Raw genomic sequence first — 70,650 nt, forward strand, 5'->3', positions numbered from 1 at the left:
GCAGCAGATCCATTCTCTCTTGGAGGATGCAAGCGTCGCGCTCCCTCAACTCGCACATCAGGGCTCGCTTCCATTGGTCCACGGCGCTCCTAAGCTCTTCTCTCTGATCCGCCGTCAGCACGTCATTCACGCCAGCGTGGCTGGCTTTTTCGCCGTCCGTGGCGGGGCAGTCCCGCTGCGGTAGTGCCTCGTACAACATGGCCTCCAGCTCCAGGATCCTCTGGGCCGCAATCCTCGTCCATCAGTGGTCCGGCGGGAGATTTGAGGGCGGCTTACCTTATGAGCCTGGTCCATGGAACACTTCCTGAAGTCCAACTCTTCATCCAGGTAGCCCTTCTGCTTGCAGAACATATCCTAGCACAGCTCAAGGTCAGAATTGTTGGGGCACATTGCCGGAGTTCCCCTTGGCTGATGTCGCGTGTCTGTCTACCTTCTCACTTTCAATGTCCAACATCTTCTGTTGAAGTGCTGACTTGGTCACTTTGATGTATTCTAACCACTGAGGAAAGGCTGCTGTCACATAAGCAGAATGCGAGAGCGTGCGTGGACGTGCGCGTTACCTTCTCGGCTAGGGTGAGAAGGGGGGGGTTGGTCCAGTAATGCCAGACGGATGAGTGACTGAAGAATGTAGCTATTTTGTCTGAGAAAAAGGTGTGCTCATTGATGAGCTTACCTGTCCTTGTTGCTTCAGCGCTGACTCCAGATCTGCTACTCTGCTTTGATAGTGACCCATTTCTACCATCAGCTTTTCTCTGGTCTGAAAGGAGGAGGAGGGAGGCTCCTCCTCCTCCTTTCAGACCAGAGAACACCCGAGGCTGGGTGAGAACGGGGAGGCTGCGACCCGGCCGGGGGTTGCGGGAAGGGGCGCCACCTTGATCTCCTTCTCGGCGTCGTAGTCCCCTTCGCTGGTCTGGGCTAGCAGAGCGTAGGCTCGTTGCAGCGCTTGATATTCTTGCGTCAGCTGGCGGTAGCGAAGCTCCGCCTCTTCATGCACACACCAATGCAACACAGCACTAGTACCAGAATCAGTCAGACCGGCGACAAAGCACCCGCGACGCAAAGACGAGTCCGATTCCAGGCTGAAGAGGAATGTTTGGTGCCAATACGCTGGCAGAAATGGCGGGCTACCTCTTCGGGTTCCGTGTCGGGGGTTCTGTCGGTGTGAAAAGACAAGGACGATCCGTCCGAGTCCACCAACACGTCTTCGTCGTAGCCGTAAAATGTTTCGATGACCTGCGGGCGCGGAAGCAAACATCTCTCTGAACAAACTGAAGCGACACCTCACGATGAATCGACGAGAGGAACGATAGCGAGAAAAAGGCCATTTCATCTTGCGCAACACCAAGCAGCCGCAAACAAACAGACTCACCTTGCAGGACCTCACGCTTTGTTCCTCCTCAGAGATTCTCGACGTCGGTATCGTAGCAGCAAATCTCTCTCCTGTCGACACAAATAATCCGCCTTTGAGATTCTTTGGATGCAAAGGGAACGAACGGCTCCGGCGCAGAAACAAACGCGACTCACAATGACATTTCTGACATGAGCTCCTGTCTCCAGAGCCTGAAAAACACGTCACCGGCGATGATTGGAGGGACGCTCGTCTTTTCCAAAAGTGACAACTACAGGGTGTGTCAGGGTTTTCCAGATTATCTTTATCGTATCATTGTGTTGCTTTGACTTTGACTGCAACCTGTAATAAATAATATTATTTATCCCTTATTTATCCCTATCGCTTATCCCTTCCTACACAAAGTCGTAAAACACCCCTTGCTATGTTTTGACTAGAGGTCAAGGGCTTCCTCTATTCAATCCACTCTTACACCCACCCTGTTTCTCTTAATTAAAATGCTCGTGCAGGAGCCGAGAGTCAGACTTCATTCGTACAACGGATGGACTCTCCACCTGCAGGTGTCCAAAAGAACTTACTTGTCTCCCGTGTGGTTCTTGCAAAATAAGTTGGAGCGAGCGCAACTCTAACAGGGTGCATTTTGCCACTAGCTGCCTACGGACAATGACGTCGCGCTCGCGGCTCATGGTTGACGGGCTGAGCAGCCGGGCAAGTCCGTCGTTTTCAGCGCACAGCGAGTGGCAAAGGCGCTGACAAAACGGGAGCTTTGAGCTGCTGAAAACGGCAAAACAAGTCTAAAGCGTGTTCAAACGCGTGCGCACAATGCTCCTGCTTGAAAGGTCGGAATTTAAGGGGCCAATTTTTTGGATGGCGGCCGCCGGCCAAGCTTTGGACGGAAAAGGTTTCCTGGCGACAGCGAGCGAGCGCGGCGCTGCCGTACGTGCACCGAGTCGCCTGCCTGAAGACCTTGGACAAGTCGTCGATGATGTGCCGCTGCTCCACAACTTGAAGGAACTCCATTTCACCGTCCTGCTGGCCGCAACCGCGGTCCAGGTCATTGAGCGAACTAGGCCTTCTCTGTGGAACACAAATGCAGTGGACTCTGTTGGCACGCCGCCGTTGTCCGCGTCGACTTACCAAGCTTGCCATCTCCTCGTTCTCCTGGGTGACAAAGCGCACTTTGTTTTCAAGGCGACACAGCACCAGCGAGAGTTCTTCATTCTTCCTGCTCAGGCGTTTGTTTTTGTACAGGAGTGGCAGAAACTGGCTTTCTGTTTCTCTCAGTCGCTTTAGCTGCAAGCATGAAGTGCGGGATGTGAAAGACGCACAACACGCGGGCCAGAACGTATCCATTCCTTTTGCATCGGTTTGAACGGAATCGTGGCTTTGGCTCCCAATAAAAGACATCTACCAGGCAACCGACTCGCCGCGCCGCTCAACTAATAAGCAAGCGCAATGGGTGCCTCGCTGGATGGCGCGCATCAAACGTAGCGCAAACCTTCAAGCGTGCCGTCAATAAATTACCAGTTCATTGCGCTCTTCAGAAAGCAGGGCGTTTCGATCCTCCAGTTTCCTGATGACTGCGCTGAGCTCAGCGATTTTCAGATGAAACCGTCGCGTGTCCCGATCCTCCTGAGACTGAAAACGCCCCGCAACACACACACACAAGCACTCGTTCAAAGTTCAAAACTGTTTTTGTGCTACCTTCCTCCAGCAACGAACTAAGTCATGCGTACTGCAAGTGTGTGATGAGGTGGCTTATGCAATGAAGAGGATTGCTAGTAGCGGCGTTGACCCCACTTCCAGGGTAGTTTAGGCCCGCCCTTTGGGAATCCCTCAGGGCAGCGATCTGCTGCTCGGCAGCCTGAGTCTGCAGCTGAAGGCGGTGGACGTGGCCGGCCCCAGGGCTTCATCCAAAACACTAACCGCTCTGTCTTTCAGCTTGATCTCATCCGTCTGGATGTACAAACGGGGAGCGCTCAGGCAGGCGGGCAAACTCATTTGCCAGAATTGTGACAAAAACAAAGAGAGCAACCGGCCAATTTTTTTCTTGAATCGACTAGAACACCTTTGCTGTGACAAAAGCGAAGCGAGCAACCGGACATTTTCTTCTTGTGAAATAGAATAGAATAGAATGCCTTAGGTGTCATTGCACTGCAGGTATACAACGAAATTGGGAACATAGCCACGCACCGCGCATCTGATCAGTCCTACCAGTCGGCGGATCTCCCTCTCGCAGTCTCTCTTGGTTCGGCTCATCTCCTCCCGATGCTGGTGATGAGCCGATCGGAGCTCGGCCGCTCGGGACTGCCAGGCCTGCTGGGCCGCTGCCAGGGCTTCTTCCGCGCTCCTGGTGGAGGCGACACCGCTCGGTCTCCCGACACCGCCGCGTCTCCTCCACCTCCGCCAGCAAAGCGCCCCCCCTCCTCACCTGAGCAGACATTGCGCCACACCGGGCCGTTGAGACCGCAACGGAGCGCCGCGACGCTTACTGGGGACAAGCTACACAATACGGTAGCGGCCGCATCGAAGCCCGACGTGGCGTGCGGATAGTCAGACACGGATAGAGCGGATCACCTTGTCCATGGAGCCGTCCCTCAGGCTGAGGACCAAGGCATTCAGTCGCTGGATCTCTCCATCTTTGATTTTGATCACTCTCATCAGCTCCATTTCATGCTGCCGCAGTAATGTCTCCCTGGTAATGGCTAACTCTTTCTGCTTCTCCTCATGGAGTTTGCTTTTGAGTTCCGTCATGGCGGCGGTGGCACGGTGGTGCTCCGCCCGCAGGTCCTGACTTCTCTCTCTCTCCAGACAGCTGACCTGACATGACTTAGACTTAGACTTAGACAAACTTTATTGTCATCTTGTCTGCACATGGTGCATACAAAACGAAATTCCGTTGCATACGTCTTACAACAAAGTAGTGATATTGCAGTTGAATAGAAGTAACATATCCTATGAAAATATATATATATATATACATATACTATATATATATATATATATATATATATATATATATATTAAAAATAAGTATAAAGTGCAGCAGTGATAATTATGCAATAGTGCAAGTAGGCAAAACAGTATTCAAGAGTGTGCAGAGGAATGCTAAACCATGTATTAAACTTCTATTTAAAGGGTTTATACAAGTTCAGTAAAGTTGGTAGTGCGAGATAGTGCAAGATAGAGGTCCGTAGTGTCATAAAGTACAGTTCTGTGAATGTGTGATGCAGAGTTCAGTTTAGAGCTCAACAGTTCTAGTGTTCAACAGTCTGATGACAGCAGGGAAAAAGCTGTTGCAGAACCTGGTGGACCTGCAGCGGATGCTGCAAACCTCTTCCCAGAGGGCAGCAGGGAGAACAGTCCATGGTGGGGGTGTGATGGGTCATTGATGATGTTACGGGCACGGGACATGCAGCGCTGAGATGAAATGTCCTGAATGGAGGGAAGAGGAGCCCCTATGATCCTCTCTGCTGTCCTCACCACTCTCCTCACGTTCTTCCAATCGGAGGCGGTGCAGCCTCCACACCACACAGAGAGACAGCTTGTCAGAATGCTCTCTATGGTGCTCCTGTAGAACGTCCTCATGATGGGTGGGGGCAGGTGGGCTCTCCTCATCCTCCGCAGGAAGTACAAGCGCTTCTGTGCCCTCTTGACCAGTGCCGTAGTGTTCATAGTCCAGGTGAGGTCTTCTGTGATGTGGACCCCCAGGAATTTGGTGCTGCTGACCACCTCCGCAGCTGAGCTGTTGATGATCAGTGGAGCGTGGTGAGGCTGTTTTTTCCTGAAGTCGACGATGATCTCCTTCATCTTCTCCTCATTCAGGATCAGGCTGTTTTCTCTGCACCAGCCCACCAGCTGCTCCACCTCCTCTCTGTAGTCCAGGTCGTTGTTGTCTCTGATGAGCCCCACCACCGTTGTGTCGTCTGCTGACTTCACGATGTGATTGGTGGTGAACCTGAGGACGCAGTCGTGTGTCATCAGGGTGCACAGCAGGGGGCTCAGGACGCAGCCCTGAAGGGAGCCTGTGCTGAGGGTGATGACATCAGAGGTGTTCTGTCCGACCCGGACTGACTGAGGTCTGTTGGTGAGGAAGTCTAGCAGCCAGTTGCGAAGGGGGGTGTTGAAGCCCAGGTGTTCCAATTTTCCTACCAGATGCTGTGGGATGATGGTGTTAAACGCTGAGCTGAAGTCCAGGAACAGCCTCCGCACATGCGTGTTCTTCTCCTCCAGGTGAGCCAGGCTCAGGTGAAGAACGGAGGAGATGGCTTCCTGAGTGGAGCGGTTTTGCCGGTCGGCAAACTGGAACGGGTCAAATAATAGGGGGAGTCTGGAAACGATGTGACCTTTAAGCAGCCTTTCGAAGCACTTCATCATAACCGGAGTCAGTGCAACAGGCCGGTAATCATTAAATGAGGTGATTTGAGGTTTCTTCGGCACCGGAATGATGGAGGCAGTCTTAAAGCACGCCGGCACTGTGCCTTGGCCCAGCGAGGTGTTAAAAATGTCTGTGATGACCCCAGCCAGATGACTTGCACATTCCCTGAACACACGCCCAGGAATGTTGTCCGGGCCAGGGGCCTTACAGGGGTTGACTCTCCTCAGGGTCTTCAACACATCGGCGGAGTCAAGGCAGAGTACCTCCTCTTCCTGATGGGGGACAGTTTTAACTGCTGGAGTGCCGTTTAGTGCCTCGAACCTCCCAAAGAAGTTATTTAGACCATTTAGAAAGTCAGCATCAACTACACCCACCGGGGGGGGGGAGGGTGAGTTGTCGTCTGTAATCGCCCGTATGCCTTGCCACATACTCCTGATGTTTTTGACGTCGTGGAAACGATCCTGAAATTTTCGACTGCGGTCTCGCTTCGCTATTCTGATGGCACGGTTCAAGTTGGCTCTCGCTGTCCTCAGTGTCTCCTTGTCGCCAGACTTGAAGGCAGAGTTCCGCGCTCGTAGCGTTTGACGTACCTCCTCAGTCATCCAGGGTCGTTGGTTGCCCCGGGTGATGATATTCTTAGTGGTGCTGACGTCCTCGGTGCATTTGTTGATGTAGGCTGACACAGTCATGGCACACGCATGTCTAATCTACATCGGGAAAACTGGGAGGGAGGGAGGCAGGCAGGGAGGCAGGCAGGGAGGCAGGCAGGGAGGCAGGCAGTGTCTGTCTGTTGAGGTTTTCACCTTGTTCTTCTCCTGCTGAAGTTCTAACTGGACGTCCATCAGTTTGGTTCTCAGCTCGTCATTGGCGGCCTGAAGGGCGTCCGTTCGCTCCGCCTTGGCCCGCCCTGCCGGAGCTCGTTTGGACATCTCTTACTCGAGTCTCGCCCGGTCGTCAGTCAGAGATCACAACATTTGTACCTGGAGAGCACAAACGCAGCGCTGTTTTCCACTGGCTTCGAACTCAACTTCAATCGGTACCGTAACTTACAACATCATAAACATAGAACTAGCTTGACTTATTCATTGAATAAATGCATTTGGTTCTTCAAAACTGCATCACGCAACATAGCGTGACCGAGACGGCCGTTATCCACCTGCGTGAAGTTATTTGGTGAAATGAATGAGATGTTTAAGACACCATCGTTCTGTCTCTATGTAGATGAAGGGAAATAATCGATTGCTGAAGGTCCAAAGGTGTTGTGATAAACAAATAAACATATTAGTGATTAGTGACATATTTGTGATAAACATATTAGGCAGGATAATCACATATGTTAACGTGACTGCCCACACTGTATTTATTTATGGTTATTTGTTAAATCGAGTACTGTTAGACATGAAATAGGAAGTGTTTAACATAAATGGAAGACGAAAGGGGTACTCACCATTGTAGCTCCTGCTGGTCAATGATACGAGCCTCTTCTTGCAGTGGAAAACATACAGCCAACAAACACCGTGGAACCTAAAGGAATGAAATTAAACATTAACATTTAGCCTAAACCAACATTCACAGATACAACGCAACGCAAACTACACAAACGTAAATCTTTTTAAACACAATGAGTTGTACTTACCGTGTACGCTCTAGACGGTCCACTTGCAAGCAGAAAATAAAGATATTTCTGTTGATAATCGTCGTGTTTGTATCCGGTGTCTCGCTCAAGGCCATTGCGCCCACAGATTTGAATTTTGGCGAGAGTTCAGCCTATTGACGTCATTTCCGCGGTGTAATACCCGCATATCTGAAACGGCAAAGTTAAGAGTAGAGTTAAATAAAGTTTTTAGTCAACGCAATAATTTACAACCGTTGACCAGTCGAAATAATCGTCGAAATTTGGCGTCTGTGGCTGGAAGCAGACGCCGAGTTCGACATTCCTCCCAAACGCCACACTCCCTTGCTTTTCAGGGCTAAAAAAAAACAGTTGTAATTACCTTGTACGCTCTAGACGGTCAAGTTGCAAGCTGAAAACAAAAATATTTGCCTTGTAAGTCATCGTGTTACTAACCGCTGTGTCTTGTTTGCCAGAATTGCCGCTTTCCTACTTCCTGTTGCAAGCCACGCCCACGGATTATAATTTTGCCGTGAGTTCCGCCTATTGACGTCATGTCCGCGTCACATGACTGCGACGTAATATTATCTAAAACTGTTTGTGCGGTATTGTGTTGTTCTGTGCGGTATTGTGTTATTCTGTGCGGCGTCGTGTTGTTCTGTGCGGCGTCGTGTTGTTCAGTGCGACGTCGTGTTGTTCAGTGCGGCATGGTGTTGTTCAGTGCGGCATGGTGTTGTTCAGTGCGGCATGGTGTTGTTCAGTGCAGGATGGTGTTGTTCAATGCGGGATGGTGTTGTTCAGTGCGGGATGGTGTTGTTCAGTGCAGGATGGTGTTGTTCAGTGCGGCATGGTGTTGTTCAATGCGGCATGGTGTTGTTCAGTGCAGGATGGTGTTGTTCAGTGCGGCATGGTGTTGTTCAATGCGGCATGGTGTTGTTCAATGCGGCATGGTGTTGTTCAGTGCGGCATGGTGTTGTTCAGTGCGGCATGGTGTTGTTCAGTGCAGCGTAATGTTGTTCAGTGCGGCATGGTGTTGTTCAGTGCGGAATGGTGTTGTTCAGTGCGGCATGGTGTTGTTCAGTGCGGGATGGTGTTGTTCAGTGCGGCATGGTGTTGCTCAGTGCGGCATGGTGTTGTTCAGTGCGGGATGGTGTTGTTCAGTGCGGCATGGTGTTGTTCAGTGCGGCATGGTGTTGTTCAGTGCGGCATGGTGTTGTTCAGTGCGGCATAATGTTGTTCCGTGCGCCATAATGTTGTTCAGTGCGGCATGGTGTTGTTCAGTGCGGGATGGTGTTGTTCAGTGCAGGATGGTGTTGTTCAGTGCGGCATGGTGTTGTTCAATGCGGGATCGTGTTGTTCAGTGCGGCATGGTGTTGTTCAGTGCGGCATGGTGTTGTTCAGTGCGGCATGGTGTTGTTCAGTGCGGCATGGTGTTGTTCAGTGCGGCATAATGTTGTTCAGTGCGGCATAATGTTGTTCAGTGCGGCATAATGTTGTTCAGTGCGGCATAATGTTGTTCAGTGCGGCATAATGTTGTTCAGTGCGGCATAATGTTGTTCAGTGCGGGATGGTGTTGTTCATTGCGGCATGGTGTTGTTCAGTGCGGCATGGTGTTGTTCAGTGCGGCATGGTGTTGTTCAGTGCGGGATGGTGTTGTTCAGTGCAGGATGGTGTTGTTCAGTGCGGCATGGTGTTGTTCAATGCGGCATGGTGTTGTTCAGTTCGGGATGGTGTTGTTCAGTGCGGCATGGTGTTGTTCAGTGCGGCATAATGTTTTTCAGTGCGGCATGTTGTTGTTCAGTGCGGCATGGTGTTGTTCAGTGCAGCATAATGTTGTTCAGTGCGGCATGGTGTTGTTCAGTGCGGAATGGTGTTGTTCAGTGCGGCATGGTGTTGTTCAGTGCGGCATGGTGTTGTTCAGTGCGGCATGGTGTTGTTCAGTGCGGCATGGTGTTGTTCAGTGCGGCATGGTGTTGTTCAGTGCAGGATGGTGTTCAATGCGGGATCGTGTTGTTCAGTGCGGCATGGTGTTGTTCAGTGCGGCATGGTGTTGTTCAGTGCGGCATGGTGTTGTTTAGTGCGGCATGGTGTTGTTCATTTCGGCATAATGTTGTTCAGTGCGGCATAATGTTGTTTAGTGCGGCATGGTGTTGTTCAGTGCGGGATGGTGTTGTTCAGTGCGTTATAATGTTGTTCAGTGCGGCATGGTGTTGTTCAGTGCGGCATGGTGTTGTTCAGTGCGGCATGGTGTTGTTCAGTGCGGCATAATGTTGTTCAGTGCGGCATAATGTTGTTCAGTGCGGGATGGTGTTGTTCAGTGCGGGATGGTGTTGTTCAGTGCGGCATGGTGTTCAATGCGGAATGGTGTTGTTCAGTGCAGGATGGTGTTGTTCAGTGCGGCATGGTGTTGTTCAGTGCGGCATAATGTTGTTCAGTGCGGCATGGTGTTGTTCAGTGCGGCATGGTGTTGTTCAGTGCGGCATGGTGTTGTTCAGTGCGGCATGGTGTTGTTCAGTGCGGCATGGTGTTGTTCAGTGCGGCATGGTGTTGTTCAGTGCGGCATGGTGTTGTTCAGTGCGGCATAATGTTCAATGCGGCATAATGTTGTTCAGTGCGGCATAATGTTGTTCAGTGCGGCATGGTGTTGTTCAGTGCGGGATGGTGTTGTTCAGTGCGGGATGGTGTTGTTCAGTGCAGGATGGTGTTGTTCAGTGCGGCATGGTGTCTTTCAGTGCGGCATGGTGTCGTTCAGTGCGGCATGGTGTCTTTCAGTGCGGCATGGTGTCGTTCAGTGAGGCATGGTGTTGTTCAGTGCGGCATGGTGTTGTTTAGTGCGGCATGGTGTTGTTCAGTGCGGGATGGTGTTGTTCAGTGTGGCATGGTGTTCAGTGCGGCATGGTGTTGTTCAGTGCGGTATCGTGTTGTTCAGTGCGGTATCGTGTTTCTCAGTGCGGTATCGTGTTGTTCAGTGCAGTATCGTTGTGTTGTTCGTATTGTGTTGTGTTGTTCGTAATGTGTTGTGTTGTTCGTATTGTGTTGTGTTGTTCGTATTGTGTTGTGTTGTTCGTATTGTGTTGTGTTGTTCATATTGTGTTGTTCATATTGTGTTGAGTTGTTCGTATTGTGTTGTGTTGTTCGTATTGTGTTGCCTTTAACACTTAGCCTCTAACACTTAGCCTCTAACACTTAGCCTCTAGCATCTAGAAGGTAAATAAATAGGAAGGAAGGACTCACCGGTGACGTCTTCGCCCACGTCCAAGCGTTGTACTTTGTATTTTCATCCTTCTGACAGTGGAAAACATAGCCAACAAACACCGTGGAACCTAAACGAATGAAAGAAAACTATCATTTGGCCACAACCAACATTCACAGATACAACACAATGTGACGTGCGGGGTTGAGGTTAAAGGTTGAGTGAAGGGCCCTCGTTTTAAACTACTTTTTTGAAAAGGATTGGGAACAAGTAAGACGTATTTAATTTATTTAATGGGAAGTAGTAAGAGCTATTGAATTTAATCTATGTATTATATTCTATTGTATTGTATTCTGTTGTATTCTTTTGGATTGTATTCACACTAACCCCACTAAAACTTCAGCCCACAAAAACTCGCCTCTGGCGCCTAGCCTCTGGCACTTAGCCTCTAACACTTAGCCTTTAACACTTAGCCTTTAACACTTAGCCTTTAACACTTAGCCTTTAACACTTAGCCTAGAAGGTGAATAAATAGGGTTAAAGGTTGAGTGAAGGGCCCTCGTTTTAAACTACTGTTTTGAAAAGGAGTGGGAACAAGTAAGACGTATTTAATTTATTTAATGGGAAGTAGTAAGACTTATTAAATTTATTTAATCTACTTTTCTTCCCAGGCAAAATTTGATGTGCTGCAATTCCAAATTTCCAAAGTGAATGAAGGAATGAAGTCCTTTAAATTATGATTTTGTATAAATACTAGGCATTAACACAAAATCGACGGCACAAAATGGGCAGACTTTACTTGTTTGAAAAGGACTGGTTACAAGACAGACTTTTTTAATTTATTTAATGGGAAGAAGACTTAGTTTAATTGATCTATTTTTGTTCCCTGGCAAAATTCGATTTGCTGCAATTCCAAATTTCCAAAGTGAATGAAGGCAAGAAGTCGTTTAAATTATGATTTTGTTTAAATACTAGGCATGGACACAAAATCTACGGCACAAAATGGGCAGACTTTACTTGTTTGAAGAGGACTGGTTACAAGACAGACTTTTCTGATTTATTTATTGGGAAGAAGACTTATTTAGTTTATTTAATCTATTTTTGTTCCCTGGCAAAATTGGATTTGCTGAAACTGTATTTTGCCAAATCTTGCCTTGAGACCTGATAGGAAGTATTAAACGCTTAGTTAAATCAATACAAGTTGGTAGTAAGAGCGAGTAATGTTGGTTGAACCGATGAATGAAGGTTGAAAGCAATTTAAATTATGACTTTGTATAAATACTAGATATTAACAGAACATCTACTGCGCGAAATGGGCAGAGTTTACTTGTTTGAGAAGGAGTGGCTTATTCAAAACTAAGATTTATTTAATCTGTTTGTTCCCAGGCAAAATTGGATGTGATGCAATTCCAAATTTCACCACATGACGGTGCCCAATTTCGACTTCATAGGACATATTAAACACTTAGCTTGTTATTATGTTCAAGGTAATCAGATTTGTTTATTATTCTAATGGCCTCTTCAAAACTATTCTGGATTACTACTTTGGATCTATTCTACATTACTTGGCAACAACATACTCTGTAACAGATTAGGCAGTATAATCATATATGTTAACTTGAGAGTGCCCACACTCAATCTACTTATTGTGATGTGTTAAATCAATTACTGTTAGACATTATTTGTCTGATAATCTACCAAATCTTTGAATTGAAGAATTTGTGATTTAATTAATAGCTTGTTGTTATGTTCAGGGTAATCAGACTTGTATATAATTCTAATGGCCTTCTTTTGAAAACTATTCTGAATTACAACTTTGGATCTTATATTACTTTGCAACAATCTACTCGGTGACAGATTAGGCAGTATAATCACATATGTTAACTTCAGTGCCCACACTGTATTTATTTATGGTTATTTGTTAAATCAAGTACTGTTAGACATGAAATAGGAAGTGTTTAACATAAATGTTATGGCTACTCACCATTGTAGCTCGCTCCTGGTCAATGATATGAGCCTCTTCTTGCAGTGGAAAACTTGCAGCCAACAAACACCGTGGAACCTAAAGGAATGAAATTAAACATTAACATTTCGCCTGGACCAACATTCACACGTACAACGCAACGCGGCTACACTTCTGCTATTACAAACGTAAATCTCCTTAAACACAACGAGTGTTACTTACCGTGTACGCTCTAGGCAAAATTGGATGTGATGCAATTCCAAATCTATCTGAAACGGCAGTTAAAAGTAGAGTTACATCAAGTTTTCTTTTTTAATCAACACAATCATTTACAACCGTTGACCAGAAAGAATCGTCGAAATTCGACGTCCCCCACAAACGCCACGCTCACTCGCTTTTCAGGGCAACAAAAGTACTTCTTTTTAAAAACGATGAGTTGTACTTACCGTGTACGCTCTGGACGGTCCAGTTGCAAGCAGAAAATAAAAATATTTCTCTTGTTAGTCGTATGTTACCATCCGCTGTGTCTTTGTCAACATCGCCGCCATTTTCCTACTTCCTGCTGCGAGCCACGCCCACGGATTTAAATTTGGGCGGAAGCTCTTTCCATTGGCGTCGTTTTCGCGTATAGCAAATCCGATTGGTTGGGAAGGGGGCACGGTTATGCAGCCGAGGGGTCCTGTGATCGGTGGGATGTAAAGTAGGCGTCGACGTCACGTCCGCGTCACGTGACCACGACGTGGCAGACGTCATATAGCAACCGCTGTTTTGTTTAGTAGACTTACAGTTGTTATGCATTGACATAATGGCGCACACACCAAATAGATTTAAATAAATTAAATAATTCTTCTGCCCACTCTCTTTTAAACAAGTTAACTCTCCCCGCGGATTTGAATTCCGGCGAAAGTTACGCCCATCGACGTCACGTATGTCACGTGACCACGACGTGGCAGATGTCATATAGCAACCGCTGTTTTGTTTAGTAGATTTACAGTTGTTATGCATTGGCATAATGGTGTGCACTCAAAATAGATTTAAATAAATTAAATATTTCTTCTGCCCACTCCCTTTTAAACAAGTTAACTCTGCCCACGTCCATTGACGTCTTGTCTGCGTCACGTGACCACGACGTAGTGACGTCATATAGTAACCGCTGTTTTGATCAGTAGACTTAGTTATTATGCGTTGACATAATGGCGCACTGGTTAGCATGGCCACCTCTTAAGCATGATGTTGCGGGTTCGACGCCTGATCAATGTTAGCATGGAGTGAGCTGAAGTGCATGGCGCTGAAGATTTGAATCTTTGAAATGCGCTGAGGTCTGACATATCAGGCAGAATGGTTTGCCATCACGTTCAACAAAAAATAGAAACTTTCCCACTCTGATTAAAACGTCCTGTGTTCATCTACGTATTTTCGTTTTGCTGTGCATCTTTTCCCTGCCATTTCGAGAGCCCAATTGACACTCATAGTTTAAAGAAATGTGTTTGCCCATCCTACTTTGTGGAATTTCACCACATGCGCTTTTGACCAAAATACCAAATTGAACTCAAGTGAAGCCAACACGCACAACCCCCCACACACACACAAATGTTGATATGAACATAAAAGAGCCGCATGCGGTTCGGGAGTTGCGGCTTGGCCAAACCTGTAGTATACAACTTTATTTGTATAAAATTTTCACAACAGCTGTCACACAAACAAAGCGGGAAAAACCAAAGACGTGCGTGTTCCGCCCACGCTGGATTTATTTGCACCTTTGAAAAGACACCGTATTGCCGCAGATGTGGCAAAGAGTACTTTTGGGCATCTGAGACGGAAGGATGTCCAAAGCATCACGTCACCTGCTCTGGTAGGCATGGTGGTGGGACGTTGAGGTCAACCGCTTTGGGGTTGGCTGAATCTTTGATCGCAGGATGCCACACACTTGAAGACAGAAGCAGAAAAGCAGAGCTAAATGCAAAATGTACTCACCGGTGACTCCAATTTTTTTCCCCCCTGAAGAAACAGCTGGACGGGTGGCCCCGGCTGGCCAGTGGGACTCTTGTTATTCTGACCCTTTTTAGTGCGCGTTTGGGGCAACAACCGTTTTTTGTGGCGCTCTCTTCTGGTTCAAAAGTGCCCTGCATGTGAATTTGCTTTTCCTGCCTTCTGATTGGATGAGCGCCGGTGTGACGCGGTGCCTCTGTCACCGTGGCGGGGGGTATACGTTGGCATCGGAGCGTCTGCCAACGTCTGAGACCGGCTGGCAGTGTATCGGAGGTGTCGAGTGCGGTGCCGCTGGAGCTCACTCACCAGCTGGTGTTAGGGCCACAGAATGAAGGCCAAGGAGAAGAATAGAAAGAGAAACAGAAACTTCTCCTCCAATTGTTTGATTTGTCTCTTCTGAGCTTCGATGAATTCTTTCAGCTCTTTGTTCCTCTAGGACGGACAAATGGAAAGTGGCATTCAAAAGCCAGTAAGCGTGCAAGTAAGTGCCGGGCTGGCTTTGGGCCCTTACCTGTTGCGCGCTGTGCAGCAGATCCATTCTCTCTTGGAGGATGCAAGCGTCGCGCTCCCTCAACTCGCACATCAGGGCTCGCTTCCATTGGTCCACGGCGCTCCTAAGCTCTTCTCTCTGATCCGCCGTCATCACGTGATTCACGCCAGCGTGGCTGGCTTTTTCGCCGTCCGTGGCGGGGCAGTCCCGCTGCGGTAGCGCCTCGTACAACATGGCCTCCAGCTCCAGGATCCTCTGGGCCGCAATCCTCGTCCATCAGTGGTCCGGCGGGAGATTTGAGGGCGGCTTACCTTATGAGCCTGGTCCATGGAACACTTCCTGAAGTCCAACTCTTCATCCAGGTAGCCCTTCTGCTTGCAGAACATATCCTAGCACAGCTCAAGGTCAGAATTGTTGGGGCACATTGCCGGAGTTCCCCTTGGCTGATGTCGCGTGTCTGTCTACCTTCTCACTTTCAATGTCCAACATCTTCTGTTGAAGTGCTGACTTGGTCACTTTGATGTATTCTAACCACTGAGGAAAGGCTGCTGTCACATAAGCAGAATGCGAGAGCGTGCGTGGACGTGCGCGTTACCTTCTCGGCTAGGGTGAGAAGGGTCCTGGCGTGAATCACGACCACCTGCTCCTCGTTGGTGAGATTCTGCAAGAGCCCAAAGGCACAGCGTCAACAAGCTTCTTTCAGCGCAAAGCCTTCCAAAAGTCACATTTGAGCCGCCGAGTCTCGTGGAGTGCGAACATAAGGAGTTCGACATACACTTACGGCGTTATAGCCCAGGATGTCCAGCTTCTTCATCAGATCACTGATGACGATGTCCGGGGGAAAGGCGCAAGGAGCAATGTAAGGTGTTCTGGGACCTCGGGTTAAGGTTAGGGTTGCGAGGGACGCCTTACGTACGCTCACGCCCTCGGCCTCGCAGTAGATCTGCAAAGGGCTGAGGCCGTCTGGGAAACGGACTTGCAGAAACTTCAAGACGGGGGAGCGCCACTCCCTCTCCTGAAAGGCAGAGGCATGCATCCGTCCGTCCGTCCGTCCGTCCGTCCGTCCGTCCGTCCGTCCGTCCGTCCGTCCGTCCGTCCGTCCGTCCGTCACATCTCTGGCCTCAACACGCTTGTGCGAGTCTTCCCACCTCCAGCTCCAGGATGCGGAACTCAAGCAGTTCGTTTTGGTCTCGGATATCCTGGATGTGCTCTTTCAGACGCGCTTCTTCCGCCTCCATCCGCCTGACCTGAAAAGACAGTCAGACCTCATCTGCGGGGCTTCCCGACAGGTGTGACGCCAAGCGACTCCGCCCAGCGCCTTTCTTTCCGTCACCTTTTCGGCCAACTGCTGATTGCTCTGACGCAGCAGCTGCTTCTCCTCCACCCACTTGACATTCTAGAAGAGACAAACGCGTGGACAGCTTTGGAATGTTGTGTCATTTTCATCCACAAATTCTTTGGTTGACTGGAAAATGACATTTGCTTTTCTCCGCATTTTCCCAGCCACGTTCGGGGGGGGGGGGGGGGGGTTGGTCCAGTAATGCCAGACGGATGAGTGACTGAAGAATGTAGCTATTTTGTCTGAGAAAAAGGTGTGCTCATTGATGAGCTTACCTGTCCTTGTTGCTTCAGCGCTGACTCCAGATCTGCTACTCTGCTTTGATAGTGACCCATTTCTACCATCAGCTTTTCTCTGGTCTGAAAGGAGGAGGAGGGAGGCTCCTCCTCCTCCTTTCAGACCAGAGAACACCCGAGGCTGGGTGAGAACGGGGAGGCTGCGACCCGGCCGGGGGTTGCGGGAAGGGGCGCCACCTTGATCTCCTTCTCGGCGTCGTAGTCCCCTTCGCTGGTCTGGGCTAGCAGAGCGTAGGCTCGTTGCAGCGCTTGATATTCTTGCGTCAGCTGGCGGTAGCGAAGCTCCGCCTCTTCATGCACACACCAATGCAACACAGCACTAGTACCAGAATCAGTCAGACCGGCGACAAAGCACCCGCGACGCAAAGACGAGTCCGATTCCAGGCTGAAGAGGAATGTTTGGTGCCAATACGCTGGCAGAAATGGCGGGCTACCTCTTCGGGTTCCGTGTCGGGGGTTCTGTCGGTGTGAAAAGACAAGGACGATCCGTCCGAGTCCACCAACACGTCTTCGTCGTAGCCGTAAAATGTTTCGATGACCTGCGGGCGCGGAAGCAAATATCTCTCTGAACAAACTGAAGCGACACCTCACGATGAATCGACGAGAGGAACGATAGCGAGAAAAAGGCCATTTCATCTTGCGCAACACCAAGCAGCCGCAAACAAACAGACTCACCTTGCAGGACCTCACGCTTTGTTCCTCCTCAGAGATTCTCGACGTCGGTATCGTAGCAGCAAATCTCTCTCCTGTCGACACAAATAATCCGCCTTTGAGATTCTTTGGATGCAAAGGGAACGAACGGCTCCGGCGCAGAAACAAACGCGACTCACAATGACATTTCTGACATGAGCTCCTGTCTCCAGAGCCTGAAAAACACGTCACCGGCGATGATTGGAGGGACGCTCGTCTTTTCCAAAAGTGACAACTACAGGGTGTGTCAGGGTTTTCCAGATTATCTTTATCGTATCATTGTGTTGCTTTGACTTTGACTGCGACCTGTAATAAATAATATTATTTATCCCTTATTTATCCCTATCGCTTATCCCTTCCTACACAAAGTCGTAAAACACCCCTTGCTATGTTTTGACTAGAGGTCAAGGGCTTCCTCTATTCAATCCACTCTTACACCCACCCTGTTTCTCTTAATTAAAATGCTCGTGCAGGAGCCGAGAGTCAGACTTCATTCGTACAACGGATGGACTCTCCACCTGCAGGTGTCCAAAAGAACTTACTTGTCTCCCGTGTGGTTCTTGCAAAATAAGTTGGAGCGAGCGCAACTCTAACAGGGTGCATTTTGCCACTAGCTGCCTACGGACAATGACGTCGCGCTCGCGGCTCATGGTTGACGGGCTGAGCAGCCGGGCAAGTCCGTCGTTTTCAGCGCACAGCGAGTGGCAAAGGCGCTGACAAAACGGGAGCTTTGAGCTGCTGAAAACGGCAAAACAAGTCTAAAGCGTGTTCAAACGCGTGCGCACAATGCTCCTGCTTGAAAGGTCGGAATTTAAGGGGCCAATTTTTTGGATGGCGGCCGCCGGCCAAGCTTTGGACGGAAAAGGTTTCCTGGCGACAGCGAGCGAGCGCGGCGCTGCCGTACGTGCACCGAGTCGCCTGCCTGAAGACCTTGGACAAGTCGTCGATGATGTGCCGCTGCTCCACAACTTGAAGGAACTCCATTTCACCGTCCTGCTGGCCGCAACCGCGGTCCAGGTCATTGAGCGAACTAGGCCTTCTCTGTGGAACACAAATGCAGTGGACTCTGTTGGCACGCCGCCGTTGTCCGCGTCGACTTACCAAGCTTGCCATCTCCTCGTTCTCCTGGGTGACAAAGCGCACTTTGTTTTCAAGGCGACACAGCACCAGCGAGAGTTCTTCATTCTTCCTGCTCAGGCGTTTGTTTTTGTACAGGAGTGGCAGAAACTGGCTTTCTGTTTCTCTCAGTCGCTTTAGCTGCAAGCATGAAGTGCGGGATGTGAAAGACGCACAACACGCGGGCCAGAACGTATCCATTCCTTTTGCATCGGTTTGAACGGAATCGTGGCTTTGGCTCCCAATAAAAGACATCTACCAGGCAACCGACTCGCCGCGCCGCTCAACTAATAAGCAAGCGCAATGGGTGCCTCGCTGGATGGCGCGCATCAAACGTAGCGCAAACCTTCAAGCGTGCCGTCAATAAATTACCAGTTCATTGCGCTCTTCAGAAAGCAGGGCGTTTCGATCCTCCAGTTTCCTGATGACTGCGCTGAGCTCAGCGATTTTCAGATGAAACCGTCGCGTGTCCCGATCCTCCTGAGACTGAAAACGCCCCGCAACACACACACACAAGCACTCGTTCAAAGTTCAAAACTGTTTTTGTGCTACCTTCCTCCAGCAACGAACTAAGTCATGCGTACTGCAAGTGTGTGATGAGGTGGCTTATGCAATGAAGAGGATTGCTAGTAGCGGTGTTGACCCCACTTCCAGGGTAGTTTAGGCCCGCCCTTTGGGAATCCCTCAGGGCAGCGATCTGCTGCTCGGCAGCCTGAGTCTGCAGCTGAAGGCGGTGGACGTGGCCGGCCCCAGGGCTTCATCCAAAACACTAACCGCTCTGTCTTTCAGCTTGATCTCATCCGTCTGGATATACAAACGGGGAGCGCTCAGGCAGGCGGGCAAACTCATTTGCCAGAATTGTGACAAAAACAAAGAGAGCAACCGGCCAATTTTTTTCTTGAATCGACTAGAACACCTTTGCTGTGACAAAAGCGAAGCGAGCAACCGGACATTTTCTTCTTGTGAAATAGAATAGAATAGAATGCCTTAGGTGTCATTGCACTGCAGGTATACAACGAAATTGGGAACATAGCCACGCACCGCGCATCTGATCAGTCCTACCAGTTGGCGGATCTCCCTCTCGCAGTCTCTCTTGGTTCGGCTCATCTCCTCCCGATGCTGGTGATGAGCCGATCGGAGCTCGGCCGCTCGGGACTGCCAGGCCTGCTGGGCCGCTGCCAGGGCTTCTTCCGCGCTCCTGGTGGAGGCGACACCGGTCGGTCTCCCGACACCGCCGCGTCTCCTCCACCTCCGCCAGCAAAGCGCCCCCCCTCCTCACCTGAGCAGACATTGCGCCACACCGGGCCGTTGAGACCGCAACGGAGCGCCGCGACGCTTACTGGGGACAAGCTACACAATACGGTAGCGGCCGCATCGAAGCCCGACGTGGCGTGCGGATAGTCAGACACGGATAGAGCGGATCACCTTGTCCATGGAGCCGTCCCTCAGGCTGAGGACCAAGGCATTCAGTCGCTGGATCTCTCCATCTTTGATTTTGATCACTCTCATCAGCTCCATTTCATGCTGCCGCAGTAATGTCTCCCTGGTAATGGCTAACTCTTTCTGCTTCTCCTCATGGAGTTTGCTTTTGAGTTCCGTCATGGCGGCGGTGGCACGGTGGTGCTCCGCCCGCAGGTCCTGACTTCTCTCTCTCTCCAGACAGCTGACCTGACATGACTTAGACTTAGACTTAGACAAACTTTATTGTCATCTTGTCTGCACATGGTGCATACAAAACGAAATTCCGTTGCATACGTCTTACAACAAAGTAGTGATATTGCAGTTGAATAGAAGTAACATATCCTATGAAAATATATATATATATATATACATATACTATATATATATATATATATATATATTAAAAATAAGTATAAAGTGCAGCAGTGATAATTATGCAATAGTGCAAGTAGGCAAAACAGTATTCAAGAGTGTGCAGAGGAATGCTAAACCATGTATTAAACTTCTATTTAAAGGGTTTATACAAGTTCAGTAAAGTTGGTAGTGCGAGATAGTGCAAGATAGAGGTCCGTAGTGTCATAAAGTACAGTTCTGTGAATGTGTGATGCAGAGTTCAGTTTAGAGCTCAACAGTTCTAGTGTTCAACAGTCTGATGACAGCAGGGAAAAAGCTGTTGCAGAACCTGGTGGACCTGCAGCGGATGCTGCAAACCTCTTCCCAGAGGGCAGCAGGGAGAACAGTCCATGGTGGGGGTGTGATGGGTCATTGATGATGTTACGGGCACGGGACATGCAGCGCTGAGATGAAATGTCCTGAATGGAGGGAAGAGGAGCCCCTATGATCCTCTCTGCTGTCCTCACCACTCTCCTCACGTTCTTCCAATCGGAGGCGGTGCAGCCTCCACACCACACAGAGAGACAGCTTGTCAGAATGCTCTCTATGGTGCTCCTGTAGAACGTCCTCATGATGGGTGGGGGCAGGTGGGCTCTCCTCATCCTCCGCAGGAAGTACAAGCGCTTCTGTGCCCTCTTGACCAGTGCCGTAGTGTTCATAGTCCAGGTGAGGTCTTCTGTGATGTGGACCCCCAGGAATTTGGTGCTGCTGACCACCTCCACAGCTGAGCTGTTGATGATCAGTGGAGCGTGGTGAGGCTGTTTTTTCCTGAAGTCGACGATGATCTCCATCTTCTCCTCATTCAGGATCAGGCTGTTTTCTCTGCACCAGCCCACCAGCTGCTCCACCTCCTCTCTGTAGTCCAGGTCGTTGTTGTCTCTGATGAGCCCCACCACCGTTGTGTCGTCTGCTGACTTCACGATGTGATTGGTGGTGAACCTGAGGACGCAGTCGTGTGTCATCAGGGTGCACAGCAGGGGGCTCAGGACGCAGCCCTGAAGGGAGCCTGTGCTGAGGGTGATGACATCAGAGGTGTTCTGTCCGACCCGGACTGACTGAGGTCTGTTGGTGAGGAAGTCTAGCAGCCAGTTGCGAAGGGGGGTGTTGAAGCCCAGGTGTTCCAATTTTCCTACCAGATGCTGTGGGATGATGGTGTTAAACGCTGAGCTGAAGTCCAGGAACAGCCTCCGCACATGGGTGTTCTTCTCCTCCAGGTGAGCCAGGCTCAGGTGAAGAACGGAGGAGATGGCTTCCTGAGTGGAGCGGTTTTGCCGGTCGGCAAACTGGAACGGGTCAAATAATAGGGGGAGTCTGGAAACGATGTGACCTTTAAGCAGCCTTTCGAAGCACTTCATCATAACCGGAGTCAGTGCAACAGGCCGGTAATCATTAAATGAGGTGATTTGAGGTTTCTTCGGCACCGGAATGATGGAGGCAGTCTTAAAGCACGCCGGCACTGTGGCTTGGCCCAGCGAGGTGTTAAAAATGTCTGTGATGACCCCAGCCAGATGACTTGCACATTCCCTGAACACACGCCCAGGAATGTTGTCCGGGCCAGGTGCCTTACAGGGGTTGACTCTCCTCAGGGTCTTCGACACATCGGCGGAGTCAAGGCAGAGTACCTCCTCTTCCTGATGGGGGACAGTTTTAACTGCTGGAGTGCCGTTTAGTGCCTCGAACCTCCCAAAGAAGTTATTTAGACCATTTAGAAAGTCAGCATCAACTACACCCACCGGGGGGGGGAGGGTGAGTTGTCGTCTGTAATCGCCCGTATGCCTTGCCACATACTCCTGATGTTTTTGACGTCGTGGAAACGATCCTGAAATTTTCGACTGCGGTCTCGCTTCGCTATCCTGATGGCACGGTTCAAGTTGGCTCTCGCTGTCCTCAGTGTCTCCTTGTCGCCAGACTTGAAGGCAGAGTTCCGCGCTCGTAGCGTTTGACGTACCTCCTCAGTCATCCAGGGTCGTTGGTTGCCCCGGGTGATGATATTCTTAGTGGTGCTGACGTCCTCGGTGCATTTGTTGATGTAGGCTGACACAGTCATGGCACACGCATGTCTAATCTACATCGGGAAAACTGGGAGGGAGGGAGGCAGGCAGGGAGGCAGGCAGGGAGGCAGGCAGGGAGGCAGGCAGTGTCTGTCTGTTGAGGTTTTCACCTTGTTCTTCTCCTGCTGAAGTTCTAACTGGACGTCCATCAGTTTGGTTCTCAGCTCGTCATTGGCGGCCTGAAGGGCGTCCGTTCGCTCCGCCTTGGCCCGCCCTGCCGGAGCTCGTTTGGACATCTCTTACTCGAGTCTCGCCCGGTCGTCAGTCAGAGATCACAACATTTGTACCTGGAGAGCACAAACGCAGCGCTGTTTTCCACTGGCTTCGAACTCAACTTCAATCGGTACCGTAACTTACAACATCATAAACATAGAACTAGCTTGACTTATTCATTGAATAAATGCATTTGGTTCTTCAAAACTGCATCACGCAACATAGCGTGACCGAGACGGCCGTTATCCACCTGCGTGAAGTTATTTGGTGAAATGAATGAGATGTTTAAGACACCATCGTTCTGTCTCTATGTAGATGAAGGGAAATAATCGATTGCTGAAGGTCCAAAGGTGTTGTGATAAACAAATAAACATATTAGTGATTAGTGACATATTTGTGATAAACATATTAGGCAGGATAATCACATATGTTAACGTGACTGCCCACACTGTATTTATTTATGGTTATTTGTTAAATCGAGTACTGTTAGACATGAAATAGGAAGTGTTTAACATAAATGGAAGACGAAAGGGGTACTCACCATTGTAGCTCCTGCTGGTCAATGATACGAGCCTCTTCTTGCAGTGGAAAACATACAGCCAACAAACACCGTGGAACCTAAAGGAATGAAATTAAACATTAACATTTAGCCTAAACCAACATTCACAGATACAACGCAACGCAAACTACACAAACGTAAATCTTTTTAAACACAATGAGTTGTACTTACCGTGTACGCTCTAGACGGTCCACTTGCAAGCAGAAAATAAAGATATTTCTGTTGATAATCGTCGTGTTTGTATCCGGTGTCTCGCTCAAGGCCATTGCGCCCACAGATTTGAATTTTGGCGAGAGTTCAGCCTATTGACGTCATTTCCGCGGTGTAATACCCGCATATCTGAAACGGCAAAGTTAAGAGTAGAGTTAAATAAAGTTTTTAGTCAACGCAATAATTTACAACCGTTGACCAGTCGAAATAATCGTCGAAATTTGGCGTCTGTGGCTGGAAGCAGACGCCGAGTTCGACATTCCTCCCAAACGCCACACTCCCTTGCTTTTCAGGGCTAAAAAAAAACAGTTGTAATTACCTTGTACGCTCTAGACGGTCAAGTTGCAAGCTGAAAACAAAAATATTTGCCTTGTAAGTCATCGTGTTACTAACCGCTGTGTCTTGTTTGCCAGAATTGCCGCTTTCCTACTTCCTGTTGCAAGCCACGCCCACGGATTATAATTTTGCCGTGAGTTCCGCCTATTGACGTCATGTCCGCGTCACATGACTGCGACGTAATATTATCTAAAACTGTTTGTGCGGTATTGTGTTGTTCTGTGCGGTATTGTGTTATTCTGTGCGGCGTCGTGTTGTTCTGTGCGGCGTCGTGCTGTTCAGTGCGACGTCGTGTTGTTCAGTGCGGCATGGTGTTGTTCAGTGCGGCATGGTGTTGTTCAGTGCGGCATGGTGTTGTTCAGTGCGGCATAATGTTGTTCAGTGCGGCATAATGTTGTTCAGTGCGGCATGGTGTTGTTCAGTGCGGCATGGTGTTGTTCAGTGCGGCATGGTGTTGTTCAGTGCGGCATAATGTTGTTCAGTAGGCCATAATGTTGTTCAGTGCGGCATGGTGTTGTTCAGTGCGGGATGGTGTTGTTCAGTGCAGGATGGTGTTGTTCAGTGCGGCATGGTGTTGTTCAATGCGGCATGGTGTTGTTCAGTGCGGGATGGTGTTGTTCAGTGCAGGATGGTGTTGTTCAGTGCGGCATGGTGTTGTTCAATGCGGCATGGTGTTGTTCAGTGCGGCATGGTGTTGTTCAGTGCGGCATGGTGTTGTTCAGTGCGGCATGGTGTTGTTCAGTGCGGAATGGTGTTGTTCAGTGCGGCATGGTGTTGTTCAGTGTGGGATGGTGTTGTTCAATGCGGGATCGTGTTGTTCAGTACGGGGTGGTGTTGTTCAGTGCAGGATGGTGTTGTTCAGTGCAGGATGGTGTTGTTCAGTGCGGCATGGTGTTGTTCAATGCAGGATCGTGTTGTTCAGTGCAGCATGGTGTTGTTCAGTGCAGCATGGTGTTGTTCAGTGCGGCATGGTGTTGTTCAATGCGGCATGGTGTTGTTCGGTGCGGGATGGTGTTGTTCAGTGCGGCATGGTGTTTTTCAGTGCGGCATAATGTTGTTCAGTGCGGCATGGTGTTGTTCAGTGCGGCATGGTGTTGTTCAGTGCGACATAATGTTGTTCAGTGCGGCATAATGTTGTTCAGTGCGGCATGGTGTTGTTCAGTGCGGCATGGTGTTGTTCAGTGCGGCATGGTGTTGTTCAGTGCGGCATGGTGTTGTTCAGTGCGGCATGGTGTTGTTCAGTGCAGGATGGTGTTGTTCAGTGCAGGATGGTGTTGTTCAATGCGGCATGGTGTTGTTCAGTGCGGGATGGTGTTGTTCAGTGCAGGATGGTGTTGTTCAGTGCGGCATGGTGTTGTTCAGTGCGGAATGGTGTTGTTCAGTGCGGCATGGTGTTGTTCAGTGCGGCATGGTGCTGTTCAGTGCGGCATGGTGTTGTTCAGTGCAGGATGGTGTTGTTCAATGCGGGATGGTGTTGTTCAGTGCGGGATGGTGTTGTTCAGTGCAGGATGGTGTTGTTCAGTGCGGCATGGTGTTGTTCAATGCGGCATGGTGTTGTTCAGTGCAGGATGGTGTTGTTCAGTGCGGCATGGTGTTGTTCAATGCGGCATGGTGTTGTTCAATGCGGCATGGTGTTGTTCAGTGCGGCATGGTGTTGTTCAGTGCGGCATGGTGTTGTTCAGTGCAGCGTAATGTTGTTCAGTGCGGCATGGTGTTGTTCAGTGCGGAATGGTGTTGTTCAGTGCGGCATGGTGTTGTTCAGTGCGGGATGGTGTTGTTCAGTGCGGCATGGTGTTGCTCAGTGCGGCATGGTGTTGTTCAGTGCGGGATGGTGTTGTTCAGTGCGGCATGGTGTTGTTCAGTGCGGCATGGTGTTGTTCAGTGCGGCATGGTGTTGTTCAGTGCGGCATAATGTTGTTCAGTGCGCCATAATGTTGTTCAGTGCGGCATGGTGTTGTTCAGTGCGGGATGGTGTTGTTCAGTGCAGGATGGTGTTGTTCAGTGCGGCATGGTGTTGTTCAATGCGGGATCGTGTTGTTCAGTGCGGCATGGTGTTGTTCAGTGCGGCATGGTGTTGTTCAGTGCGGCATGGTGTTGTTCAGTGCGGCATGGTGTTGTTCAGTGCGGCATAATGTTGTTCAGTGCGGCATAATGTTGTTCAGTGCGGCATAATGTTGTTCAGTGCGGCATAATGTTGTTCAGTGCGGCATAATGTTGTTCAGTGCGGGATGGTGTTGTTCATTGCGGCATGGTGTTGTTCAGTGCGGCATGGTGTTGTTCAGTGCGGCATGGTGTTGTTCAGTGCGGGATGGTGTTGTTCAGTGCAGGATGGTGTTGTTCAGTGCGGCATGGTGTTGTTCAATGCGGCATGGTGTTGTTCAGTTCGGGATGGTGTTGTTCAGTGCGGCATGGTGTTGTTCAGTGCGGCATAATGTTTTTCAGTGCGGCATGTTGTTGTTCAGTGCGGCATGGTGTTGTTCAGTGCAGCATAATGTTCAGTGCGGCATGGTGTTGTTCAGTGCGGAATGGTGTTGTTCAGTGCGGCATGGTGTTGTTCAGTGCGGCATGGTATTGTTCAGTGCGGCATGGTGTTGTTCAGTGCGGCATGGTGTTGTTCAGTGCGGGATGGTGTTCAATGCGGGATCGTGTTGTTCAGTGCGGCATGGTGTTGTTCAGTGCGGCATGGTGTTGTTCAGTGCGGCATGGTGTTGTTTAGTGCGGCATGGTGTTGTTCATTTCGGCATAATGTTGTTCAGTGCGGCATAATGTTGTTTAGTGCGGCATGGTGTTGTTCAGTGCGGGATGGTGTTGTTCAGTGCGTTATAATGTTGTTCAGTGCGGCATGGTGTTGTTCAGTGCGGCATGGTGTTGTTCAGTGCGGCATGGTGTTGTTCAGTGCGGCATAATGTTGTTCAGTGCGGCATAATGTTGTTCAGTGCGGGATGGTGTTGTTCAGTGCGGGATGGTGTTGTTCAGTGCGGCATGGTGTTCAATGCGGAATGGTGTTGTTCAGTGCAGGATGGTGTTGTTCAGTGCGGCATGGTGTTGTTCAGTGCGGCATAATGTTGTTCAGTGCGGCATGGTGTTGTTCAGTGCGGCATGGTGTTGTTCAGTGCGGCATGGTGTTGTTCAGTGCGGCATGGTGTTGTTCAGTGCGGCATGGTGTTGTTCAGTGCGGCATGGTGTTGTTCAGTGCGGCATGGTGTTGTTCAGTGCGGCATAATGTTCAGTGCGGCATAATGTTGTTCAGTGCGGCATAATGTTGTTCAGTGCGGCATGGTGTTGTTCAGTGCGGGATGGTGTTGTTCAGTGCAGGATGGTGTTGTTCAGTGCGGCATGGTGTCTTTCAGTGCGGCATGGTGTCGTTCAGTGCGGCATGGTGTCTTTCAGTGCGGCATGGTGTCGTTCAGTGAGGCATGGTGTTGTTCAGTGCGGCATGGTGTTGTTTAGTGCGGCATGGTGTTGTTCAGTGCGGGATGGTGTTGTTCAGTGTGGCATGGTGTTCAGTGCGGCATGGTGTTGTTCAGTGCGGTATCGTGTTGTTCAGTGCGGTATCGTGTTTCTCAGTGCGGTATCGTGTTGTTCAGTGCAGTATCGTTGTGTTGTTCGTATTGTGTTGTGTTGTTCGTAATGTGTTGTGTTGTTCGTATTGTGTTGTGTTGTTCGTATTGTGTTGTGTTGTTCGTATTGTGTTGTGTTGTTCATATTGTGTTGTTCATATTGTGTTGAGTTGTTCGTATTGTGTTGTGTTGTTCGTATTGTGTTGCCTTTAACACTTAGCCTCTAACACTTAGCCTCTAACACTTAGCCTCTAGCATCTAGAAGGTAAATAAATAGGAAGGAAGGACTCACCGGTGACGTCTTCGCCCACGTCCAAGCGTTGTACTTTGTATTTTCATCCTTCTGACAGTGGAAAACATAGCCAACAAACACCGTGGAACCTAAACGAATGAAAGAAAACTATCATTTGGCCACAACCAACATTCACAGATACAACACAATGTGACGTGCGGGGTTGAGGTTAAAGGTTGAGTGAAGGGCCCTCGTTTTAAACTACTTTTTTGAAAAGGATTGGGAACAAGTAAGACGTATTTAATTTATTTAATGGGAAGTAGTAAGAGCTATTGAATTTAATCTATGTATTATATTCTATTGTATTGTATTCTGTTGTATTCTTTTGGATTGTATTCACACTAACCCCACTAAAACTTCAGCCCACAAAAACTCGCCTCTGGCGCCTAGCCTCTGGCACTTAGCCTCTAACACTTAGCCTTTAACACTTAGCCTTTAACACTTAGCCTTTAACACTTAGCCTTTAACACTTAGCCTTTAACACTTAGCCTAGAAGGTGAATAAATAGGGTTAAAGGTTGAGTGAAGGGCCCTCGTTTTAAACTACTGTTTTGAAAAGGAGTGGGAACAAGTAAGACGTATTTAATTTATTTAATGGGAAGTAGTAAGACTTATTAAATTTATTTAATCTACTTTTCTTCCCAGGCAAAATTTGATGTGCTGCAATTCCAAATTTCCAAAGTGAATGAAGGAATGAAGTCCTTTAAATTATGATTTTGTATAAATACTAGGCATTAACACAAAATCGACGGCACAAAATGGGCAGACTTTACTTGTTTGAAAAGGACTGGTTACAAGACAGACTTTTTTAATTTATTTAATGGGAATAAGACTTAGTTTAATTGATCTATTTTTGTTCCCTGGCAAAATTCGATTTGCTGCAATTCCAAATTTCCAAAGTGAATGAAGGCAAGAAGTCGTTTAAATTATGATTTTGTTTAAATACTAGGCATGGACACAAAATCTACGGCTTTACTTGTTTGAAGAGGACTGGTTACAAGACAGACTTTTCTGATTTATTTATTGGGAAGAAGACTTATTTAGTTTATTTAATCTATTTTTGTTCCCTGGCAAAATTGGATTTGCTGAAACTGTATTTTGCCAAATCTTGCCTTGAGACCTGATAGGAAGTATTAAACGCTTAGTTAAATCAATACAAGTTGGTAGTAAGAGCGAGTAATGTTGGTTGAACCGATGAATGAAGGTTGAAAGCAATTTAAATTATGACTTTGTATAAATACTAGATATTAACAGAACATCTACTGCGCGAAATGGGCAGAGTTTACTTGTTTGAGAAGGAGTGGCTTATTCAAAACTAAGATTTATTTAATCTGTTTGTTCCCAGGCAAAATTGGATGTGATGCAATTCCAAATTTCACCACATGACGGTGCCCAATTTCGACTTCATAGGACATATTAAACACTTAGCTTGTTATTATGTTCAAGGTAATCAGATTTGTTTATTATTCTAATGGCCTCTTCAAAACTATTCTGGATTACTACTTTGGATCTATTCTACATTACTTGGCAACAACATACTCTGTAACAGATTAGGCAGTATAATCATATATGTTAACTTGAGAGTGCCCACACTCAATCTACTTATTGTGATGTGTTAAATCAATTACTGTTAGACATTATTTGTCTGATAATCTACCAAATCTTTGAATTGAAGAATTTGTGATTTAATTAATAGCTTGTTGTTATGTTCAGGGTAATCAGACTTGTATATAATTCTAATGGCCTTCTTTTGAAAACTATTCTGAATTACAACTTTGGATCTTATATTACTTTGCAACAATCTACTCGGTGACAGATTAGGCAGTATAATCACATATGTTAACTTCAGTGCCCACACTGTATTTATTTATGGTTATTTGTTAAATCAAGTACTGTTAGACATGAAATAGGAAGTGTTTAACATAAATGTTATGGCTACTCCCCATTGTAGCTCGCTCCTGGTCAATGATACGAGCCTCTTCTTGCAGTGGAAAACTTGCAGCCAACAAACACCGTGGAACCTAAAGGAATGAAATTAAACATTAACATTTCGCCTCGACCAATTTTCACACGTACAACGCAACGCGGCTACACTTCTGCTATTACAAACGTAAATCTCCTTAAACACAATGAGTGTTACTTACCGTGCACGCTCTAGACGGTCCAGTTGCAAGCAGAAAATAAAGATATTTCTGTTGATAATCGTCGCTGCTCAGTGGCTCACGGCCATCGCGCCAACAGATTTGAATTTTGGCGGAGGTTCCGGCAATTACGTCATATCCGCGGCACATGACTGCGACGTAATACCCGCTTATCTGAAACGGCAGTTAAAAGTAGAGTTACATCAAGTTTTCTTGGAACCTAAACGAATGAAAGAAAACTATCATTTGGCCACAACCAACATTCACAGATACAACACAACGTGCGGGGTTGAGGTTAAAGATTGAGTGAAGGGCCCTCGTTTTAAACTACTGTTTTGAAAAGGAGTGGAAACAAGTAAGACGTATTTAATTTATTTAATGGGAAGTAGTAAGACTTATTAAATTTATTTAATCTACTTTTCTTCCCAGGCAAAATTTGATGTGCTGCAATTCCAAATTTCCAAAGTGAATGAAGGAATGAAGTCCTTTAAATTATGATTTTGTATAAATACTAGGCATAAACACAAAATCGACGGCACAAAATGGGCAGACTTTACTTGTTTGAAAAGGACTGGTTACAAGACAGACTTTTTTAATTTATTTAATGGGAAGAAGACTTATTTAGTTTAATTGATCTATTTTTGTTCCCTGGCAAAATTCGATTTGCTGCAATTCCAAATTTCCAAAGTGAATGAAGGAAAGAAGTCGTTTAAATTATGATTTTGTTTAAATACTAGGCATAGACACAAAATCTACGGCACAAAATGGGCAGACTTTACTTGTTTGAAGAGGACTGGTTACAAGACAGACTTTTCTGATTTATTTAATGGGAAGAGGACTTATTTAGTTTATTTAATCTATTTTTGTTCCCTGGCAAAATTGGATTTGCTGAAATTGTATTTTGCCAAATCTCGATTTGAGACCTGATAGGAAGTATTAAACGCTTAGTTAAATCAATACAAGTTGGTAATAAGAGCGAGTAATGTTGGTTGAACCGATGAATGAAGGTTGAAAGCAATTTAAATTATGACTTTGTATAAATACTAGATATTAACAGAACATCTACTGCGCAAAATGGGCAGAGTTTACTTGTTTGAGAAGGAGTGGTTTATTCAAAACTAAGATTTATGTAATCTGTTTGTTCCCAGGCAAAATTGGATGTGATGCAATTCCAAATTTCACCACATGACGGTGCCCAATTTTGACTTCATAGGACATATTAAACACTTAGCTTGTTATTATGTTCAAGGTAATCAGATTTGTTTATCATTCTAATGGCCTCTTCAAAACTATTCTGGATTACTACTTTGGATCTATTCTACATTACTTGGCAACAACATACTCTGTAACAGATTAGGCAGTATAATCACATATGTTAACTTGAGAGTGCCCACACTCAATCTACTTATCGTGATGTGTTAAATCAATTACTGTTAGACATTATTTGTCTGATAATCTACCAAATCTTTGAATTGAAGAATTTGTGATTTAATTAATAGCTTGTTCAGGGTAATCAGACTTGTATATAATTCTAATGGCCTTCTTTTGAAAACTATTCTGAATTACAACTTTGGATCTTATATTACTTTGCAACAATCTACTCGGTGACAGATTAGGCAGTATAATCACATATGTTAACTTCAGTGCCCACACTGTATTTATTTATGGTTATTTGTTAAATCAAGTACTGTTAGACATGAAATAGGAAGTGTTTAACATAAATGTTATGGCTACTCACCATTGTAGCTCGCTCCTGGTCAATGATACGAGCCTCTTCTTGCAGTGGAAAACTTGCAGCCAACAAACACCGTGGAACCTAAAGGAATGAAATTAAACATTAACATTTCGCCTCGACCAATTTTCACACGTACAACGCAACGCGGCTACACTTCTGCTATTACAAACGTAAATCTCCTTAAACACAATGAGTGTTACTTACCGTGTACGCTCTAGGCAAAATTGGATGTGATGCAATTCCAAATCTATCTGAAACGGCAGTTAAAAGTAGAGTTACATCAAGTTTTCTTTTTTAATCAACACAATCATTTACAACCGTTGACCAGAAAGAATCGTCGAAATTCGACGTCCCCCACAAACGCCACGCTCACTCGCTTTTCAGGGCAACAAAAGTACTCCTTTTTAAAAACGATGAGTTGTACTTACCGTGTACGCTCTGGACGGTCCAGTTGCAAGCAGAAAATAAAAATATTTCTCTTGTTAGTCGTATGTTACCATCCGCTGTGTCTTTGTCAACATCGCCGCCGTTTTCCTACTTCCTGCTGCGAGCCACGCCCACGGATTTAAATTTGGGCGGAAGCTCTTTCCATTGGCGTCGTTTTCGCGTATAGCAAATCCGATTGGTTGGGAAGGGGGCACGGTTATGCAGCCGAGGGGTCCTGTGATCGGTGGGATGTAAAGTAGGCGTCGACGTCACGTCCGCGTCACGTGACCACGACGTGGCAGACGTCATATAGCAACCGCTGTTTTGTTTAGTAGACTTACAGTTGTTATGCATTGACATAATGGCGCACACACCAAATAGATTTAAATAAATTAAATAATTCTTCTGCCCACTCTCTTTTAAACAAGTTAACTCTCCCCGCGGATTTGAATTCCGGCGAAAGTTACGCCCATCGACGTCACGTATGTCACGTGACCACGACGTGGCAGATGTCATATAGCAACCGCTGTTTTGTTTAGTAGATTTACAGTTGTTATGCATTGGCATAATGGTGTGCACTCAAAATAGATTTAAATAAATTAAATATTTCTTCTGCCCACTCCCTTTTAAACAAGTTAACTCTGCCCACGTCCATTGACGTCTTGTCTGCGTCACGTGACCACGACGTAGCGACGTCATATAGTAACCGCTGTTTTGATCAGTAGACTTACAGTTATTATGCGTTGACATAATGGCGCACTGGTTAGCATGGCCACCTCTTAAGCATGATGTTGCGGGTTCGACGCCTGATCAATGTTAGCATGGAGTGAGCTGAAGTGCATGGCGCTGAAGATTTGAATCTTTGAAATGCGCTGAGGTCTGACATATCAGGCAGAATGGTTTGCCATCACGTTCAACAAAAAATAGAAACTTTCCCACTCTGATTAAAACGTCCTGTGTTCATCTACGTATTTTCGTTTTGCTGTGCATCTTTTCCCTGCCATTTCGAGAGCCCAATTGACACTCATAGTTTAAAGAAATGTGTTTGCCCATCCTACTTTGTGGAATTTCACCACATGCGCTTTTGACCAAAATACCAAATTGAACTCAAGTGAAGCCAACACGCACAACCCCCCCCCCCCCCCCCCACACACACACACACACAAATGTTGATATGAACATAAAAGAGCCGCATGCGGTTCGGGAGTTGCGGCTTGGCCAAACCTGTACTATACAACTTTATTTGTATAAAATTTTCACAACAGCTGTCACACAAACAAAGCGGGAAAAAACGAAGACGTGCGTGTTCCGCCCACGCTGGATTTATTTGCACCTTTGAAAAGACACCGTATTGCCGCAGATGTGGCAAAGAGTACTTTTGGGCATCTGAGACGGAAGGATGTCCAAAGCATCACGTCACCTGCTCTGGTAGGCATGGTGGTGGGACGTTGAGGTCAACCGCTTTGGGGTTGGCTGAATCTTTGATCGCAGGATGCCACACACTTGAAGACAGAAGCAGAAAAGCAGAGCTAAATGCAAAATGTACTCACCGGTGACTCCAATTTTTTTCCCCCCTGAAGAAACAGCTGGACGGGTGGCCCCGGCTGGCCAGTGGGACTCTTGTTATTCTGACCCTTTTTAGTGCGCGTTTGGGGCAACAACCGTTTTTTGTGGCGCTCTCTTCTGGTTCAAAAGTGCCCTGCATGTGAATTTGCTTTTCCTGCCTTCTGATTGGATGAGCGCCGGTGTGACGCGGTGCCTCTGTCACCGTGGCGGGGGGTATACGTTGGCATCGGAGCGTCTGCCAACGTCTGAGACCGGCTGGCAGTGTATCGGAGGTGTCGTGTGCGGTGCCGCTGGAGCTTAATTTATTTAAATCTATTTTGAGTGCACACCATTATGCCAATGCATAACAACTGTAAATCTACTAAACAAAACAGCGGTTGCTATATGACATCTGCCACGTCGTGGTCACGTGACATACGTGACGTCGATGGGCGTAACTTTCGCCGGAATTCAAATCCGCGGGGAGAGTTAACTTGTTTAAAAGAGAGTGGGCAGAAGAATTATTTAATTTATTTAAATCTATTTGGTGTGTGCGCCATTATGTCAATGCATAACAACTGTAAGTCTACTAAACAAAACAGCGGTTGCTATATGACGTCTGCCACGTCGTGGTCATGTGACGCGGACGTGACGTCGACGCCTACTTTACATCCCACCGATCACAGGACCCCTCGGCTGCATAACCGTGCCCCCTTCCCAACCAATCGGATTTGCTATATGCGAAAACGACGCCAATGGAAAGAGCTTCCGCCCAAATTTAAATCCGTGGGCGTGGCTCGCAGCAGGAAGTAGGAAAATGGCGGCGATGTTGACAAAGACACAGCGGATGGTAACATACGACTAACAAGAGAAATATTTTTATTTTCTGCTTGCAACTGGACCGTCCAGAGCGTACACGGTAAGTACAACTCATCGTTTTTAAAAAGAAGTACTTTTGTTGCCCTGAAAAGCGAGTGAGCGTGGCGTTTGTGGGGGACGTCGAATTTCGACGATTCTTTCTGGTCAACGGTTGTAAATGATTGTGTTGATTAAAAAAGAAAACTTGATGTAACTCTACTTTTAACTGCCGTTTCAGATAGATTTGGAATTGCATCACATCCAATTTTGCCTAGAGCGTACACGGTAAGTAACACTCGTTGTGTTTAAGGAGATTTACGTTTGTAATAGCAGAAGTGTAGCCGCGTTGCGTTGTACGTGTGAATGTTGGTCCAGGCGAAATGTTAATGTTTAATTTCATTCCTTTAGGTTCCACGGTGTTTGTTGGCTGCAAGTTTTCCACTGCAAGAAGAGGCTCATATCATTGACCAGGAGCGAGCTACAATGGTGAGTAGCCATAACATTTATGTTAAACACTTCCTATTTCATGTCTAACAGTACTTGATTTAACAAATAACCATAAATAAATACAGTGTGGGCACTGAAGTTAACATATGTGATTATACTGCCTAATCTGTCACCGAGTAGATTGTTGCAAAGTAATATAAGATCCAAAGTTGTAATTCAGAATAGTTTTCAAAAGAAGGCCATTAGAATTATATACAAGTCTGATTACCCTGAACAAGCTATTAATTAAATCACAAATTCTTCAATTCAAAGATTTGGTAGATTATCAGACAAATAATGTCTAACAGTAATTGATTTAACACATCACGATAAGTAGATTGAGTGTGGGCACTCTCAAGTTAACATATATGATTATACTGCCTAATCTGTTACAGAGTATGTTGTTGCCAAGTAATGTAGAATAGATCCAAAGTAGTAATCCAGAATAGTTTTGAAGAGGCCATTAGAATAATAAACAAATCTGATTACCTTGAACATAATAACAAGCTAAGTGTTTAATATGTCCTATGAAGTCGAAATTGGGCACCGTCATGTGGTGAAATTTGGAATTGCATCACATCCAATTTTGCCTGGGAACAAACAGATTAAATAAATCTTAGTTTTGAATAAGCCACTCCTTCTCAAACAAGTAAACTCTGCCCATTTCGCGCAGTAGATGTTCTGTTAATATCTAGTATTTATACAAAGTCATAATTTAAATTGCTTTCAACCTTCATTCATCGGTTCAACCAACATTACTCGCTCTTACTACCAACTTGTATTGATTTAACTAAGCGTTTAATACTTCCTATCAGGTCTCAAGGCAAGATTTGGCAAAATACAGTTTCAGCAAATCCAATTTTGCCAGGGAACAAAAATAGATTAAATAAACTAAATAAGTCTTCTTCCCAATAAATAAATCAGAAAAGTCTGTCTTGTAACCAGTCCTCTTCAAACAAGTAAAGTCTGCCCATTTTGTGCCGTAGATTTTGTGTCCATGCCTAGTATTTAAACAAAATCATAATTTAAACGACTTCTTGCCTTCATTCACTTTGGAAATTTGGAATTGCAGCAAATCGAATTTTGCCAGGGAACAAAAATAGATCAATTAAACTAAGTCTTCTTCCCATTAAATAAATTAAAAAAGTCTGTCTTGTAACCAGTCCTTTTCAAACAAGTAAAGTCTGCCCATTTTGTGCCGTCGATTTTGTGTTAATGCCTAGTATTTATACAAAATCATAATTTAAAGGACTTCATTCCTTCATTCACTTTGGAAATTTGGAATTGCAGCACATCAAATTTTGCCTGGGAAGAAAAGTAGATTAAATAAATTTAATAAGTCTTACTACTTCCCATTAAATAAATTAAATACGTCTTACTTGTTCCCACTCCTTTTCAAAACAGTAGTTTAAAACGAGGGCCCTTCACTCAACCTTTAACCCTATTTATTCACCTTCTAGGCTAAGTGTTAAAGGCTAAGTGTTAAAGGCTAAGTGTTAAAGGCTAAGTGTTAAAGGCTAAGTGTTAAAGGCTAAGTGTTAGAGGCTAAGTGCCAGAGGCTAGGCGCCAGAGGCGAGTTTTTGTGGGCTGAAGTTTTAGTGGGGTTAGTGTGAATACAATCCAAAAGAATACAACAGAATACAATACAATAGAATATAATACATAGATTAAATTCAATAGCTCTTACTACTTCCCATTAAATAAATTAAATACGTCTTACTTGTTCCCAATCCTTTTCAAAAAAGTAGTTTAAAACGAGGGCCCTTCACTCAACCTTTAACCTCAACCCCGCACGTCACATTGTGTTGTATCTGTGAATGTTGGTTGTGGCCAAATGATAGTTTTCTTTCATTCGTTTAGGTTCCACGGTGTTTGTTGGCTATGTTTTCCACTGTCAGAAGGATGAAAATACAAAGTACAACGCTTGGACGTGGGCGAAGACGTCACCGGTGAGTCCTTCCTTCCTATTTATTTACCTTCTAGATGCTAGAGGCTAAGTGTTAGAGGCTAAGTGTTAGAGGCTAAGTGTTAAAGGCAACACAATACGAACAACACAACACAATACGAACAACTCAACACAATATGAACAACACAATATGAACAACACAACACAATACGAACAACACAACACAATACGAACAACACAACACAATACGAACAACACAACACATTACGAACAACACAACACAATACGAACAACACAACGATACTGCACTGAACAACACGATACCGCACTGAGAAACACGATACCGCACTGAACAACACGATACCGCACTGAACAACACCATGCCGCACTGAACACCATCCCGCACTGAACAACACCATGCCGCACTAAACAACACCATGCCGCACTGAACAACACCATGCCTCACTGAACGACACCATGCCGCACTGAAAGACACCATGCCGCACTGAACGACACCATGCCGCACTGAAAGACACCATCCCGCACTGAACACCATGCCGCACTGAACAACACCATCCTGCACTGAACAACACCATCCCGCACTGAACAACACCATGCCGCACTGAACAACATTATGCCGCACTGAACAACATTATGCCTCACTGAACATTATGCCGCACTGAACAACACCATGCCGCACTGAACAACACCATGCCGCACTGAACAACACCATGCCGCACTGAACAACACCATGCCGCACTGAACAACACCATGCCGCACTGAACAACACCATGCCGCACTGAACAACATTATGCCGCACTGAACAACACCATGCCGCACTGAACAACACCATCCTGCACTGAACAACACCATTCCGCATTGAACACCATGCCGCACTGAACAACACCATCCCGCACTGAACAACACCATCCCGCACTGAACAACATTATGCCGCACTGAACAACATTATGCCGCACTGAACAACACCATGCCGCACTGAACAACACCATGCCGCACTGAACAACATTATAACGCACTGAACAACACCATCCCGCACTGAACAACACCATGCCGCACTAAACAACATTATGCCGCACTAAACAACATTATGCCGAAATGAACAACACCATGCCGCACTAAACAACACCATGCCGCACTGAACAACACCATGCCGCACTGAACAACACCATGCCGCACTGAACAACACGATCCCGCATTGAACACCATCCCGCACTGAACAACACCATGCCGCACTGAACAACACCATGCCGCACTGAACAACACCATGCCGCACTGAACAACACCATGCCGCACTGAACAACACCATTCCGCACTGAACAACACCATGCCGCACTGAACAACATTATGCTGCACTGAACAACACCATGCCGCACTGAACAACAACATGCCGCACTGAAAAACATTATGCCGCACTGAACAACACCATGCCGCACTGAACAACACCATCCCGAACTGAACAACACCATGCCACATTGAACAACACCATGCCGCACTGAACAACACCATCCTGCACTGAACAACACCATCCCGCACTGAACAACACCATGCCGCACTGAACAACACCATGCCGCACTGAACAACACCATGCCGCAATGAACAACACCATCCCGCACTGAACAACATTATGCCGCACTGAACAACATTATGCCGCACTGAACAACATTATGCCGCACTGAACAACATTATGCCGCACTGAACAACATTATGCCGCACTGAACAACACCATGCCGCACTGAACAACACCATGCCGCACTGAACAACACCATGCCGCACTGAACAACACCATGCCGCACTGAACAACACGATCCCGCATTGAACAACACCATGCCGCACTGAACAACACCATCCTGCACTGAACAACACCATCCCGCACTGAACAACACCATGCCGCACTGAACAACATTATGGCGCACTGAACAACATTATGCCGCACTGAACAACACCATGCCACACTGAACAACACCATGCCGCACTGAACAACACCATGCCGCACTGAACAACACCATGCCGCACTGAACAACACCATCCCGCACTGAACAACACCATGCCGCACTGAGCAACACCATGCCGCACTGAACAACACCATCCCGCACTGAACAACACCATGCCGCACTGAACAACACCATTCCGCACTGAACAACACCATGCCGCACTGAACAACATTACGCTGCACTGAACAACACCATGCCGCACTGAACAACACCATGCCGCACTGAACAACACCATGCCGCATTGAACAACACCATGCCGCATTGAACAACACCATGCCGCACTGAACAACACCATCCTGCACTGAACAACACCATGCCGCATTGAACAACACCATGCCGCACTGAACAACACCATCCTGCACTGAACAACACCATCCCGCACTGAACAACACCATGCCGCATTGAACAACACCATCCTGCACTGAACAACACCATCCTGCACTGAACAACACCATGCCGCACTGAACAACACCATGCCGCACTGAACAACACCATGCCGCACTGAACAACACCATGCCGCACTGAACAACATTATGCCGCACTGAACAACATTATGTCGCACTGAACAACACCATGCCGCACTGAACAACACCATGCTGCACTGAACAACATTATGCCGCACTGAAAAACACCATGCCGCACTGAACAACACCATCCCGCACTGAACAACACCATGCCGCATTGAACAACACCATGCCGCACTGAACAACACCATGCTGCACTGAACAACACCATGCTGCACTGAACAACACGATCCTGCATTGAACAACACCATGCCGCACTGAACAACACCATCCTGCACTGAACAACACCATCCTGCACTGAACAACACCACCCCGTACTGAACAACACGATCCCGCATTGAACAACACCATCCCACACTGAACAACACCATGCCGCACTGAACAACACCATTCCGCACTGAACAACACCATGCCGCACTGAACAACACCATGCCGCACTGAACAACACCATGCCGCACTGAACAACACCATGCCGCATTGAACAACACCATGCCGCACTGAACAACACCATCCTGCACTGAACAACACCATCCCGCACTGAACAACACCATGCCGCATTGAACAACACCATGCCGCACTGAACAACACCATCCTGCACTGAACAACACCATCCCGCACTGAACAACACCATGCCGCACTGAACAACATTATGGCCTACTGAACAACATTATGCCGCACTGAACAACACCATGCCGCACTGAACAACACCATGTCGCACTGAACAACACCATGCCGCACTGAACAACATTATGCCGCACTGAACAACACCATGCCGCACTGAACAACACCATGCCGCACTGAACAACACCACGCCGCACTGAACAACACGACGTCGCACTGAACAACACGACGCCGCACAGAACAACACGACGCCGCACAGAATAACACAATACCGCACAGAACAACACAATACCGCACAAACAGTTTTAGATAATATTATGTCGCAGTCATGTGACGCGGACATGACGTCAATAGGCGGAACTCACGGCAAAATTATAATCCGTGGGCGTGGCTTGCAACAGGAAGTAGGAAAGCGGCAATTCTGGCAAACAAGACACAGCGGTTAGTAACACGATGACTTACAAGGCAAATATTTTTGTTTTCAGCTTGCAACTTGACCGTCTAGAGCGTACAAGGTAATTACAACTGTTTTTTTTTAGCCCCGAAAAGCAAGGGAGTGTGGCGTTTGGGAGGAATGTCGAACTCGGCGTCTGCTTCCAGCCACAGACGCCAAATTTCGACGATTATTTCGACTGGTCAACGGTTGTAAATTATTGCGTTGACTAAAAACTTTATTTAACTCTACTCTTACATTTGCCGTTTCAGATATGCGGGTATTACACCGCGGAAATGACGTCAATAGGCTGAACTCTCGCCAAAATTCAAATCTGTGGGCGCAATGGCCTTGAGCGAGACACCGGATACAAACACGACGATTATCAACAGAAATATCTTTAATTGTACTAAGTTCATTTTGTTTTTCCTTATTTAATCACTTCACAGGTTTCTTTTATATCAAACAAATGGTTTTAGGTTATTCACCTGACATGTTTCGGCGGTTTCTTCCGCCTTCATCAGAGTGTCACAGATGTGATGGTGACGCGTCTTTATCAGCTGATCGATCGACGAAGGCGCGGCTCACCTGTCAGATGAGCACAAACCTAACAGCACAGGACATCACCCAACTACTCCACTTCATCGCCACCTCCACATACTTTCAATACAGAAACACAATTTACAGGCAAAAAGAGGGATTCCCCATGGGAGACCCTCTTTCTGCCATCATGTGCAATTTTTTTATGGAAGATCTGGAACAAAAGGCACTCTTAACAGCTCCGGACACATACAAACCCACGTTATGGAGACGCTACGTCGATGACATTCTAGAAAAAACAAAAACAGGACATACACAACACCTCACAGACCATCTCAACACCATAGACACCACCGGTAACATTAAATTCACCCATGAAGAAGAAACAGATCAAGCCATAGCCTTTCTAGACATCAACATACACCATACAGACAACGGAGACATAAAAATAAAAGTACACAGAAAACCCACACACACCGACCAATACCTCCTCTGGACATCAGAACATCCCACTATACATAAACTGTCAGTTGTCAGAACACTATACGAACGCACAACAATAATCACGGATCCGGAGGACGTAGCACAGGAAGAACAATACATACAACAGGCACTTAAAAAATGTCAGTATCCACAATGGGCAATAACCAAAGGTGCAGAACAGGTAAAAAACAAAGGATACAAAACACAGGGGAAAAGAAAGAAGCAAACAGGGAAACAAGAACCCAGCGGAATGGTGATTTTGCCGTATGTGAGAGGAATTACGGAACGCATCAAAAGAGCCATGAATAAACACAACATAACCACACCTATCAAACCACATACAACACTCCGTCAAATACTGGTCCACCCAAAAGACAAAGTCAACCCAGATAACAAATGCAATTCCATATACGAAATTCCATGCAAATCATGCAATAAATCATACATTGGAGAGACAGGGAGAAACTTCATCACAAGAAAAATAGAACACAAGAAGGAGTGTGAGAAGGAGACGGCAACAAGACAAACAAGAGCAATAAAACTACAAGCAGAACAGGAGCACTACAAGTCAGCCATAACCGATCACTGTAAAAGAGAAAACCACATCATGGACTGGGAGAAGGCCAGAGTCATCCGCACTGAAGAAAATAAACATCAGCGTTGGATCAGGGAGGCTATCGAGATCCGCAAGCGGGGCCCGAGAACCATCAACAGGGATGAGGGAGCCTATATGCTCTCTCAAACCTGGAACAGCATTCTGGAGAGGTGAATGGACAGCGGAGGGCGTGGCTCACCTGTCAAATCTGACAGGTGAGCCGCGCCTTCGTCGATCGATCAGCTGATAAAGACGCGTCACCATCACATCTGTGACACTCTGATGAAGGCGGAAGAAACCGCCGAAACATGTCAGGTGAATAACCTAAAACCATTTGTTTGATATAAAAGAAACCTGTGAAGTGAGAAATATCTTTATTTTCTGCTTGCAAGTGGACCGTCTAGAGCGTACACGGTAAGTACAACTCATTGTGTTTAAAAAGATTTACGTTTGTGTAGTTTGCGTTGCGTTGTATCTGTGAATGTTGGTTTAGGCTAAATGTTAATGTTTAATTTCATTCCTTTAGGTTCCACGGTGTTTGTTGGCTGTATGTTTTCCACTGCAAGAAGAGGCTCGTATCATTGACCAGCAGGAGCTACAATGGTGAGTACCCCTTTCGTCTTCCATTTATGTTAAACACTTCCTATTTCATGTCTAACAGTACTCGATTTAACAAATAACCATAAATAAATACAGTGTGGGCAGTCACGTTAACATATGTGATTATCCTGCCTAATATGTTTATCACAAATATGTCACTAATCACTAATATGTTTATTTGTTTATCACAACACCTTTGGACCTTCAGCAATCGATTATTTCCCTTCATCTACATAGAGACAGAACGATGGTGTCTTAAACATCTCATTCATTTCACCAAATAACTTCACGCAGGTGGATAACGGCCGTCTCGGTCACGCTATGTTGCGTGATGCAGTTTTGAAGAACCAAATGCATTTATTCAATGAATAAGTCAAGCTAGTTCTATGTTTATGATGTTGTAAGTTACGGTACCGATTGAAGTTGAGTTCGAAGCCAGTGGAAAACAGCGCTGCGTTTGTGCTCTCCAGGTACAAATGTTGTGATCTCTGACTGACGACCGGGCGAGACTCGAGTAAGAGATGTCCAAACGAGCTCCGGCAGGGCGGGCCAAGGCGGAGCGAACGGACGCCCTTCAGGCCGCCAATGACGAGCTGAGAACCAAACTGATGGACGTCCAGTTAGAACTTCAGCAGGAGAAGAACAAGGTGAAAACCTCAACAGACAGACACTGCCTGCCTCCCTGCCTGCCTCCCTGCCTGCCTCCCTGCCTGCCTCCCTCCCTCCCAGTTTTCCCGATGTAGATTAGACATGCGTGTGCCATGACTGTGTCAGCCTACATCAACAAATGCACCGAGGACGTCAGCACCACTAAGAATATCATCACCCGGGGCAACCAACGACCCTGGATGACTGAGGAGGTACGTCAAACGCTACGAGCGCGGAACTCTGCCTTCAAGTCTGGCGACAAGGAGACACTGAGGACAGCGAGAGCCAACTTGAACCGTGCCATCAGGATAGCGAAGCGAGACCGCAGTCGAAAATTTCAGGATCGTTTCCACGACGTCAAAAACATCAGGAGTATGTGGCAAGGCATACGGGCGATTACAGACGACAACTCACCCTCCCCCCCCCGGTGGGTGTAGTTGATGCTGACTTTCTAAATGGTCTAAATAACTTCTTTGGGAGGTTCGAGGCACTAAACGGCACTCCAGCAGTTAAAACTGTCCCCCATCAGGAAGAGGAGGTACTCTGCCTTGACTCCGCCGATGTGTTGAAGACCCTGAGGAGAGTCAACCCCTGTAAGGCCCCTGGCCCGGACAACATTCCTGGGCGTGTGTTCAGGGAATGTGCAAGTCATCTGGCTGGGGTCATCACAGACATTTTTAACACCTCGCTGGGCCAAGCCACAGTGCCGGCGTGCTTTAAGACTGCCTCCATCATTCCGGTGCCGAAGAAACCTCAAATCACCTCATTTAATGATTACCGGCCTGTTGCACTGACTCCGGTTATGATGAAGTGCTTCGAAAGGCTGCTTAAAGGTCACATCGTTTCCAGACTCCCCCTATTATTTGACCCGTTCCAGTTTGCCGACCGGCAAAACCGCTCCACTCAGGAAGCCATCTCCTCCGTTCTTCACCTGAGCCTGGCTCACCTGGAGGAGAAGAACACCCATGTGCGGAGGCTGTTCCTGGACTTCAGCTCAGCGTTTAACACCATCATCCCACAGCATCTGGTAGGAAAATTGGAACACCTGGGCTTCAACACCCCCCTTCGCAACTGGCTGCTAGACTTCCTCACCAACAGACCTCAGTCAGTCCGGGTCGGACAGAACACCTCTGATGTCATCACCCTCAGCACAGGCTCCCTTCAGGGCTGCGTCCTGAGCCCCCTGCTGTGCACCCTGATGACACACGACTGCGTCCTCAGGTTCACCACCAATCACATCGTGAAGTCAGCAGACGACACAACGGTGGTGGGGCTCATCAGAGACAACAACGACCTGGACTACAGAGAGGAGGTGGAGCAGCTGGTGGGCTGGTGCAGAGAAAACAGCCTGATCCTGAATGAGGAGAAGATGAAGGAGATCATCGTCGACTTCAGGAAAAAACAGCCTCACCACGCTCCACTGATCATCAACAGCTCAGCTGTGGAGGTGGTCAGCAGCACCAAATTCCTGGGGGTCCACATCACAGAAGACCTCACCTGGACTATGAACACTACGGCACTGGTCAAGAGGGCACAGAAGCGCTTGTACTTCCTGCGGAGGATGAGGAGAGCCCACCTGCCCCCACCCATCATGAGGACGTTCTACAGGAGCACCATAGAGAGCATTCTGACAAGCTGTCTCTCTGTGTGGTGTGGAGGCTGCACCGCCTCCGATTGGAAGTCAAGTCAAGTCAAGTCAAGTTTATTTGTATAGCCCTAAATCACAAACAGTCTCAAAGGGCTTCACATAGCCAAAATTGACAATTATTCTCAACGCATCCCCTGATCATAAGCTCCCAAAAGGGCAAGGAAAAACTCAAAAAACCCCTACCAGGGGAAAATGAGAAACCTTGAGAAGAACGTGAGGAGAGTGGTGAGGACAGCAGAGAGGATCATAGGGGCTCCTCTTCCCTCCATTCAGGACATTTCATCTCAGCGCTGCATGTCCCGTGCCCGTAACATCATCAATGACCCATCACACCCCCACCATGGACTGTTCTCCCTGCTGCCCTCTGGGAAGAGGTTTGCAGCATCCGCTGCAGGTCCACCAGGTTCTGCAACAGCTTTTTCCCTGCTGTCATCAGACTGTTGAACACTAGAACTGTTGAGCTCTAAACTGAACTCTGCATCACACATTCACAGAACTGTACTTTATGACACTACGGACCTCTATCTTGCACTATCTCGCACTACCAACTTTACTGAACTTGTATAAACCCTTTAAATAGAAGTTTAATACATGGTTTAGCATTCCTCTGCACACTCTTGAATACTGTTTTGCCTACTTGCACTATTGCATAATTATCACTGCTGCACTTTATACTTATTTTTAATATATATATATATATATATATATATATATAGTATATGTATATATATATATATATTTTCATAGGATATGTTACTTCTATTCAACTGCAATATCACTACTTTGTTGTAAGACGTATGCAACGGAATTTCGTTTTGTATGCACCATGTGCAGACAAGATGACAATAAAGTTTGTCTAAGTCTAAGTCTAAGTCATGTCAGGTCAGCTGTCTGGAGAGAGAGAGAAGTCAGGACCTGCGGGCGGAGCACCACCGTGCCACCGCCGCCATGACGGAACTCAAAAGCAAACTCCATGAGGAGAAGCAGAAAGAGTTAGCCATTACCAGGGAGACATTACTGCGGCAGCATGAAATGGAGCTGATGAGAGTGATCAAAATCAAAGATGGAGAGATCCAGCGACTGAATGCCTTGGTCCTCAGCCTGAGGGACGGCTCCATGGACAAGGTGATCCGCTCTATCCGTGTCTGACTATCCGCACGCCACGTCGGGCTTCGATGCGGCCGCTACCGTATTGTGTAGCTTGTCCCCAGTAAGCGTCGCGGCGCTCCGTTGCGGTCTCAACGGCCCGGTGTGGCGCAATGTCTGCTCAGGTGAGGAGGGGGGGCGCTTTGCTGGCGGAGGTGGAGGAGACGCGGCGGTGTCGGGAGACCGAGCGGTGTCGCCTCCACCAGGAGCGCGGAAGAAGCCCTGGCAGCGGCCCAGCAGGCCTGGCAGTCCCGAGCGGCCGAGCTCCGATCGGCTCATCACCAGCATCGGGAGGAGATGAGCCGAACCAAGAGAGACTGCGAGAGGGAGATCCGCCGACTGGTAGGACTGATCAGATGCGCGGTGCGTGGCTATGTTCCCAATTTCGTTGTATACCTGCAGTGCAATGACACCTAAGGCATTCTATTCTATTCTATTTCACAAGAAGAAAATGTCCGGTTGCTCGCTTCGCTTTTGTCACAGCAAAGGTGTTCTAGTCGATTCAAGAAAAAAATTGGCCGGTTGCTCTCTTTGTTTTTGTCACAATTCTGGCAAATGAGTTTGCCCGCCTGCCTGAGCGCTCCCCGTTTGTACATCCAGACGAGATCAAGCTGAAAGACAGAGCGGTTAGTGTTTTGGATGAAGCCCTGGGGCCGGCCACGTCCACCGCCTTCAGCTGCAGACTCAGGCTGCCGAGCAGCAGATCGCTGCCCTGAGGGATTCCCAAAGGGCGGGCCTAAACTACCCTGGAAGTGGGGTCAACGCCGCTACTAGCAATCCTCTTCATTGCATAAGCCACCTCATCACACACTTGCAGTACGCATGACTTAGTTCGTTGCTGGAGGAAGGTAGCACAAAAACAGTTTTGAACTTTGAACGAGTGCTTGTGTGTGTGTGTTGCGGGGCGTTTTCAGTCTCAGGAGGATCGGGACACGCGACGGTTTCATCTGAAAATCGCTGAGCTCAGCGCAGTCATCAGGAAACTGGAGGATCGAAACGCCCTGCTTTCTGAAGAGCGCAATGAACTGGTAATTTATTGACGGCACGCTTGAAGGTTTGCGCTACGTTTGATGCGCGCCATCCAGCGAGGCACCCATTGCGCTTGCTTATTAGTTGAGCGGCGCGGCGAGTCGGTTGCCTGGTAGATGTCTTTTATTGGGAGCCAAAGCCACGATTCCGTTCAAACCGATGCAAAAGGAATGGATACGTTCTGGCCCGCGTGTTGTGCGTCTTTCACATCCCGCACTTCATGCTTGCAGCTAAAGCGACTGAGAGAAACAGAAAGCCAGTTTCTGCCACTCCTGTACAAAAACAAACGCCTGAGCAGGAAGAATGAAGAACTCTCGCTGGTGCTGTGTCGCCTTGAAAACAAAGTGCGCTTTGTCACCCAGGAGAACGAGGAGATGGCAAGCTTGGTAAGTCGACGCGGACAACGGCGGCGTGCCAACAGAGTCCACTGCATTTGTGTTCCACAGAGAAGGCCTAGTTCGCTCAATGACCTGGACCGCGGTTGCGGCCAGCAGGACGGTGAAATGGAGTTCCTTCAAGTTGTGGAGCAGCGGCACATCATCGACGACTTGTCCAAGGTCTTCAGGCAGGCGACTCGGTGCACGTACGGCAGCGCCGCGCTCGCTCGCTGTCGCCAGGAAACCTTTTCCGTCCAAAGCTTGGCCGGCGGCCGCCATCCAAAAAATTGGCCCCTTAAATTCCGACCTTTCAAGCAGGAGCATTGTGCGCACGCGTTTGAACACGCTTTAGACTTGTTTTGCCGTTTTCAGCAGCTCAAAGCTCCCGTTTTGTCCGCGCCTTTGCCACTCGCTGTGCGCTGAAAACGACGGACTTGCCCGGCTGCTCAGCCCGTCAACCATGAGCCGCGAGCGCGACGTCATTGTCCGTAGGCAGCTAGTGGCAAAATGCACCCTGTTAGAGTTGCGCTCGCTCCAACTTATTTTGCAAGAACCACACGGGAGACAAGTAAGTTCTTTTGGACACCTGCAGGTGGAGAGTCCATCCGTTGTACGAATGAAGTCTGACTCTCGGCTCCTGCACGAGCATTTTAATTAAGAGAAACAGGGTGGGTGTAAGAGTGGATTGAATAGAGGAAGCCCTTGACCTCTAGTCAAAACATAGCAAGGGGTGTTTTACGACTTTGTGTAGGAAGGGATAAGCGATAGGGATAAATAAGGGATAAATAATATTATTTATTACAGGTTGCAGTCAAAGTCAAAGCAACACAATGATACGATAAAGATAATCTGGAAAACCCTGACACACCCTGTAGTTGTCACTTTTGGAAAAGACGAGCGTCCCTCCAATCATCGCCGGTGACGTGTTTTTCAGGCTCTGGAGACAGGAGCTCATGTCAGAAATGTCATTGTGAGTCGCGTTTGTTTCTGCGCCGGAGCCGTTCGTTCCCTTTGCATCCAAAGAATCTCAAAGGCGGATTATTTGTGTCGACAGGAGAGAGATTTGCTGCTACGATACCGACGTCGAGAATCTCTGAGGAGGAACAAAGCGTGAGGTCCTGCAAGGTGAGTCTGTTTGTTTGCGGCTGCTTGGTGTTGCGCAAGATGAAATGGCCTTTTTCTCGCTATCGTTCCTCTCGTCGATTCATCGTGAGGTGTCGCTTCAGTTTGTTCAGAGAGATGTTTGCTTCCGCGCCCGCAGGTCATCGAAACATTTTACGGCTACGACGAAGACGTGTTGGTGGACCCGGACGGATCGTCCTTGTCTTTTCACACCGACAGAACCCCCGACACGGAACCCGAAGAGGTAGCCCGCCATTTCTGCCAGCGTATTGGCACCAAACATTCCTCTTCAGCCTGGAATCGGACTCGTCTTTGCGTCGCGGGTGCTTTGTCGCCGGTCTGACTGATTCTGGTACTAGTGCTGTGTTGCATTGGTGTGTGCATGAAGAGGCGGAGCTTCGCTACCGCCAGCTGACGCAAGAATATCAAGCGCTGCAACGAGCCTACGCTCTGCTAGCCCAGACCAGCGAAGGGGACTACGACGCCGAGAAGGAGATCAAGGTGGCGCCCCTTCCCGCAACCCCCGGCCGGGTCGCAGCCTCCCCGTTCTCACCCAGCCTCGGGTGTTCTCTGGTCTGAAAGGAGGAGGAGGAGCCTCCCTCCTCCTCCTTTCAGACCAGAGAAAAGCTGATGGTAGAAATGGGTCACTATCAAAGCAGAGTAGCAGATCTGGAGTCAGCGCTGAAGCAACAAGGACAGGTAAGCTCATCAATGAGCACACCTTTTTCTCAGACAAAATAGCTACATTCTTCAGTCACTCATCCGTCTGGCATTACTGGACCAACCCCCCCCCCCCCCCCCCGAACGTGGCTGGGAAAATGCGGAGAAAAGCAAATGTCATTTTCCAGTCAACCAAAGAATTTGTGGATGAAAATGACACAACATTCCAAAGCTGTCCACGCGTTTGTCTCTTCTAGAATGTCAAGTGGGTGGAGGAGAAGCAGCTGCTGCGTCAGAGCAATCAGCAGTTGGCCGAAAAGGTGACGGAAAGAAAGGCGCTGGGCGGAGTCGCTTGGCGTCACACCTGTCGGGAAGCCCCGCAGATGAGGTCTGACTGTCTTTTCAGGTCAGGCGGATGGAGGCGGAAGAAGCGCGTCTGAAAGAGCACATCCAGGATATCCGAGACCAAAACGAACTGCTTGAGTTCCGCATCCTGGAGCTGGAGGTGGGAAGACTCGCACAAGCGTGTTGAGGCCAGAGATGTGACGGACGGACGGACGGACGGACGGACGGATGCATGCCTCTGCCTTTCAGGAGAGGGAGTGGCGCTCCCCCGTCTTGAAGTTTCTGCAAGTCCGTTTCCCAGACGGCCTCAGCCCTTTGCAGATCTACTGCGAGGCCGAGGGCGTGAGCGTACGTAAGGCGTCCCTTGCAACCCTAACCTTAACCCGAGGTCCCAGAACACCTTACATTGCTCCTTGCGCCTTTCCCCCGGACATCGTCATCAGTGATCTGATGAAGAAGCTGGACATCCTGGGCTATAACGCCGTAAGTGTATGTCGAACTCCTTATGTTCGCACTCCACGAGACTCGGCGGCTCAAATGTGACTTTTGGAAGGCTTTGCGCTGAAAGAAGCTTGTTGACGCTGTGCCTTTGGGCTCTTGCAGAATCTCACCAACGAGGAGCAGGTGGTCGTGATTCACGCCAGGACCCTTCTCACCCTAGCCGAGAAGGTAACGCGCACGTCCACGCACGCTCTCGCATTCTGCTTATGTGACAGCAGCCTTTCCTCAGTGGTTAGAATACATCAAAGTGACCAAGTCAGCACTTCAACAGAAGATGTTGGACATTGAAAGTGAGAAGGTAGACAGACACGCGACATCAGCCAAGGGGAACTCCGGCAATGTGCCCCAACAATTCTGACCTTGAGCTGTGCTAGGATATGTTCTGCAAGCAGAAAGGCTACCTGGATGAAGAGTTGGACTTCAGGAAGTGTTCCATGGACCAGGCTCATAAGGTAAGCCGCCCTCAAATCTCCCGCCGGACCACTGATGGACGAGGATTGCGGCCCAGAGGATCCTGGAGCTGGAGGCCATGTTGTACGAGGCGCTACCGCAGCGGGACTGCCCCGCCACGGACGGCGAAAAAGCCAGCCACGCTGGCGTGAATGACGTGCTGACGGCGGATCAGAGAGAAGAGCTTAGGAGCGCCGTGGACCAATGGAAGCGAGCCCTGATGTGCGAGTTGAGGGAGCGCGACGCTTGCAATCTCCAAGAGAGAATGGATCTGCTGCACAGCGCGCAACAGGTAAGGGCCCAAAGCCAGCCCGGCACTTACTTGCACGCTTACTGGCTTTTGAATGCCACTTTCCATTTGTCCGTCCTAGAGGAACAAAGAGCTGAAAGAATTCATCGAAGCTCAGAAGAGACAAATCAAACAATTGGAGGAGAAGTTTCTGTTTCTCTTTCTATTCTTCTCCTTGGCCTTCATTCTGTGGCCCTAACACCAGCTGGTGAGTGAGCTCCAGCGGCACCGCACTCGACACCTCCGATACACTGCCAGCCGGTCTCAGACGTTGGCAGACGCTCCGATGCCAACGTATACCCCCCGCCACGGTGACAGAGGCACCGCGTCACACCGGCGCTCATCCAATCAGAAGGCAGGAAAAGCAAATTCACATGCAGGGCACTTTTGAACCAGAAGAGAGCGCCACAAAAAACGGTTGTTGCCCCAAACGCGCACTAAAAAGGGTCAGAATAACAAGAGTCCCACTGGCCAGCCGGGGCCACCCGTCCAGCTGTTTCTTCAGGGGGGAAAAAAATTGGAGTCACCGGTGAGTACATTTTGCATTTAGCTCTGCTTTTCTGCTTCTGTCTTCAAGTGTGTGGCATCCTGCGATCAAAGATTCAGCCAACCCCAAAGCGGTTGACCTCAACGTCCCACCACCATGCCTACCAGAGCAGGTGACGTGATGCTTTGGACATCCTTCCGTCTCAGATGCCCAAAAGTACTCTTTGCCACATCTTTGTCTTTGTCATGGTGTTGAAAGAGTTTTGCAGCCCTCTCCTAGAAACACTTTTCATAAACTGCCGGCCGTTCTATTCACCACGGGAGTTCTCCTCGATCGTCATGGCGGCTGTTTACATCCCACCACACGCACGTGCGAGTGAAGCCACGCAGATGCTGGCTGACCAGGTGACAGATATGGAGAAACTTCTACCAAATTCACTAATCATTGTTCTGGGTGATCTTAACAGGGCGAACCTCACACACGAACTCCCCAGATACAGACAGCACATAACGTGTCCCACCAGAGGGGCACAGACACTGGACCACTGCTACACCGTAATTAAGGATGCATACCACTCTGTGGCTCGTGCAGCTTTAGGACTCTCGGACCACTGTCTAGTTCATCTGGTCCCTGCCTACAGACAGAAACTAAAAACTTCTAAGCCTGTGGTGAGGACTGTCAGGAAGTGGACAGTGGAGTCAAGGCAGGACCTCCAAGCCTGCTTTGACTGCACCGATTGGAGTGTTTTTGATGCTGCAAATTCAGACTTGCATGAACTCACTGACACTGTCACATCATACATCAGTTTTTGTGAGGATCTGTGTGTGCAGACTAAGACCTTCTGCACGTACAACAACGACAAACCTTGGTTTACACCGAACCTTAGGAGGCTGCGCAAAGTCAAGGAGGAGGCCTACAGGAGCGGCGACCGGGACCTGTTCAAGCAGACCAGAAACACACTGAACCGAGAGGTCAGGAAAGCCAGGAGGTGTTACGGGGAGAGCCTGGAGAGACACCTCTCTGCCAATCCTGATCCCTCAACAGTGTGGAAAGGCCTGCAGAGCATCACGGGCTTCAAGAAACGAACCCCCCGTCCTGTGGAGAGCCCAAGGCTCGCTGACCAGCTAAACAGGTTCTACTGCAGGTTTGATCGGTCCTCCCACACAACGGGACCTCCTGCAGCACAACCCACACAATCCACATACTCACCTCCCCCCACAACTGCTCTGTCCGCACCTCCATCACCGTGGTCACCGACTCTCTCTCTTGCAGAGGCCGCGCCCGCACTCCAGATTCGCGAGGAGGAAGTGCGCCAGATGTTCCGGAGACAAAAGATCAGGAAGGCACCGGGCCCAGACGGCGTGTCACCTTCCTGCTTGAAAGTCTGCGCTGAGCAGCTGGCGCCCACCTTTGCACGGATCTTCAACCGTTCCCTGGAGCTGTGTGAGGTGCCCTCGTGCTTCAAGAGCTCCACCATCGTTCCAGTGGCCAAGAAGCCCGCCATCACAGGTATGAATGACTATAGACCTGTTGCACTGACATCTGTGGTCATGAAATCTTTCGAGAGGTTAGTACTGAACCACCTGAAGGATGTCACGGGCCCCCTGCTGGACCCCCTCCAGTTTGCCTACCGGGCAAACAGGTCGGTAGATGATGCGGTCAACATGGGACTGCACTACATCCTGCAACACCTGGACACCCCAGGAAAGTACGCCAGGATCCTGTTTGTGGACTTCAGCTCGGCGTTCAACACCATCGCTCCTGACATCCTCCAACAGAAGCTCATCCAGCTTGCGGTGCCTGCCTCCACCTGTCAGTGGATCACCAGCTTCCTGACCAACAGGAGACAGCGTGTGAGGCTGGGGAGCATCACATCTGACACCCTGACCACCAACACTGGAGCCCCTCAGGGATGCGTCCTCTCCCCACTGCTCTTCTCCCTCTACACCAACGATTTCTCCGCAAGTGACTCTTCCGTGAAGCTCCTGAAGTATGCAGACGACACCACTCTCATCGGACTGATCCAGAACGGTGATGAGACTGCGTACAGACAGGAGGTGGAGCGGCTGGTCCACTGGTGCAGCCAAAACCACCTGGACCTGAACCCGCTCAAGACCGTGGAGATGACAGTGGACTTCAGGCGAGGCCCTTCACCACTTTCACCCCTCACTATCCGCAGTAATACTATTCTCTCCACAGACACCTTCAAGTTCCTGGGAACCACAATCTCTCGGGACCTGAAATGGACCGGCCACATAGACTCCGTCCGGAAGAAGGCCCAGCAGAGGCTGTACTTCCTGAGACAGCTCAAGAAGTTCAACCTGCCACGGGAGCTGCTGAAGACCTTCTACACTGCCATCATCCAGTCTGTCCTCTGCACCTCCATCACTGTCTGGTTTGGATCGGCCTCCAAACAAGACAAGCACAGACTGCAACGGACAATAAGGACTGCAGAAAAGATAATTGGAATCAACCTCCCATCTATCCAAGACTTGTACCTGTCCAGGACCAGGAAACGTGCAAGTAACATCTCAACAGACCCTTCGCACCCAGGTTGCAGCCTGTTTGAACTACTCCCCTCCGGACGCCGTTATAGAGCTCTGTACACTAAAACCAGCAGACACAGAGACAGCTTCTTCCCCCAGGCTGTCGCTCTGATGAACTCACACCACTCTTAGAGTCTCAGAGTCATTACTGTGCAATAACATCCCGCTTGCCACACCTTTCTTGTCTACACTGTTTGTACTATGTGTCCTCTCTGCATCCATTGCAGCCTGGTCATCCTAGAAGAGGGACCCTCCCATCTGTGGTCTCTTCTCAAGGTTTCTCATTTCCCCTAGCTGGAGTTTTGAGTTTTTCCTTGCCCTCTTGGGAGTTTAAGATCAGGGGGTGTTTGAGAATATCTTTCGTTCTTCACATGTCCTGAGTGTTGTTGTTAGTCACCTAAATGTTGAACAGAGGCTGTGATTTACCGAAGTCAAATTCCTTGTTTGGCACGCTCAAACATGGCGAATAAAAAACTCTTGAACTCTTGAACTCTTGATCTGCGGCAATACGGTGTCTTTTCAAAGGTGCAAATAAATCCAGCGTGGGCGGAACACGCACGTCTTCGGTTTTTCCCGCTTTGTTTGTGTGACAGCTGTTGTGAAAATTTTATACAAATAAAGTTGTATAGTACAGGTTTGGCCAAGCCGCAACTCCCGAACCGCATGCGGCTCTTTTATGTTCATATCAACATTTGTGTGTGTGTGTGTGTGTGTGTGTGTGTGTGGGGGGGGGGGGGTTGTGCGTGTTGGCTTCACTTGAGTTCAATTTGGTATTTTGGTCAAAAGCGCATGTGGTGAAATTCCACAAAGTAGGATGGGCAAACACATTTCTATGAGTGTCAATTGGGCTCTCGAAATGGCAGGGAAAAGATGCACAGCAAAACGAAAATACGTAGATGAACACAGGACGTTTTAATCAGAGTGGGAAAGTTTCTATTTTTTGTTGAACGTGATGGCAAACCATTCTGCCTGATATGTCAGACCTCAGCGCATTTCAAAGATTCAAATCTTCAGCGCCATGCACTTCAGCTCACTCCATGCTAACATTGATCAGGCGTCGAACCCGCAACATCATGCTTAAGAGGTGGCCATGCTAACCAGTGCGCCATTATGTCAACGCATAATAACTGTAAGTCTACTGATCAAAACAGCGGTTACTATATGACGTCGCTACGTCGTGGTCACGTGACGCAGACAAGACGTCAATGGACGTGGGCAGAGTTAACTTGTTTAAAAGGGAGTGGGCAGAAGAAATATTTAATTTATTTAAATCTATTTTGAGTGCACACCATTATGCCAATGCATAACAACTGTAAATCTACTAAACAAAACAGCGGTTGCTATATGACATCTGCCACGTCGTGGTCACGTGACATACGTGACGTCGATGGGCGTAACTTTCGCCGGAATTCAAATCCGCGGGGAGAGTTAACTTGTTTAAAAGAGAGTGGGCAGAAGAATTATTTAATTTATTTAAATCTATTTGGTGTGTGCGCCATTATGTCAATGCATAACAACTGTAAGTCTACTAAACAAAACAGCGGTTGCTATATGACGTCTGCCACGTCGTGGTCACGTGACGCGGACGTGACGTCGACGCCTACTTTACATCCCACCGATCACAGGACCCCTCGGCTGCATAACCGTGCCCCCTTCCCAACCAATCGGATTTGCTATACGCGAAAACGACGCCAATGGAAAGAGCTTCCGCCCAAATTTAAATCCGTGGGCGTGGCTCGCAGCAGGAAGTAGGAAAACGGCGGCGATGTTGACAAAGACACAGCGGATGGTAACATACGACTAACAAGAGAAATATTTTTATTTTCTGCTTGCAACTGGACCGTCCAGAGCGTACACGGTAAGTACAACTCATCGTTTTTAAAAAGAAGTACTTTTGTTGCCCTGAAAAGCGAGTGAGCGTGGCGTTTGTGGGGGACGTCGAATTTCGACGATTCTTTCTGGTCAACGGTTGTAAATGATTGTGTTGATTAAAAAAGAAAACTTGATGTAACTCTACTTTTAACTGCCGTTTCAGATAGATTTGGAATTGCATCACATCCAATTTTGCCTAGAGCGTACACGGTAAGTAACACTCATTGTGTTTAAGGAGATTTACGTTTGTAATAGCAGAAGTGTAGCCGCGTTGCGTTGTACGTGTGAAAATTGGTCGAGGCGAAATGTTAATGTTTAATTTCATTCCTTTAGGTTCCACGGTGTTTGTTGGCTGCAAGTTTTCCACTGCAAGAAGAGGCTCGTATCATTGACCAGGAGCGAGCTACAATGGTGAGTAGCCATAACATTTATGTTAAACACTTCCTATTTCATGTCTAACAGTACTTGATTTAACAAATAACCATAAATAAATACAGTGTGGGCACTGAAGTTAACATATGTGATTATACTGCCTAATCTGTCACCGAGTAGATTGTTGCAAAGTAATATAAGATCCAAAGTTGTAATTCAGAATAGTTTTCAAAAGAAGGCCATTAGAATTATATACAAGTCTGATTACCCTGAACAAGCTATTAATTAAATCACAAATTCTTCAATTCAAAGATTTGGTAGATTATCAGACAAATAATGTCTAACAGTAATTGATTTAACACATCACGATAAGTAGATTGAGTGTGGGCACTCTCAAGTTAACATATGTGATTATACTGCCTAATCTGTTACAGAGTATGTTGTTGCCAAGTAATGTAGAATAGATCCAAAGTAGTAATCCAGAATAGTTTTGAAGAGGCCATTAGAATGATAAACAAATCTGATTACCTTGAACATAATAACAAGCTAAGTGTTTAATATGTCCTATGAAGTCAAAATTGGGCACCATCATGTGGTGAAATTTGGAATTGCATCACATCCAATTTTGCCTGGGAACAAACAGATTACATAAATCTTAGTTTTGAATAAACCACTCCTTCTCAAACAAGTAAACTCTGCCCATTTTGCGCAGTAGATGTTCTGTTAATATCTAGTATTTATACAAAGTCATAATTTAAATTGCTTTCAACCTTCATTCATCGGTTCAACCAACATTACTCGCTCTTATTACCAACTTGTATTGATTTAACTAAGCGTTTAATACTTCCTATCAGGTCTCAAATCGAGATTTGGCAAAATACAATTTCAGCAAATCCAATTTTGCCAGGGAACAAAAATAGATTAAATAAACTAAATAAGTCCTCTTCCCATTAAATAAATCAGAAAAGTCTGTCTTGTAACCAGTCCTCTTCAAACAAGTAAAGTCTGCCCATTTTGTGCCGTAGATTTTGTGTCTATGCCTAGTATTTAAACAAAATCATAATTTAAACGACTTCTTTCCTTCATTCACTTTGGAAATTTGGAATTGCAGCAAATCGAATTTTGCCAGGGAACAAAAATAGATCAATTAAACTAAATAAGTCTTCTTCCCATTAAATAAATTAAAAAAGTCTGTCTTGTAACCAGTCCTTTTCAAACAAGTAAAGTCTGCCCATTTTGTGCCGTCGATTTTGTGTTTATGCCTAGTATTTATACAAAATCATAATTTAAAGGACTTCATTCCTTCATTCACTTTGGAAATTTGGAATTGCAGCACATCAAATTTTGCCTGGGAAGAAAAGTAGATTAAATAAATTTAATAAGTCTTACTACTTCCCATTAAATAAATTAAATACGTCTTACTTGTTCCCACTCCTTTTCAAAACAGTAGTTTAAAACGAGGGCCCTTCACTCAACCTTTAACCCTATTTATTCACCTTCTAGGCTAAGTGTTAAAGGCTAAGTGTTAAAGGCTAAGTGTTAAAGGCTAAGTGTTAAAGGCTAAGTGTTAGAGGCTAAGTGCCAGAGGCTAGGCGCCAGAGGCGAGTTTTTGTGGGCTGAAGTTTTAGTGGGGTTAGTGTGAATACAATCCAAAAGAATACAACAGAATACAATACAATAGAATATAATACATAGATTAAATTCAATAGCTCTTACTACTTCCCATTAAATAAATTAAATACGTCTTACTTGTTCCCAATCCTTTTCAAAAAAGTAGTTTAAAACGAGGGCCCTTCACTCAACCTTTAACCTCAACCCCGCACGTCACATTGTGTTGTATCTGTGAATGTTGGTTGTGGCCAAATGATAGTTTTCTTTCATTCGTTTAGGTTCCACGGTGTTTGTTGGCTATGTTTTCCACTGTCAGAAGGATGAAAATACAAAGTACAACGCTTGGACGTGGGCGAAGACGTCACCGGTGAGTCCTTCCTTCCTATTTATTTACCTTCTAGATGCTAGAGGCTAAGTGTTAGAGGCTAAGTGTTAAAGGCAACACAATACGAACAACACAACACAATACGAACAACTCAACACAATATGAACAACACAATATGAACAACACAACACAATACGAACAACACAACACAATACGAACAACACAACACAATACGAACAACACAACACATTACGAACAACACAACACAATACGAACAACACAACGATACTGCACTGAACAACACGATACCGCACTGAGAAACACGATACCGCACTGAACAACACGATACCGCACTGAACAACACCATGCCGCACTGAACACCATCCCGCACTGAACAACACCATGCCGCACTAAACAACACCATGCCGCACTGAACAACACCATGCCTCACTGAACGACACCATGCCGCACTGAAAGACACCATGCCGCACTGAACGACACCATGCCGCACTGAAAGACACCATCCCGCACTGAACACCATGCCGCACTGAACAACACCATCCTGCACTGAACAACATCATCCTGCACTGAACAACACCATGCCGCACTGAACAACATTATGCCGCACTGAACAACATTATGCCTCACTGAACATTATGCCGCACTGAACAACACCATGCCGCACTGAACAACACCATGCCGCACTGAACAACACCATGCCGCACTGAACAAAACCATGCCGCACTGAACAACACCATGCCGCACTGAACAACACCATGCCGCACTGAACAACATTATGCCGCACTGAACAACACCATGCCGCACTGAACAACACCATCCTGCACTGAACAACACCATTCCGCATTGAACACCATGCCGCACTGAACAACACCATCCCGCACTGAACAACACCATCCCGCACTGAACAACATTATGCCGCACTGAACAACACCATGCCGCACTGAACAACACCATGCCGCACTGAACAACATTATAACGCACTGAACAACACCATCCCGCACTGAACAACACCATGCCGCACTAAACAACATTATGCCGCACTGAACAACATTATGCCGAAATGAACAACACCATGCCGCACTAAACAACACCATGCCGCACTGAACAACACCATGCCGCACTGAACAACACCATGCCGCACTGAACAACACGATCCCGCATTGAACACCATCCCGCACTGAACAACACCATGCCGCACTGAACAACACCATGCCGCACTGAACAACACCATGCCGCACTGAACAACACCATGCCGCACTGAACAACACCATTCCGCACTGAACAACACCATGCCGCACTGAACAACATTATGCTGCACTGAACAACACCATGCCGCACTGAACAACAACATGCCGCACTGAAAAACATTATGCCGCACTGAACAACACCATGCCGCACTGAACAACACCATCCCGAACTGAACAACACCATGCCGCATTGAACAACACCATGCCGCACTGAACAACACCATCCTGCACTGAACAACACCATCCCGCACTGAACAACACCATGCCGCACTGAACAACACCATGCCGCACTGAACAACACCATGCCGCAATGAACAACACCATCCCGCACTGAACAACATTATGCCGCACTGAACAACATTATGCCGCACTGAACAACATTATGCCGCACTGAACAACATTATGCCGCACTGAACAACATTATGCCGCACTGAACAACATTATGCCGCACTGAACAACACCATGCCGCACTGAACAACACCATGCCGCACTGAACAACACCATGCCGCACTGAACAACACCATGCCGCACTGAACAACACCATGCCGCACTGAACAACACGATCCCGCATTGAACAACACCATGCCGCACTGAACAACACCATCCTGCACTGAACAACACCATCCCGCACTGAACAACACCATGCCGCACTGAACAACATTATGGCGCACTGAACAACATTATGCCGCACTGAACAACACCATGCCACACTGAACAACACCATGCCGCACTGAACAACACCATGCCGCATTGAACAACACCATGCCGCATTGAACAACACCATGCCGCACTGAACAACACCATCCTGCACTGAACAACACCATGCCGCATTGAACAACACCATGCCGCACTGAACAACACCATCCTGCACTGAACAACACCATCCCGCACTGAACAACACCATCCCGCATTGAACAACACCATCCTGCACTGAACAACACCATGCCGCACTGAACAACACCATGCCGCACTGAACAACACCATTCCGCACTGAACAACACCATGCCGCACTGAACAACACCATCCTGCACTGAACAACACCATCCCGCACTGAACAACACCATGCCGCATTGAACAACACCATCCTGCACTGAACAACACCATCCTGCACTGAACAACACCATGCCGCACTGAACAACACCATGCCGCACTGAACAACACCATGCCGCACTGAACAACACCATGCCGCACTGAACAACATTATGCCGCACTGAACAACATTATGTCGCACTGAACAACACCATGCCGCACTGAACAACACCATGCTGCACTGAACAACATTATGCCGCACTGAAAAACACCATGCCGCACTGAACAACACCATCCCGCACTGAACAACACCATGCCGCATTGAACAACACCATGCCGCACTGAACAACACCATGCTGCACTGAACAACACCATGCTGCACTGAACAACACGATCCTGCATTGAACAACACCATGCCGCACTGAACAACACCATCCTGCACTGAACAACACCATCCTGCACTGAACAACACCACCCCGTACTGAACAACACGATCCCGCATTGAACAACACCATCCCACACTGAACAACACCATGCCGCACTGAACAACACCATTCCGCACTGAACAACACCATGCCCCACTGAACAACACCATGCCGCACTGAACAACACCATGCCGCACTGAACAACACCATGCCGCATTGAACAACACCATGCCGCACTGAACAACACCATCCTGCACTGAACAACACCATCCCGCACTGAACAACACCATGCCGCATTGAACAACACCATGCCGCACTGAACAACACCATCCTGCACTGAACAACACCATCCCGCACTGAACAACACCATGCCGCACTGAACAACATTATGGCTTACTGAACAACATTATGCCGCACTGAACAACACCATGCCGCACTGAACAACACCATGCCGCACTGAACAACACCATGCCGCACTGAACAACATTATGCCGCACTGAACAACACCATGCCGCACTGAACAACACCATGCCGCACTGAACAACACCATGCCGCACTGAACAACACCATGCCGCACTGAACAACACAACGTCGCACTGAACAACACGACGCCGCACAGAACAACACGACGCCGCACAGAATAACACAATACCGCACAGAACAACACAATACCGCACAAACAGTTTTAGATAATATTACGTCGCAGTCATGTCACGCGGACATGACGTCAATAGGCGGAACTCACGGCAAAATTATAATCCGTGGGCGTGGCTTGCAACAGGAAGTAGGAAAGCGGCAATTCTGGCAAACAAGACACAGCGGTTAGTAACACGATGACTTACAAGGCAAATATTTTTGTTTTCAGCTTGCAACTTGACCGTCTAGAGCGTACAAGGTAATTACAACTGTTTTTTTTTAGCCCTGAAAAGCGAGGGAGTGTGGCGTTTGGGAGGAATGTCGAACTCGGCGTCTGCTTCCAGCCACAGACGCCAAATTTCGACGATTATTTCGACTGGTCAACGGTTGTAAATTATTGCGTTGACTAAAAACTTTATTTAACTCTACTCTTAACTTTGCCGTTTCAGATATGCGGGTATTACACCGCGGAAATGACGTCAATAGGCTGAACTCTCGCCAAAATTCAAATCTGTGGGCGCAATGGCCTTGAGCGAGACACCGGATACAAACACGACGATTATCAACAGAAATATCTTTATTTTCTGCTTGCAAGTGGACCGTCTAGAGCGTACACGGTAAGTACAACTCATTGTGTTTAAAAAGATTTACGTTTGTGTAGTTTGCGTTGCGTTGTATCTGTGAATGTTGGTTGAGGCTAAATGTTAATGTTTAATTTCATTCCTTTAGGTTCCACGGTGTTTGTTGGCTGTATGTTTTCCACTGCAAGAAGAGGCTCGTATCATTGACCAGCAGGAGCTACAATGGTGAGTACCCCTTTCGTCTTCCATTTATGTTAAACACTTCCTATTTCATGTCTAACAGTACTCGATTTAACAAATAACCATAAATAAATACAGTGTGGGCAGTCACGTTAACATATGTGATTATCCTGCCTAATATGTCTATCACAAATATGTCACTAATCACTAATATGTTTATTTGTTTATCACAACACCTTTGGACCTTCAGCAATCGATTATTTCCCTTCATCTACATAGAGACAGAACGATGGTGTCTTAAACATCTCATTCATTTCACCAAATAACTTCACGCAGGTGGATAACGGCCGTCTCGGTCACGCTATGTTGCGTGATGCAGTTTTGAAGAACCAAATGCATTTATTCAATGAATAAGTCAAGCTAGTTCTATGTTTATGATGTTGTAAGTTACGGTACCGATTGAAGTTGAGTTCGAAGCCAGTGGAAAACAGCGCTGCGTTTGTGCTCTCCAGGTACAAATGTTGTGATCTCTGACTGACGACCGGGCGAGACTCGAGTAAGAGATGTCCAAACGAGCTCCGGCAGGGCGGGCCAAGGCGGAGCGAACGGACGCCCTTCAGGCCGCCAATGACGAGCTGAGAACCAAACTGATGGACGTCCAGTTAGAACTTCAGCAGGAGAAGAACAAGGTGAAAACCTCAACAGACAGACACTGCCTGCCTCCCTGCCTGCCTCCCTCCCTCCCAGTTTTCCCGATGTAGATTAGACATGCGTGTGCCATGACTGTGTCAGCCTACATCAACAAATGCACCGAGGACGTCAGCACCACTAAGAATATCATCACCCGGGGCAACCAACGACCCTGGATGACTGAGGAGGTACGTCAAACGCTACGAGCGCGGAACTCTGCCTTCAAGTCTGGCGACAAGGAGACACTGAGGACAGCGAGAGTCAACTTGAACCGTGCCATCAGGATAGCGAAGCGAGACCGCAGTCGAAAATTTCAGGATCGTTTCCACGACGTCAAAAACATCAGGAGTATGTGGCAAGGCATACGGGCGATTACAGACGACAACTCACCCTCCCCCCCCCCGGTGGGTGTAGTTGATGCTGACTTTCTAAATGGTCTAAATAACTTCTTTGGGAGGTTCGAGGCACTAAACGGCACTCCAGCAGTTAAAACTGTCCCCCATCAGGAAGAGGAGGTACTCTGCCTTGACTCCGCCGATGTGTTGAAGACCCTGAGGAGAGTCAACCCCTGTAAGGCCCCTGGCCCGGACAACATTCCTGGGCGTGTGTTCAGGGAATGTGCAAGTCATCTGGCTGGGGTCATCACAGACATTTTTAACACCTCGCTGGGCCAAGCCACAGTGCCGGCGTGCTTTAAGACTGCCTCCATCATTCCGGTGCCGAAGAAACCTCAAATCACCTCATTTAATGATTACCGGCCTGTTGCACTGACTCCGGTTATGATGAAGTGCTTCGAAAGGCTGCTTAAAGGTCACATCGTTTCCAGACTCCCCCTATTATTTGACCCGTTCCAGTTTGCCGACCGGCAAAACCGCTCCACTCAGGAAGCCATCTCCTCCGTTCTTCACCTGAGCCTGGCTCACCTGGAGGAGAAGAACACCCATGTGCGGAGGCTGTTCCTGGACTTCAGCTCAGCGTTTAACACCATCATCCCACAGCATCTGGTAGGAAAATTGGAACACCTGGGCTTCAACACCCCCCTTCGCAACTGGCTGCTAGACTTCCTCACCAACAGACCTCAGTCAGTCCGGGTCGGACAGAACACCTCTGATGTCATCACCCTCAGCACAGGCTCCCTTCAGGGCTGCGTCCTGAGCCCCCTGCTGTGCACCCTGATGACACACGACTGCGTCCTCAGGTTCACCACCAATCACATCGTGAAGTCAGCAGACGACACAACGGTGGTGGGGCTCATCAGAGACAACAACGACCTGGACTACAGAGAGGAGGTGGAGCAGCTGGTGGGCTGGTGCAGAGAAAACAGCCTGATCCTGAATGAGGAGAAGATGAAGGAGATCATCGTCGACTTCAGGAAAAAACAGCCTCACCACGCTCCACTGATCATCAACAGCTCAGCTGTGGAGGTGGTCAGCAGCACCAAATTCCTGGGGGTCCACATCACAGAAGACCTCACCTGGACTATGAACACTACGGCACTGGTCAAGAGGGCACAGAAGCGCTTGTACTTCCTGCGGAGGATGAGGAGAGCCCACCTGCCCCCACCCATCATGAGGACGTTCTACAGGAGCACCATAGAGAGCATTCTGACAAGCTGTCTCTCTGTGTGGTGTGGAGGCTGCACCGCCTCCGATTGGAAGAACGTGAGGAGAGTGGTGAGGACAGCAGAGAGGATCATAGGGGCTCCTCTTCCCTCCATTCAGGACATTTCATCTCAGCGCTGCATGTCCCGTGCCCGTAACATCATCAATGACCCATCACACCCCCACCATGGACTGTTCTCCCTGCTGCCCTCTGGGAAGAGGTTTGCAGCATCCGCTGCAGGTCCACCAGGTTCTGCAACAGCTTTTTCCCTGCTGTCATCAGACTGTTGAACACTAGAACTGTTGAGCTCTAAACTGAACTCTGCATCACACATTCACAGAACTGTACTTTATGACACTACGGACCTCTATCTTGCACTATCTCGCACTACCAACTTTACTGAACTTGTATAAACCCTTTAAATAGAAGTTTAATACATGGTTTAGCATTCCTCTGCACACTCTTGAATACTGTTTTGCCTACTTGCACTATTGCATAATTATCACTGCTGCACTTTATACTTATTTTTAATATATATATATATATATATATATATATATATATATATATATATATATATATATATATATATATATATATATAGTATATGTATATATATATTTTTTCATAGGATATGTTACTTCTATTCAACTGCAATATCACTACTTTGTTGTAAGACGTATGCAACGGAATTTCGTTTTGTATGCACCATGTGCAGACAAGATGACAATAAAGTTTGTCTAAGTCTAAGTCATGTCAGGTCAGCTGTCTGGAGAGAGAGAGAAGTCAGGACCTGCGGGCGGAGCACCACCGTGCCACCGCCGCCATGACGGAACTCAAAAGCAAACTCCATGAGGAGAAGCAGAAAGAGTTATCCATTACCAGGGAGACATTACTGCGGCAGCATGAAATGGAGCTGATGAGAGTGATCAAAATCAAAGATGGAGAGATCCAGCGACTGAATGCCTTGGTCCTCAGCCTGAGGGACGGCTCCATGGACAAGGTGATCCGCTCTATCCGTGTCTGACTATCCGCACGCCACGTCGGGCTTCGATGCGGCCGCTACCGTATTGTGTAGCTTGTCCCCAGTAAGCGTCGCGGCGCTCCGTTGCGGTCTCAACGGCCCGGTGTGGCGCAATGTCTGCTCAGGTGAGGAGGGGGGGCGCTTTGCTGGCGGAGGTGGAGGAGACGCGGCGGTGTCGGGAGACCGAGCGGTGTCGCCTCCACCAGGAGCGCGGAAGAAGCCCTGGCAGCGGCCCAGCAGGCCTGGCAGTCCCGAGCGGCCGAGCTCCGATCGGCTCATCACCAGCATCGGGAGGAGCTGAGCCGAACCAAGAGAGACTGCGAGAGGGAGATCCGCCGACTGGTAGGACTGATCAGATGCGCGGTGCGTGGCTATGTTCCCAATTTCGTTGTATACCTGCAGTGCAATGACACCTAAGGCATTCTATTCTATTCTATTTCACAAGAAGAAAATGTCCGGTTGCTCGCTTCGCTTTTGTCACAGCAAAGGTGTTCTAGTCGATTCAAGAAAAAAATTGGCCGGTTGCTCTCTTTGTTTTTGTCACAATTCTGGCAAATGAGTTTGCCCGCCTGCCTGAGCGCTCCCCGTTTGTACATCCAGACGGATGAGATCAAGCTGAAAGACAGAGCGGTTAGTGTTTTGGATGAAGCCCTGGGGCCGGCCACGTCCACCGCCTTCAGCTGCAGACTCAGGCTGCCGAGCAGCAGATCGCTGCCCTGAGGGATTCCCAAAGGGCGGGCCTAAACTACCCTGGAAGTGGGGTCAACGCCGCTATGTACTAGCAATCCTCTTCATTGCGTAAGCCACCTCATCACACACTTGCAGTACGCATGACTTAGTTCGTTGCTGGAGGAAGGTAGCACAAAAACAGTTTTGAACTTTGAACGAGTGCTTGTGTGTGTGTGTTGCGGGGCGTTTTCAGTCTCAGGAGGATCGGGACACGCGACGGTTTCATCTGAAAATCGCTGAGCTCAGCGCAGTCATCAGGAAACTGGAGGATCGAAACGCCCTGCTTTCTGAAGAGCGCAATGAACTGGTAATTTATTGACGGCACGCTTGAAGGTTTGCGCTACGTTTGATGCGCGCCATCCAGCGAGGCACCCATTGCGCTTGCTTATTAGTTGAGCGGCGCGGCGAGTCGGTTGCCTGGTAGATGTCTTTTATTGGGAGCCAAAGCCACGATTCCGTTCAAACCGATGCAAAAGGAATGGATACGTTCTGGCCCGCGTGTTGTGTGTCTTTCACATCCCGCACTTCATGCTTGCAGCTAAAGCGACTGAGAGAAACAGAAAGCCAGTTTCTGCCACTCCTGTACAAAAACAAACGCCTGAGCAGGAAGAATGAAGAACTCTCGCTGGTGCTGTGTCGCCTTGAAAACAAAGTGCGCTTTGTCACCCAGGAGAACGAGGAGATGGCAAGCTTGGTAAGTCGACGCGGACAACGGCGGCGTGCCAACAGAGTCCACTGCATTTGTGTTCCACAGAGAAGGCCTAGTTCGCTCAATGACCAAATGGAGTTCCTTCAAGTTGTGGAGCAGCGGCACATCATCGACGACTTGTCCAAGGTCTTCAGGCAGGCGACTCGGTGCACGTACGGCAGCGCCGCGCTCGCTCGCTGTCGCCAGGAAACCTTTTCCGTCCAAAGCTTGGCCGGCGGCCGCCATCCAAAAAATTGGCCCCTTAAATTCCGACCTTTCAAGCAGGAGCATTGTGCGCACGCGTTTGAACACGCTTTAGACTTGTTTTGCCGTTTTCAGCAGCTCAAAGCTCCCGTTTTGTCCGCGCCTTTGCCACTCGCTGTGCGCTGAAAACGACGGACTTGCCCGGCTGCTCAGCCCGTCAACCATGAGCCGCGAGCGCGACGTCATTGTCCGTAGGCAGCTAGTGGCAAAATGCACCCTGTTAGAGTTGCGCTCGCTCCAACTTATTTTGCAAGAACCACACGGGAGACAAGTAAGTTCTTTTGGACACCTGCAGGTGGAGAGTCCATCCGTTGTACGAATGAAGTCTGACTCTCGGCTCCTGCACGAGCATTTTAATTAAGAGAAACAGGGTGGGTGTAAGAGTGGATTGAATAGAGGAAGCCCTTGACCTCTAGTCAAAACATAGCAAGGGGTGTTTTACGACTTTGTGTAGGAAGGGATAAGCGATAGGGATAAATAAGGGATAAATAATATTATTTATTACAGGTCGCAGTCAAAGTCAAAGCAACACAATGATACGATAAAGATAATCTGGAAAACCCTGACACACCCTGTAGTTGTCACTTTTGGAAAAGACGAGCGTCCCTCCAATCATCGCCGGTGACGTGTTTTTCAGGCTCTGGAGACAGGAGCTCATGTCAGAAATGTCATTGTGAGTCGCGTTTGTTTCTGCGCCGGAGCCGTTCGTTCCCTTTGCATCCAAAGAATCTCAAAGGCGGATTATTTGTGTCGACAGGAGAGAGATTTGCTGCTACGATACCGACGTCGAGAATCTCTGAGGAGGAACAAAGCGTGAGGTCCTGCAAGGTGAGTCTGTTTGTTTGCGGCTGCTTGGTGTTGCGCAAGATGAAATGGCCTTTTTCTCGCTATCGTTCCTCTCGTCGATTCATCGTGAGGTGTCGCTTCAGTTTGTTCAGAGAGATGTTTGCTTCCGCGCCCGCAGGTCATCGAAACATTTTACGGCTACGACGAAGACGTGTTGGTGGACCCGGACGGATCGTCCTTGTCTTTTCACACCGACAGAACCCCCGACACGGAACCCGAAGAGGTAGCCCGCCATTTCTGCCAGCGTATTGGCACCAAACATTCCTCTTCAGCCTGGAATCGGACTCGTCTTTGCGTCGCGGGTGCTTTGTCGCCGGTCTGACTGATTCTGGTACTAGTGCTGTGTTGCATTGGTGTGTGCATGAAGAGGCGGAGCTTCGCTACCGCCAGCTGACGCAAGAATATCAAGCGCTGCAACGAGCCTACGCTCTGCTAGCCCAGACCAGCGAAGGGGACTACGACGCCGAGAAGGAGATCAAGGTGGCGCCCCTTCCCGCAACCCCCGGCCGGGTCGCAGCCTCCCCGTTCTCACCCAGCCTCGGGTGTTCTCTGGTCTGAAAGGAGGAGGAGGAGCCTCCCTCCTCCTCCTTTCAGACCAGAGAAAAGCTGATGGTAGAAATGGGTCACTATCAAAGCAGAGTAGCAGATCTGGAGTCAGCGCTGAAGCAACAAGGACAGGTAAGCTCATCAATGAGCACACCTTTTTCTCAGACAAAATAGCTACATTCTTCAGTCACTCATCCGTCTGGCATTACTGGACCAACCCCCCCCCCCCCCCCCGAACGTGGCTGGGAAAATGCGGAGAAAAGCAAATGTCATTTTCCAGTCAACCAAAGAATTTGTGGATGAAAATGACACAACATTCCAAAGCTGTCCACGCGTTTGTCTCTTCTAGAATGTCAAGTGGGTGGAGGAGAAGCAGCTGCTGCGTCAGAGCAATCAGCAGTTGGCCGAAAAGGTGACGGAAAGAAAGGCGCTGGGCGGAGTCGCTTGGCGTCACACCTGTCGGGAAGCCCCGCAGATGAGGTCTGACTGTCTTTTCAGGTCAGGCGGATGGAGGCGGAAGAAGCGCGTCTGAAAGAGCACATCCAGGATATCCGAGACCAAAACGAACTGCTTGAGTTCCGCATCCTGGAGCTGGAGGTGGGAAGACTCGCACAAGCGTGTTGAGGCCAGAGATGTGACGGACGGACGGACGGACGGACGGACGGACGGACGGATGCATGCCTCTGCCTTTCAGGAGAGGGAGTGGCGCTCCCCCGTCTTGAAGTTTCTGCAAGTCCGTTTCCCAGACGGCCTCAGCCCTTTGCAGATCTACTGCGAGGCCGAGGGCGTGAGCGTACGTAAGGCGTCCCTTGCAACCCTAACCTTAACCCGAGGTCCCAGAACACCTTACATTGCTCCTTGCGCCTTTCCCCCGGACATCGTCATCAGTGATCTGATGAAGAAGCTGGACATCCTGGGCTATAACGCCGTAAGTGTATGTCGAACTCCTTATGTTCGCACTCCACGAGACTCGGCGGCTCAAATGTGACTTTTGGAAGGCTTTGCGCTGAAAGAAGCTTGTTGACGCTGTGCCTTTGGGCTCTTGCAGAATCTCACCAACGAGGAGCAGGTGGTCGTGATTCACGCCAGGACCCTTCTCACCCTAGCCGAGAAGGTAACGCGCACGTCCACGCACGCTCTCGCATTCTGCTTATGTGACAGCAGCCTTTCCTCAGTGGTTAGAATACATCAAAGTGACCAAGTCAGCACTTCAACAGAAGATGTTGGACATTGAAAGTGAGAAGGTAGACAGACACGCGACATCAGCCAAGGGGAACTCCGGCAATGTGCCCCAACAATTCTGACCTTGAGCTGTGCTAGGATATGTTCTGCAAGCAGAAGGGCTACCTGGATGAAGAGTTGGACTTCAGGAAGTGTTCCATGGACCAGGCTCATAAGGTAAGCCGCCCTCAAATCTCCCGCCGGACCACTGATGGACGAGGATTGCGGCCCAGAGGATCCTGGAGCTGGAGGCCATGTTGTACGAGGCGCTACCGCAGCGGGACTGCCCCGCCACGGACGGCGAAAAAGCCAGCCACGCTGGCGTGAATGACGTGCTGACGGCGGATCAGAGAGAAGAGCTTAGGAGCGCCGTGGACCAATGGAAGCGAGCCCTGATGTGCGAGTTGAGGGAGCGCGACGCTTGCAATCTCCAAGAGAGAATGGATCTGCTGCACAGCGCGCAACAGGTAAGGGCCCAAAGCCAGCCCGGCACTTACTTGCACGCTTACTGGCTTTTGAATGCCACTTTCCATTTGTCCGTCCTAGAGGAACAAAGAGCTGAAAGAATTCATCGAAGCTCAGAAGAGACAAATCAAACAATTGGAGGAGAAGTTTCTGTTTCTCTTTCTATTCTTCTCCTTGGCCTTCATTCTGTGGCCCTAACACCAGCTGGTGAGTGAGCTCCAGCGGCACCGCACTCGACACCTCCGATACACTGCCAGCCGGTCTCAGACGTTGGCAGACGCTCCGATGCCAACGTATACCCCCCGCCACGGTGACAGAGGCACCGCGTCACACCGGCGCTCATCCAATCAGAAGGCAGGAAAAGCAAATTCACATGCAGGGCACTTTTGAACCAGAAGAGAGCGCCACAAAAAACGGTTGTTGCCCCAAACGCGCACTAAAAAGGGTCAGAATAACAAGAGTCCCACTGGCCAGCCGGGGCCACCCGTCCAGCTGTTTCTTCAGGGGGGAAAAAAATTGGAGTCACCGGTGAGTACATTTTGCATTTAGCTCTGCTTTTCTGCTTCTGTCTTCAAGTGTGTGGCATCCTGCGATCAAAGATTCAGCCAACCCCAAAGCGGTTGACCTCAACGTCC

The 70,650-nt window shown here is 48.2% G+C and overlaps 2 long non-coding RNA genes and 2 pseudogenes across 2 annotated transcripts; 1 reads left to right on the forward strand and 3 right to left on the reverse strand.

Annotated features, from left to right (window-relative positions):
- Positions 1-10,567: 10,567 nt before the first annotated feature.
- LOC137839994 (uncharacterized) lies at positions 10,568-13,047 on the reverse strand. The gene is made up of 4 exons (XR_011086381.1): positions 12,941-13,047; positions 12,717-12,763; positions 12,516-12,593; positions 10,568-10,661 (listed from the first exon to the last, which is right to left on the reverse strand). It is a non-coding gene; the product is annotated as an uncharacterized lncRNA (long non-coding RNA).
- A 1,189-nt stretch (positions 13,048-14,236) lies between these two features.
- Positions 14,237-23,151, reverse strand: LOC125966031 (janus kinase and microtubule-interacting protein 3-like; annotated as a pseudogene).
- Positions 23,152-27,489: 4,338 nt separating this feature from the next.
- Positions 27,490-31,618, reverse strand: LOC137839995 (uncharacterized). Its single transcript, XR_011086382.1, has 3 exons — positions 31,569-31,618; positions 31,368-31,445; positions 27,490-27,578 (listed from the first exon to the last, which is right to left on the reverse strand). It is a non-coding gene; the product is annotated as an uncharacterized lncRNA (long non-coding RNA).
- Positions 31,619-42,914: 11,296 nt separating this feature from the next.
- LOC125966004 (janus kinase and microtubule-interacting protein 3-like) lies at positions 42,915-50,798 on the forward strand (annotated as a pseudogene).
- Positions 50,799-70,650: the final 19,852 nt, after the last annotated feature.

Source organism: Syngnathus scovelli, unplaced genomic scaffold (assembly GCF_024217435.2).
Source record: "Syngnathus scovelli strain Florida unplaced genomic scaffold, RoL_Ssco_1.2 HiC_scaffold_30, whole genome shotgun sequence".
NCBI classification, from domain to species: Eukaryota; Metazoa; Chordata; class Actinopteri; order Syngnathiformes; family Syngnathidae; genus Syngnathus; species Syngnathus scovelli.